Raw genomic sequence first — 71,423 nt, 5'->3', positions numbered from 1 at the left:
CAAAGCATTCATTGTGGAAACATACAGAGACCTAACTTCCTGTACCATGATATTATTCCCCATTCTTAACCTGGAAAAGACCTCTCTCTCTCTCTCTCTCTCTCTCTCTCTCTCTCTCTCTCTCTCAAACGCAATTTCCCCTTTAAGAATTCCCAGATGTCTCATCAGATCTGTTGATGACTGACAGTGTAGGCAGAGCTGGGGGGTAATCAGCTGCAGTGATGCTGTTCAACTGTGCTGGCAGGGAGGGCAGGTATGCAGAGTGCCCCAGCCATGCTAACTGTATGCCTGGGCTGTGGTCCACCATGACTGCTCACATGCTGTGCAGAGTGAGGGTGGGGGGAGAGTGAGCCACCTGAAGAGCTAATGTAGGGAAACGGGTAGGAGAAACCCACACAGCTGGGATGCAGCATGAGGCATGGAGGGTGGCCTATTGGCCTGCTGGGAGCAGCAGAGGGCAGCTACCCAGGGAGTGTAAAGAGACCACCCCTGGCTGTGGCTGCAGCAGTGGCAGCTCTCACTGCTTTGGCCTGATGTACCAGGCCTTTTCTTTGGGGCCACCAGCCATCTCCCAAATCACGACACGGAGACTGACTATTAGTTAGGAATGCTGGCCTTATCTTAGCTCTTATTTTAATCTGCTTCTCTTTATCTTTGCCTCAGGGCTCTTTCTTTCTTTCTTTCTATATATCTTCCCTGCTGTCTCCATGTCTAGCTGGCACCTGCCTGGCTTCTGGCCCTGGTTGTGTCCCTCTCCTTCTCCCTTGTTCTCCCCTCCTCCTTCTCTCTCTTATCTCTCCAGCCTAGAGTTCTCCTAAGACTTATTTTTTCTGCCTGCTGGCCCTACCTATCCCTCTCCTGCCCAGCTATTGGCCATTCAGCTTTTTATTAGATCAATCAGGTGCCTTAGGCAGGCAAAATGAAACAGATGCAATGTATCTTTACATCATTAAACAAATGCAGCATAAACAAATGTAACACACCTTTACAGAGTTAAAGGAATATTCCACAGTACAAACAAATGTAACACATCTTTGCCTAGTTAAAATAATATCCCACAACAGTGTGAACTAAGGCCACAGGTTGGACACCAGATATTGGGACTTCTTTTATTAAAAAAATAAAACTCAGGAGTTAAATATTAGGGAATAAACCCGAGAGATCCACAGAGCAACGAAGAAACAATCACCTGACCTGCTTTTCCATCTTCCCTGATCGACCACACATCTCTTTAGACCCTCCTTACTCCTCCTGTGTGTCCCTCTATCTTCCCCTGAGTTAGCCAGAAAACTCTATGGTCCACTCTGGCCAGCTGAATATGGGCCCCGCCCTCCAAACCCAGGTCTGACTCCATTGGTGGTCTTGGAGCATCAACTCAAGCAAATTCCACAACAGCCCATCTCTTCCTGGAATCTCTTCCTGGATCCAGAATGGCTGCGTCACTGTCTCAAGCCAAGCTCTGACTTTCACATTTTGCCAAGCTCTCTGAGCTACTCTCCATCTCTCTAAAGCTTGGGGTCCACTGGGTGGCAGAGCCCAGCCTCCACCTTACCAATATACCATGATGGCTCTATCAATGTCGACCCAGGCTCTTCCTCTGGGCCCCCTCAAAACTCATTTCTCTCCCACCACTTGCTCCCTGATCATTCCCCCAGCCCCGTTCACACAGCTGGCATCTATCTTTATTGCCGCTCTGTTTATTGATTTAGGGCCGTCTCTGCAATTCGTCAAGCTTAGATCCCATTTTAATCTGGGCCTCCGAAGTGGCAAAGATCCCTTGAAGCTTTGGTGCTTGCAGAAATGTAATTAGCCAGGTCTCCATTCATCCTTCAAGCCATTAATGGGAATAGTAAATGGTCCTGGCTTGGCATGCAAGTCTTCAGGGTCTCAGGGGATGTATGACTCCCTCGTCTGTGACTAGCTCTGCCTGGACAATGGAGGTCATGCACATTTCAGTAGTGGGTTGTTGCTTCAGCAACACAAATCTATGCAGAAATCCTATTTATTAATTAGTTGATTCATTCAATAAACACTCAAGGAAAAAATAGCCTGAAGACATGTCATTTTTCCTTTCATACATGGCTTGACCTCAGGGAGAAGTTTATTGGAAGGATGTGTGCAGAAAATCACTTTTTGGCCAGGTGTGGTGACTCACAACTGTAATTCCAGCACTAGGGAGACTGAGGCAGGAGGGCCGCTGCTGTGAGTTCCAAGTCAGCCTAGGCCACAGTGTAAGACTCTGTGTCAGGTATCTCTCATCCACTAGATGTTTCACACAGCCCGTAGCCTGGCTTTTGAGATGCACATGACAACCGAAGCTCACTTCCCCAGGTATTCCTCCACCAAGGCCAGAAACAGACAGCGCCACTCACTTCGTCCTACAAGGTGGGTGGGGTCATTACTGCGGCCACTTCCCCTTTTTTATAGGGCAGTATGCAAAGAAAGTATGCGAGGTGCCTAAGGGGCCAGCGCTGGAAAAGATGGCTGGGGAACGCTGTTTTGGATTGCTGCTGTGCCTGTGTCTGGGGGAGCTTCCCCAGAGCTGACTCTCCAGGAAGCCCTCCCGTGGAGAAGACATGCTGAACTGGTGGTACCCGTCGTACTCCTGGGAGAGGCAGAGATTGGACAGGCAGGTGGAGAAGCAAGCTCTGGCGTCCGTGTTCAGCCCACCCGCGGCCTCATCCACACGCCTGCAACACAGTGCCAGGAGACCCGGCGCTTACAAAGCCACCTTTCTCAAAGGAGCCTGGAGACTGGCTGCTGTCTGGAAACGTAATGGGCGTGGCCATCCTTTGTCAGTTGACACACCTTTGACTCCTTTGCTTACTACTTGAAGTACGTGGAGCTGGCTGGTGCCCAGAGCTGAGAAGGACACTTCCTTGGATACTCAAACAAGTAGACGGAAGTTGCAGTCTCAACTCATTTGGACATAGCAGAGGTGGACCAGGGGCCATCTCCAGCGGGGGTGGGACAAGCCAGCTGCCTGGAGGAGGGAGCAGAAGAGTCAGGTCTCCACTGATGACTTCATTGACAGCCGAAGGGTGAGGTGGGGCAACAGGCAGACCAACTCTCACCCTTTGCCCCCGTGAGTGCTGGGGTGGCGCTGCTGGCTGGTCATTTCCCCAAAGCTTGCCAAAGCAAGTGACATCAATCAAATTTTCATTTCATTCCTTCAGGCTCGGCCCTTCCGTCAGGCACTCCACAGCTGCCTCTGGAGCAGATGTACAGCTCATTAGTCAGTCGGCCGCTAGAGCCAAGTCCAGGTTCCCAGCCCCCATTCCTGGGTCTGGGAGGAGGGAAGGAGGCTGGCCAAAGGGCCTTTGTTCTTCCACAGTAGAGCACTTTGCACGTCAGCCACAAGGGGGCGAAAGCTGCACACGCATCGTCGGTTTGCAGACCCTGAGCAAGCCTACACTGGCGAGAGCTGGCAAATTGGGAGGAGGACCATGAAGGAGAGATGGCAAAACCTCCCTTGACCTCCAGAGTGTTTCAAGTCTTTAATGTGGCACGTAAGAATAGCTCGTTTGATGCAAGGATGTTTAGGAGGACAGGAGCACTGGAATTTAGATGCTTGGTCAGATGCTCTCAGCCTTAGGGCCTTCATGTGGAAAGTAGGATGATATTACTTGCCTCAGAACCCCACCCAGTGACCTTGAGGCTAAAGTGAGACAGAGGACATAGGAGCATCTAAGCTTCGTGACAACTGAGGACAAGGGGTTCTGATCATCTCTACTTCTCCGCAGGGGACATTGAATCCCCTGAGCTGCCGTTACTGGTCACGTGTGAATCACCCAGTGTAGGTGTGGAGGGCGAACTTGGGTTCTTTGAAGAATAGCCAAGCCATCTCTCCAGGCCCCTACTTGGTTTTGCAATGTAAGTTTGGGCAGAGGTGGACCGAAGGGGATGTAGGAAGACAGTGCATCTCTCCCCTCTCCCAAATGCAGACACCACGTTCTGATTTCTCGCATGTTCTGGCAGGAGTGGTCGAAGAACATAGAATGCATGCACACTCCTGTGTTTTTATTCTCTCTTACTGTGTCGGGGAGATCACTCCCTAGCCACACATTTAAACCTTCTGTTATTTAAATGTAGATGGACAGAATCCTGTTTAGAATTTCTCTCTCTCTGTCTCTCATTGTAGAATATTATTTTAAGGTGTATTACTTTTGCTTATGTTGCATTTAACTCTGTGAGGCTGTGTTACTGTGCCTGTCTAAAACACCTGATGGTCTAATAAAGAACTGAACACCAATAACAAGACAGAAGAAAGGACAGGTGGGGCTGGAAGGCAGAGAGAAGAAATAGAGGGAGAAATCTGGAAGGAGAAGAAGTAGCCAGAGAAGGAGGAGGACTCCAGGGGCCAGCCACCCAGCTACACAGCAAGCCACAGAGTAAGAGTAAGATTTACAGAAGTAAGAGAACAGGAAAAGCCCAGAGGCAAAAGGTAGACCGGGATAATTTAAAGTTAAGTCAAGCTGGCTGGAAACTAAGCCAAGCTAAGGATGAACATTTAGAATTAAGAATAAGCCTCTGTGTGTGATTTATTTGGGAGCTCAGTGGCGGGCCCCCCAAAAGAGCAAAAACACCTCTCTCTCTCTCTCTCTCTCTCTCTCTCTCTCTCACACACACACACACACACACACACACACACACACACACACACACACATCTGTCTGCCTCTGTCTCTCCAATGCCAGGGATAGAACCCAGGGCCTTGCCCACACTAGGTAAGTACTCGGCCACCAAACTACATTCCCAGCCTAGTCTTTCTTCTCTAAAACAAGCCAAGCCAGCAAACGCCATGGATGCAACATACACAGGTACGTGTCTATACATCCACAATTCTGCCTGTTGTCTCCACTGTTAAGTGTGGAGGCCAAGATCCAGTGTCAGGGTTGGAGACTGAAACCAATTCTGTTTGTGTCTGTGGCTCACCCCCATTCTCTCCCTCAGGGACCTGTGGTCCCCCCTACTCTGTACAGAATTCTTACCCACCCTCACCCCCGCTTCCCACAGGCACAGTCCTTCTCAGGCCCACATAAGCCCCCCTTTGCTGCTGCACTCACATCAAGCTGAAGTTGCCCCTCTTACCCTCCCTGCCCAGTTCTGACATTAGCAACCTGCCCCAGGGCCATTTCTAAAGAGAAGCAGGTTCCCACCACACTCTTCCATAGAGGTATCGGGTACTCTTTGCCTGTGGACAAAGCTTGGCAGGCATCGGGGCCCTTAGAGCAGCATGAACTGGCTTCAGAGCCTGTGCCAGGCTCTTAGCTAAGTGCTGTGCACTCACTAGGCCGTGATCAGCTTCATAGCCATCTGGAGACATGGGGTCATAGCATCATCCACACTTCATAGATAAAACTGGGCACTGAGAAGGACCTAGACTCTTGGTAACCCAGTGAGGGACAGAAGGGACAGCAATCTGAGTGCTGCTTTCAGAGACTGCCCCCAGTACAATGTAATGACATGACCAGTGTCACACTGATGGACATCCTGAGCCTCCTCCCAAGCAGCAGAGTTCACAGTGCCTTCTCCCATGCTTCCAGGTGCCCTGGTTATATGTAAGACACTTTACCAGGTGTCTCTCTGCCTCTGTTACTAGAACGGGATGGATTCAAGCACAGAACAGGGGCAGGAGCACTCAGAAAAAAATTGACTAAATCAAATCTTCCTCTCTTCTAGAAGCTTTACTGCACCATGGCCTGCCCCTCCCCCAACACCCACCACTTAGCTTCCACAGCTGGGGTACCGTGGTTTGAATTTTGAATGGACACGCAAAGGCCCATGTGTTGAAAGCTTGGTTTCTCACATGGTGCTATCGGGAGATGGCGGAGCCTTTAGGGGATGGTGCCTATTGGGAGGGCTGCAGGTTGTGCGACCCTGACACCTTTCCTTTTGCTTCCTGGCCATGAGGAGGTGGTTTTGTACTATCATGTGTTCCTTCTGTGATGTGCCGCCTTGTCATAGGCCCAAAGGAGTGGACTAGACCCTCTAAGCTGTGAGCCAAAACACAGTCGATTATCTCAGGCTTGTTATAGTGCTAGTTGACAACCCTGTGTGTGCCATTACCTGTTCAAGCTAAATCTTCAAGGACAGGCATCTTTGTGGATACACCCAGTGTCCATCCTGGGCCCCACTGTGGCCTCCTTCTCTAGGCCAAAACTCTTAGTGTGCTGACTTGACTAGTCATTTTGCTTAGGGACAACCTCTTGCCTTCTGCCTCCATCCACAACCTTCTTACCCCAGATGGGGAGCTGTCCCTAGCTTTGTCCTCACCACCTGCCCCCACCCCCCGCACAGCCCCCCTACAGCCCCCAAGGGGCAATAGGAGCCGTTGCCCATGCAGAGGCAGATACATATTCAAAGGGAGGAAGCATAGTAACAACTTCCTCGATGTCGTAATGATCTAGAGTGAAATATCCCCTCACCTCTCCGTGAAATTATCATTCCAAACCACGGAATACATTAGGTTTTATGATCTCCTCGCTTCTTCGGGGAATATAAATCTCAAAACATCATCTTCATATGACAGGGCAAAGAGTCCCTGGGGACTCGAGATGTTTGAGAACGTTAACTGAGAATCAGAAATAGTTGGCGATTAATATTGGGATTTTGTTTATGGGCACAAATAAATCCCAGGTCCAGGGCTGACCTGTAAAAATCTGCCTGTGACGAAAATTCTGATGGCAAATGATGGAATGAGAAACAATCTGAATTTACAGAAGTGATTTGGGAGGCTGGGTGGTAGTGTTTAGAAGCTCATCTTTTCTGACTGTCCATTTGAATTCTGTTCACATATCTGTAGTCACCCACTGAAATAAAGATGATAGAGGGTAGGAATTTACATTGCAGTCTACAGTCATGCAAGCTTTGTGACTGGATTGAGTGAGATGGGGTACTCTTTTCCAGGCTCATGGAGGGGGTCCCCTCACTCTTCCTTCACCACTAAAATGAAGAACCAGTGGCCAGGGGACACTGGAGGACACACTGGCACTCTAAGCCCTACAAGTCTGAGTCTGAGGTGAGGAGGCTTCTGGAGTGAGTCATCTTTGCATATGAAAACATCCCACTTGTCAGTCTGCCAGCTCTAACCAGAACTGGCCAGGCTCTTCCTGGGGCTGGAGCCCATCGCAGAATATCTATAACTTCTAGAATGACGGAGATTGCAGCCTGAGCTGGATGTGAGGGTGCATGCCTGCAATCATTGCACTTGGGAGGCTGGGGCTGAAGGACCGAGTTCAAGGTCAGCCTGGCCTACAATGAGACTGTGTCTCCAAAAAAAAAAAAAAAAAAAAAAAAGCAACAAACAAAAGTAAACAAATGAAACAAATGTGGAGAACTATGAGGGTGAAGAATGAGCTCATTAAACCGGCGAGTGAGGCTCATTCTTGAGTTTCTCTTCATTCACGCATCACTCCCCTCCACATCCTTTCTGGAATATGCCCGGCACAGCTGGAGACACAGTCTGACCACTGAACTAATGGTAAAAATAGGATCAGTTCTCTCCACCTGCTAATATCTGCATAAGGAAGTAAAGAGACCATTTTCAGTCACCTGCAGAGAAGCTCCACAACTCACTGTGTTCTAAGGAAACACATTTTGCTTATCATTGCAGTTTAACCTTGACTTTTCTCCCCAGGGTCGGGCACCTAACAAGAGCCAGCTGCCCTCTGTCCTGAGATGCCCTGACCTGTCTTTCATCCTCTGGAAGCCGGGATCCTTGCACCTTCCACATCCTGTCCCAGTCTGGCTGCTCACTCTGTGAGCTTCTGCCTTGGGGCAGGCCTCACAGATAAGGGCAATTTGATGGAGACACACGTGTCCTGAGCTTGCAGAGCTATGTAAGAGAGCTGCCACGGTAAGACACTTAGTGCAGCTAATGTTTAAACCTCGAGTAAGGAAAACAGAACCAGGACCGCCAGTCTCCGGCTTGACATTGGAGTAGACATTAAAAACGTTAAACATAGGGCTGGGAAGATGGCTCAGCAGTTAAGAGCACTGGCTGCTCTTCCAGGGGACCTGGGTTCGATTCCCAGAATTCACATGACAGCTCACAACCATTAGTAACTGCACTTCCAGGGGACTGATGCCCTCACACAGATGTGAAGGAAAAATACCTAAGATATAAATAAATAAACTAAATTTTTTTTTTAAAAAATCTCTAAGCACTTTCAGATCTTTCATGATTTGAATGCGACTGTAAGAGTGCACTGTTGTATACTAAAGGAAAGTACAATTCAGAGAACGAGAACAGAAAAATAAAGCCATGCTCACCAGGAAGTGACTGTCCCATTGCTGTAGGTCATTTTGGAGTGTTTTCTATGAAAATAAAAATGATGGTAGCTGTTATTAATGAGTGTTTTCTGTGTCCCTGGTACAGACAAGTTCCTATAATTCAGGGTATGAAGAAGGAACCCCCATTTCACAGTTGAAGAAACTGAGACTTGGAGGGGACAGGCAACTTGCCCAAAGTCACCCCACCACTAAGGGTAGAATCAAAGTTAGACCTCACCTCAAAAGCCCAACTCTTCACTGCCTCTTGCCTCACCTCCCGTCTTCCAAGATGCTGCCCTCAGCCCTGTGCTGGGCGAGCATATGTTGTCTTCCATCTCTATTACAACAGTGTTAACATGGCTTTGTAGCTTAAAACAACAGACATAGTCTCCAATGGCTGTGGTTGTTGCATGTCTAAAATGAGTTTCGTGGGGCTAAAATAAAACTCTCTGCAGGTCTGCAGCAGAGCATCTATCTATTCCTTCCTTCGTCCCACCTCTAGAAGCCCCCGTACCCTCCTGTGTGAGATTCCATGATTCTGCCTCCACTCCATCTCTCTCTGCTAGTCTTATCTCCTTACAGAGACTCTTGTGACCACCCAGGGCCCACCAGACAGCCCAAGAGACTCTTCCCTTCTCAGGATCAGCATCTTAGTTACACAGGCAAAGACTCTTTTCCCATTGAACCAGCATACTCACAGGTACCAGCCAGTGGATGTAGATGTCTATGGGAAGCAGCTTTTAGCTCACCCTGTGGCCTTTCTACCCAAAGATCACTTCAGGGTGACCTCAACCCATATTCATGACCCAAGGACAATCTTCTGTGATCCCTGACACCACCTAATTTGGAAACTAACCAACCCCATTACCCACTGCTTTCCTCCAAACACCTCCATTCAGTCTCAGGCTTACCCTCTTCAGACCCTCCAGGGCACCCACATACCCCTCCTTTCACTTCCAGAGGGAGAGGTTGAAGTTAAACCCACCTATCTTCCCGACCCATGGCACTCCAGCATCAGCACTCTGGTGCCCCCGGTCCACTTGCTGCCATACACGGCCTTCATAATTAAGTAGAGTGATTCTGACCTCCATAGATGGTAGGGAAAAGAGAATCTCCCTAACATTGTGGAAGACCGTCGGGCACAGGATTTCCAATCCTTAGTCACATGGTTGGTTTTGCTTTTCGGTTTCAGTCAGTTGTAGCATCTGCTCTTGCCCGCATCAGGTACCAGGGTGTCAGCAAGGTCCTGGTCCACTCCTGCTGCTCCACAAAATACTTGAGAATCGGTAATTGTCCTAATTTGCTTTCTATTGCTCTGATTACACACCACGACCAAAAGCAACTTAGGGCAGAAAGGGTTTATTTCAGCTTACCGTTGCAGTCCATCGTGACAGGAAGTCAGGGCAGGAACTCAAAGCAGGAACCTAGAGGCAGGAACTAAAGCAGAGACCATAGACTACGGTCGAGGCATAGGGGAATGCTGCTTACCAGTTTGCTCTTGGTGGCTTTCTTGGTCTGCTTTGTTTTACACCCTAGGGTCATCTGCCCGGGGGTGGCATCACCACCATGAACTGGGCCTTCCCACATCAATTCAAAACAAATGCTCCACAGACTTGTCTACCAACCTGAGGGACACAGTCTTCAGGTGAGGCAGTTCCCTTTTCCCAGATGACTCCAGCTTGTGTCAAGTTGACAAACAATAGCAGGGAAGACAACAATGAAACCAACCACGCAATAATCCCTAAGCAACAGAAATATACCAGCCTCTGGAGAGCTGCGCCATGCATTTCTGTGTCCTCACATAGGGGGAAGGCAGAGGAAAGTAAACTCCCCCTCCCCACGTCTTTATTAAGGCACAGATCCCAGTCCTGAGCTGGAGGGCTAACAGCCTGATGGCCTCCCTGGACAGGTGGCATTACCTCATGGGGTTGGAGGCGGCAGCGGAGCACTGTTGTTCATCTCTCTCACCTGACTGCAGATGTCACGTGACCAGTGCTTCACCCCCTGCTGCCACAGCTGGAGCTGTCTCTCCACCATGCCTTCTGTTCCACAATGGACAGTGCCTCAAACAGTGAGCCCAAACAACCCTCCCTTTCTGAAGTTGCTTCTGTGGCCATTTTATCATGGCTGCTCTAAGAATAAGTCACACACCATGTTTTGTGAGAAAACCATGGTCCTCTCAGCTCTTAGCTCCTGGACCATCTGGTCTTCTTTGGTAGGATAAGAAAGAAGGTTAGGGTCTGGGCTGAACAGTTTTATATCAACTTGACATAAGCTAGAGTCATTTGGGAAGAGGGAACCTCAACTGAGAAAATGCCCCCACTAGACTGGCCTCTGAGCAAGCCTATGAGGCATTTTTTTTTTTTTAATTAATGATCAATGTGGGTAGGTTCAGCTCACTGTAGGCCATGCCACCCCTGGGCTGGTGGTCCTGGGTGCTGTAAGAAAGCAGGTTGAGCAAGTCATGGAGTGCAAGCTAATAAGCAGATTCCTCCATGGCCTCTGCATCAGTTCTGTCCTCTGAATTCTGATCTTGAGTTCCTGTCCTGACTTCCCTTCATGATGTAAGATTAAATAAATCCTTTCCTCCCCAAGTTGCAATTTTATCACAGCAATAGAAACCTTAACTAAGACAGGGTCTCTGGCATCTTCAGCGGCCCTAAACTTACATGGATACTCCTCAACTCAACATTTATCAGATCCTCCCCATGTGCTCGGCCCTTTCCTATGTAGGAGCCTACTGGGAACTCACAGAAACTCTGCAGAGCTGTTCAGTTGGCTGAGTCTCAGTCCAGCACCCCAAGTATTGAACAAGAAATGTTGCTATTCTTTATTTTGTCAGTTTGATCTCTGGCTTCTTATTCTACCACCTGCTTCAGTTAGATTGGGATTCCCCTTTTCTGTCTGTCTCCTTTCCTTTGTCTAACGCTCTCTCAAAATCCTCCACTCCACTCAGTCTACCCATTCTACCCGATCCCACTCCATTTCACTCTAGTCCACTGAACTCCATTCCCCATGTTCCCGGCCCATCTCCATATCCCGCCTCATCTTCTCTGAGCCCTGAATCTCCTCTGCTCTTTCCTCCCTCACATGTCCTCCCCCTCACCTCCCTTCTGTCATTTTAACCACACTGAACTCTCTGAGGATGCAGCTATAGTCTATAGAAACAATGAGTTACCTCTACTGATTGCAATGGCCTCACACTCAGGATCCTCCTGCCTCTGTTTCCTGAGCCCTAGGATCACAGTCTTCTCTGAAGATGCTAATTTCTCTCTAGCTGCACAATTTCCCTCTTCTTCAAGTTGCCAGGACTCCCCACCTGCCTTTGCTGTGTCCACAGGCTGCAAGTGAAAAGCAGCGTGGCTTCTCACAACTTGGAGGAACATCCAGCCAGCTCAGCCCTGGCTTTCTCCCACCTTCCACTGCCAAAGCTGGGAATGGCAGCTGCTCACCTTTCCCTCTCGGGCCCAACAGAGCCATAAGCTGACTCATTACCCTGATTAGAAGCCCACCGAAGGATCCTGGCAGGGATGCTGGCAGCCATGGGAGTCCCCAGCATCTCAGGTGGCAGGTCTAGTGGCCACAGCTGACTCTGACATCAAAGGGCTGGCAGTGCCAGTCATGGGGTCTCCAGGGCACCAGCATTGTCCCAGCTGCACAGCTACCATGACTGGTTTTGGGTCCCCTCATAGACTGTGTGGGGGCCAATATTCTGCAATAAGTCAATATTGCATATTCTGCAATATGAATATCCAATATCCAATATTCTGCACAAATAAGTAAAGAATAGATGTCTACTGTTTACAAATGGGGATTTGGGCTGCCAACCTGGAGTAAGTCAGGGAGGCGAATTCTATTTTTTTTTTTTTTTAAAGCAGGCAACTACCAGTTTCTGCTGAACATGAAAGATGTGGCTGACTCTATTTTCTAAATAAACCAAAAATTTTATAAATCATTTCAACATATAAAGACTTACAAAGATAGTGTGCTGGCTAATTTTATGTCAACTTGGCACAGGCTAGAGTCATCTGAGAGAAGGGAACCCCAACTGAGAAAATGTCTCCATAAGACTGGCAAGCCTATAGAGCATTTTCTTAATTAATGATCAATGTGGAGGGCCCAGTCCATTGTGGGTGGTACTGTGAGGGTTTCTGTTTCTATGAAGAGACACTATGACCATGGCAACTCTTATAAAAGAAAACATTTAACTGAGGCTGGCTTACAGTTTCAGAGGTTGAGTCCATTATCATCATGGCCAGAAGCATGGTGGCATGCAGGTAGACATGGTGCTGGAAGAGGAGCTAAGAATTCTACATCTTGATCTTCAGGCAGCAGGAAGTAAACTGGTATACTGGGCATGGGTTGAGCATATATGAGACCTTAAAGCCCACCTCTGTGGTGATATATGTGTACCCTAATAAACTTGCCTGGGGATCAGAGGACAGAGCCAGCTACGAGATAGACACAGAGGTTAGACAGTGGTGGCACACACCCTTAATCCTATCACTCGGGAGGCAGAGATCCATCTGAATCTCTGTGAGTTCAAGGCCACACTGGAAACAGAGCCAGGCAGTGGTGGCACACATCTTTAATCCCAGTACTGGGAAGCACACATGACTTTAACCCCTTAAAGTGACGTGGCTGGGTGGAGAAAGGTATATAATGTGTGAGGAAACAGGAACTAAGGCAGTTTAGTTGAGAGCCTTTCTGGTGAGGACTCAGAGGCTTTCAGTCTGAGGAAACAGGATTGGCTGAGGAGTTGGTGAGGTGAGGTTGACTGTGGCTTTCTCTGCTTCTCTGATCTTTCATCCTTCACCCTGATATCTGGCTCTGGGTTTTTATTATAAGACCATCTAAGGTTCAAACAACAAACCTCCACAGTGACACACTTCCTCCAACAAGGCCACACCTCCTGATAATGCCATTCCCTATGGGCCAAGCATTCAAACACATGTCTATGGGGGCCATTCCTATTCAAACCACCACACCATCCCTGGACTGGAGGTCCTGGGTTCTGTTAAGAAAGCAGGCTGAGCAAGCCACCGGAGAGCAAGCCAGTAAGCAGCACTCCTCCATGGCCTCTGCATCAGCTCCTGTCTCTAGGATCCTGCCTTGTTTGAGTTCCTGTCCTGACTTCCTTTGATGATGAACAGTGAGTAATATGGAAGTGTAAGCCAAATAAACCCTGTCTTCCCCAAGCTGCTTTGGTCGTGATGTTTCATCACAACAATAGTAACCCTAACTAGGACAGGTAGCATGGTGGGTTCTTGAGTACACCACAGTTTTCTTGTTGCTAACATCGCACACGACTGTACCACAGCTATCACAGTTAAGGAAACATTACTAGCTATTATTATTAATAAATGTCCAAGTATATTCAGATTTCCTCAGTGTTTATCCATTTCCCCCACTATCCCTTTGATGTCCTAGCATCTGTCTTGGGATGAACATTCCACATGGTCACTGTGCCTCCTTGTTTCTGTGATAGTTCTTAGGCTTTCCTTGTTTTGTTTTGTTTTTTGTTTTTTGTTTTTTGTTTTTTTTTTTTTTTGGTTCTCGAGACTGGGTTTCTCTGTGTAACAGTCCTGGCTGTACTGTCCTGGAACTAGCTTTGTAGACCAAGCTGGCCTTGAACTCACTGAGATCTACCTGCCTCTGCCTCCCAAGTGCCTCTGCTACCACCGCCCAGCTGACTTGCCTTGTTTTTTGATCTTGGCTGTTTGGAGGCTGTTATGTGGGCTGTCTCTCTGCTGGAATGTATCTGAAGTTTTTGTCATGGACTTTTGCTTTGTGGGGAAGAAGCCTCACAGGTAGAGTGTGTCTCCCATGTCACTTCATGCTACATCATGTCATGTCCTGAAGGGTATATTCTGTTGACATAACTTCTCACCATTTGCTTTGACCTTGGTCACCCAACTGAGGTGACTGTCTCTTGCTTCTCTGTTACTAATTATTTTTCTCCCCACTTCCTTCCTGTATGTTTTACAAGGAAGTAACTATGCCAACCCCAAATCAGAGGCAGAGGACTACTCCCTGCTTCCTTCATCTATCTAACTTATTTGGAATTCTTAGGGGAGATTATTCTATTCTGCCCCGTTTATTTACATATTTCTCCTTCATGTACCACGTGTCAGTGTGGGCTCCTGGTATTTATTTTGCTCACTGTGGTTACATGCTCTTGCTTTTGTCTGTGGTGCTCCTGGGTCCCTTTGGCACTCCCCAAGGATGTGGACTTGATTTTTCAAAGCACTTCCTCATGCTCTAGCATTAGGAGGCTTTCTTAGAGCTCTTGTGTCAGCCCAGGATCAGCCCTTTCTCTAAGGAACGTGCTACCTGTTACTGAAGAATGATAAAAGTCTAGCCAGGTGCAACAGTGCATGCTTGAAATTCTAGCACTGGGCAAGCTGAAATAGGAGGATTACCATAAGTTTGAGGTCAGCCAGGGAGACCTATTTCTAAACAGAAAATCTGAGTTCTGAATGAGGATAGGGAGCTATCCATGGCTAAAAGAACAGAGAAAACCATGTGGGTATATTGCAAACCTGGGCTCAGCCACACCATAGATGTGTGGAATTTACATGTCCCCAAACCAAGTTCTCCATGGTAGCAAAATTTTAGTTGCTTTGAAACGTGTTCTTCAAATTACACTTATTAAAAAGCAACTCAAAATAGAGCATTAAAATGCTTTGAGAAATCACCCACTGCCCCCTGAAAGGTGATCTAAATAACACTCCTGTGCACATAATTATCCCAGTGGCTCTGGGGTGAGGTGTGAAGTGACCTCCCTCATCAACCCAGTCCCTGGGGATTCAGAGCTAGCCTGACAGCTCCTTGCCTTTGATAAGCACCTTTCTTATTCTAATGACACCTTTCCCTAACTTAACTTTGTGCCTGGCTTCCCTCCACACCCCACCCTTGGCTCCATTTGAAAGAAGCTCATAGAGGCAGCTGTTGGACAATGGTGCTTAGGGATGGCTTAATCGGTAAGGGAAACCTGTAGAGAGGCTTATCTTGGGTGAGGTCTCAAGCATCCAAGACTATGCCCCTGTCACCCGGGGTGACCCATCTTCTTCATGCCACTTTTTAATTTTGGTAGCAATTACGGTGTATATGGATAATGCCCATTAGCATATTCATAGTCATCTCTTCATATTTATTGTCCACACAACTCATTAATCTTCATCTACTTTGTGTGCTTGACAGCTCAATCTATTTTGCAATCTCTGGGAAGCCACCATAGCCCTCCAAAGCCTTTGTTTTCCTGTAAATAAACTGTGTTGAGGACCAGAGGACAATGGTGCATCCTGTGGTGATTGACACCAGCCATGGCTACTAATCAGGATGGGACTTCATTGCCAGCTGAGTCGAGTGCATTATGGGGCCATTGTTCCAACGCTGCCAGGGCAAGAACACACACAGCCAGTCACCTTCGCAAGATGGGCTGATTGTTCTTCAAGATTAGCACGAGTTGCCTTATTATCCATCCTAGACAACAAGGCATCTCACCCAAACAGATGCATTTTCAGGAATGGCCGGTGCATCAGCCAGATTTGAATTGCTAATGTATAATCTGCCCACACAGATGTGCAATGAATATTTGGATGTTGTTTTGCCCGTCAGTTGAGGAGGATGAATTGATGAGGTGATGAGTATTCTGAGATAGGTCCTGGACGTTGGCCAACAACAGAGTCTGAGCACCCACATGGGTGATAATCAGGTCATTCTAAAAGGGCCTTTGCTGCAAAGCAGCAGCCAGTCTGTGACTGCCTAGCAGGGTACATTTCTGGTGGTGGAAAGTTCCCTTTCTATTCTGGTGCAATTAGAAGTTTTTCTGACTTGGGGAAAGGGACAGAGGTCACCTTGTTTTTCCTTATGTGACATTCTTTATGGCTAACACACACACACACACACACACACACACACACACACACACACACAAAAATAGTGTGGGAGTCAACTGTTTGGGTTTGAACTTGGCTCCACAATTTCCTAGGTTATTTTTAGGGCTTCTGTACCTCAACTTCCTCTTCTGTCAAAACAGATTGATTTACCAAATCCATAGGACTGATGTGAGGGCTGAGCCAGTTGCTGTACACAGGCCAAGTCCTGAGGGTAGAGCTCAGTGGTAGAGCATTTGACTGCACAGGCATGTACACAGTAAGACTTCAACATGTGTTACCACCCTCATGTTATTGCCCATTTGTTTTCTTTTTTCTTTTCCTTCTTCTTCTTTTGTTTGTTTGTTTGTTGTTTGTTTGTTTGTTTTTTGAGACAGGGTTTCTTTGGCTGTCCTGGAACTTGCTTTGTAGACCAGGTTGGCCTCAAAGTCACAGAAATCCATCCTGAGTACTGGGATGCAAGGTGTGAGCCACCACTGCCCTGCTTGCTCTCTTTCAGTATTTCTATAGCCATGTCATTGTTGGGGAATATTATATTCAGGTGTGTTACTTTTGTTTATGTTGCATTTGTTTAACTCTGTGAAGCTGTGTTACTGTGCCTAATAACTGGCCAATAGCAAGGCAGGAGAAAGGGTAGGCGGGGCTGGCAGGCAGAGAGAGTATATAGGAAGAGAAATCTGGGAAGGGGGAGAAGTAGCCAGAGAAGGAGGAGGACTCCAGGGGCCAGCCACCCAGCTACACAGCAAGCCCCAGAGTAAGAGTAAAATTTACAGAAGTAAGAGAAAGGGAAAAACCTAGAGGCAAAAGTTAGACAGGATAAGTTACATTAAGGAAAGCTGGCTAAAAACTAAGCCAAACTAAGGCTGGGTATTCATAAATAAGACAGTTAACATACCATGAAACATCTTATGGTCAGCCAATTCTTAGAAGGATTGAAACACTTTACAATGTGTAATTTACAAAATTATTGAGGAAGAACCCGTCAATAAAAGTTGACATTTAGCTAAGGACACGATCAAAGTCTAACATTATTTAACAAAAAAGAAAATGGAGTCAGCTGTCCCTTAGCAACCAAATAGTCATAGATACACTGGAAATAAAGTCAAACCATCTGATGGCTTCAGTGTTCTCCCAGCCTCACCTAAGCTACTTTGTCTATTTCCAAGAGAATGAATTCTTTCTTACACTTAGATGACCATAGAGACCCTTTTCTCAGAAGCATATTTTTGCAGATTAGTTCCCCAATATTTTATAGGAAAACCTCACTTGGATGATAACATGACGTTTATAGAGCTGTGAAAGAATGTGATTCAAGAATTTTATATACAATGTGAAAACAATGAGAACTGTGCACACTCATATTATACATTCTCTTGTGAGAAAAACAACTCACTTAAATGTTCAGTAAAGAGGGAGTAACAGAGCTGAGGTTGGGACTCAGTGTCTGATGAGAACTAGTACAGATCATGAAATCAACTGACTGCATTGAAACAAGTCCAAACAGTCACAGTAAACATATCCTCATACTTGAAACCAAGTGATTGGAATCTTTCTCCTTGCTGGCTAGCTTCCATCATGATGGCGTGTGGGGGCTGCTGTTAGGAGGGAGCTCATCAATGGTTTACTAAGCTGCCCTGCATGCTGCAAATCCCACCTGCCTAGCAAGGCAGTGCCATAACTGTTTTGGAGGTGACCAACTGCTTTCTGATTAGATTTGAAGCTTCTCCATGAGAGGAAACACATGCTTGCTTCTCTAAGCCTGGTCAAAAGCACATGGTTAAAAGATCTCATAGGCCTCTCTCTGCCTTAGGGTTACTATTGCTGTGACAAAACACCATGACCAAAGCATCTTAGGGAGGAAATGGTTCATTCGGCTTACACTTGTGCATCATAGTTGACCATCAAAGGAAGTCAGGACAGGAACTCAAGCAGGGCAGGATCCTGGAGGCAGGAGCTGATGCAAAGACCATGGAGGGGTGCTGCCTACTGGCTTGCTCCTCATGGCTTACTCAGCCTGCTTTCTTATAGAACGAGAACCACCTGCCCAGGAATGGAACCACGCACAATGGACTGGGCCCTCCCCCATCAATCACTAATTAAGAAAATGCCCCACAGTGGGTTCTTCTGGAAGCCATTTTCTCAGTTACAGTTCCTTCCTTTGAGATAACTCTAGTTTGTGTGTAAAGTTGACATAGGACTAGCCAGCACAGCCTCCTTAGATGGGGAGAATCTACAGCTGCTGTTTTGCTAAATAGGCATTAAAAAAAAAAAAAACTCAAATAGTAATTTCACCCTCAGACGTGAGCAGAGAGGACCTTTTTGCAGTAGGGCACGGTTAGTATGGAGACATATCTGGTCAAAGTACTGAGAATAAATGAACACTGAGTGCTCAGCCATAAATAACACGTCTATGTTGGACATCTCTATTGCCCACTCCAAGGCCCAGGGAACAGCTAAGAAGCCAGGGTAGAGAGAACATAAGAGAGTGGAGAGTAGTGTCTTAGAAACTGCTAACTAGATTACATGGCTGTTTCGATCCTGGACAGACGCAGCTGTGGATACCTTCACAAGGGCTGTGTGAGAAGGGGCCCTTCAACATTCCATCATGGATGGGGAGGGTATCCATGAGAGGCCCTGCTCCTTACTCCTTCCTATGGAGATCTTAGTAGTTAAGGATGGTAGGGTGGTGGTGCCATTTCTCTCCCCTCCCACCTCCTCTCTCATGGTAAAGTGCCTGGAAGACTGTCCATGCTCCAGCAATAACCCCTTGGGACTAGTTGGGAAGAATATGGAATTCAGAATGAGAGGGAGGGGAATAAGAGAGGGTAATAGAGTGTGTTAGTTAGAGTTTCTATTGCTGTGAAGAGACACCATGACCACAGCAACTCTTATAAAGGAAAACATTTAACTAGGCTGGTTTACAGTTTCAGAGGTTTAGTCCATTATTGTCATGGCCAGAAGCAAGCATACAGGCAGACATGGTGCTGGAGAAGAAGCTGAGAGTTCTACATCTTGATCCACAGGCAGCAGAAGGAGACTGTGTGCCACACTGGCTATGGCTTGAGCATATGAGACCTCAAAGCCCACCCTTACAGTGACACACTTCCTCCAACAAGGCCATACCTTCTGATAGTGCCACCCCCTATGGGCCAAGCTTTCAAAAATGTGAGTCTATGGGGATCATTCCTATTCAAACTACCACATAGAGGGTGAACAGAATTACAGACTACATACATATGAAGTAGTCAAAATATGAAAAACATTAGAAATCATCTGTTTCCATTAAATAATGAGATAACTTCATTCGTCAACGGAGACAAAAAAATGAGGAAAGGAAAGCAACTGTCTTTCAAAAGAAAAAGGAAAGGAAAACAGAGAGGCTCATATCCATCTATTTAGTTACAGTCAGAGAAACAGCAGCAGTCCTTAACAAAACATCCAAGGCAACATGACTAAAGGCAAACCCAAACCCAAACCAACCAAAACCTCCAAAACTGAAAGCCTAAAACCAAGTGACTGCTAAACCCAACACTTCTCTGCTTATCAGACAAATAAAAACAAACTAAAGTCCCCCCTGTTGCCCCAGGTTCAGTTCCCCAGTTTCATCCCCAACTCTGCAGCAGAACACTAGCTCCAGCCCTCCTCCTCCCTGCCCACATTTCCTGTGGATTCCACAGGCCATCCCCACTTAACCTCCTAATCACCCCCCCAACTTTGTCCCAGCCCCTAACCCCAGCAGGTACCCCCTGCTAACCTAAGAGCTGCTCCTGCCAGGGCAACCAGTAGTCTAAAGGCAGATCCACACCTCTCCTTTGGCTCCTGAGATCCAATCCCCGCCCCCCCCACTCTCATCTCCAGCTCTGTAGCAGGAAACCTGCTGAGGTCTCCCTTTCCTCTCTGACCCCAATCACCAAGGGATCACAAAGACCTTCTCCTCCAACCTTCCTTCCCCAACTCATCCCAGTATCCCAGCCTCCAACACCAGTAGGTGATCAGTGGGAACACAGAGCACGTGAGGGACACAGGTGAGCTAACTGAAGATCTTCACCACTCTCTCCTCCCCTCCAAACCCAGTTCCCAAGTCTCAACTTTAGCTCTGCAACAGAACATCTGCTGCAGCCTTCCCCCTTCCCCCATTTGTTGCTTTATCCCAGCCCCCCACTCCAGCAAGCACTCCCTACTAATCCACAGACCGCTCCTGCCAGGGAAGCAGGTAACCTGTCTGTAGATCTCCTTTCCCTCTGTTCCTCTGGACCAACCCCACCACTTTATCCCCAGTGCTATAGCAGACCCTATGAAGTGACCTCTCTTCGCTGTTTCCTCCTATTCTAAGGAGACAAAATAAGCAGACCCTGGCTGAACACTTTGCTCTCTTCCCTCCTGTGAACACCTTCAGACCAATAGCTATCCCCATTCCTAAGTGTCAGCTCCCAATACCCAGAGACATACTGTACCTGGAACCCCCAGTGGCCATAATTATCAGGTCCAAAGAAAATTTCCTACCAGGCAAAACACAGGCATCACACTCTCTGAAAATCCAGAGAGAAAACAGAAACAAAGGGAAAAAAATGCCCACCCAACAAAGACAAATGCAGAAATCAGCACTGAGACTTACAGTCACCCCAACCCCAGGTGACTAGATGCCAGCATAAAAATACAATCAGTAACAGCCAGGGCAGTATGTCTCCACTAGAGCCCAGCTAGCCTACCAGCAGGGCCTGGATATTCCAACACAGCTGAAGCACAAGAAAAAGACCCTAACATCGGTTGTCTGAAGATGATAGAGGTTCTTAAAGAGGAAAGGAAGAAAGCCCTAGAAGAAACCCCAGAGAACACAGACCAACAGTGGAAGGAAACAATGAAACTGTGCAACCTGAAAATGGACATAGAATCCTATAGAACACACAAACCAAGGGAATTCTGGAAATGAAAAATTTAGGAATTCAAACAGCAACTACAGAGGCAAGCCTCACCAACAGAATACAAGAGATGGAAGAGAGGATCTCGGGTGTTGAAGATACAATAGAAGAAATGGATTTATCAGTCAAAGAAAATGTTAAATCTAAAAAAGGCACCTGACACAAAACATCCAGGAAATTTGGAACACTATGAAAAGACCTAAGAATAATAGGACTAGAAGAAGGAGAAGAATCCCAGTTCAAAGGCCCAGAAAATATTTTCAACAAAATCATAGGAAAAATTTCCTAACCTAAAGAAATCTTAGAGAACACCAAATAGGCTGGACCAGAAAAGAAAGTCCCCTTGGCACATAATAATAAAAACACTAAACATACAGAACAAAGAACATTAAAAGCTTCAAGAGAAAAGACCAAGTAACATATAAAGGAATACCTATTAGAATTACACCCGACTTCTCAATGGAGACTAAATGACAGAAGGGCCTGAACAGACGTACTGCAGACTCTAAGAGACCACAGATGCCAGACCAAACTACTATATCTAGCAAAACTTCCAATTATTATGGATGAAAAAAATGAGATATTCTACAATAAAGCCATACTTAAACAAAATCTATCTATAAATCCATTTCCACAGAAGGTGCTAGAAGGAAAACTTCAACCTAAGGAGGTTAACTACACCCGTGAAAACACAGGGAATAAATAATCTCAGACCAGCAAAATCAAAAGAAGGGAACACACACACACACACACACACACACACACACACACACACACATATCATCATCATCATCATCACCACCACCACCACCACTACCACCACCACCACTACCACCACCACCAACAACAACAAACTAACAGGAATAAACAATCCTGGTCATTGATATCTCTCAATATCAATGGACTTTGTTCCCAAATTTAAAAAACAAAACAAAAAACAAAAAAACAGGCTAACCCCTTCAGACCACGATGATGGGATGTGAAAACAGAGTTTATCTTTCTGGTGTATTCAAGAAACACACTGGTGTAGCCATTTTAATACATAACAAAATAGATTTCAAAAAAGTTAATTAAAAGAGATAGGGAAGGACACTACATACTCATCAAAGAAAATAATCCACCAAGATGACATTTCAGTTCTTCACATCTATGCAACAAACACAACAGTACCCGTGTTTGTGAAAGAAACATGACTACAGCTTAAATCCCATATTGACCCACACACACTGACGGTGGGAGACTTCAGTACCCCACTCTCACCAATGGGCAGGTCACCCAGACAACAACTAAACAGAGAAATGTTGGAGCTAACAGACATAATAAACCAAATGGACCTAACAGATAGTTACAGAACATTTCACCCAAACATTAAAAAAAAAAAAGTATATAATTTCTTCTCAGCACCTCATGGAACCTTCTCCAAAATTGACCACATACTCAGACACAAAGCAAACCTCAACAGATACAAGAAAATGGAAATATCTCCCTGCATCTTATCAGAATGCCATGGATCAAAGCTGAATGTAACAACAGGAATAACAGAATCCCTACAAACTCATGGGAACTGAGCAACTCTCAACCAAATTACCACTGGGTCAAGGAAAAAATAAAGAGAGAAATTAAAGACTTTCAAAGAAAGATAAATTCACAACATACTCAAAGTTATGGGAAATTTGGGACACTATGAAAAGACCAAACCTAAGAATAATAGGAATAGAAGGAGAAGAATCCTAGCTCACAATAAAGCAGTGCTAAGAGAAAAGTTCATAGTACTAAGTGCCTACATAAATAAACAAACAAACAAACTAGAGCAATTGCACACTAGTGACTTAACAGCACACCTGAAGGCTCTAGAACAAAAAGAAGTAACCACACAAAAGAGGGTAGATGACAAGAAATAATCAAACTCAGGATTGAAATAAATAAAATAGAAACAAAGAGAACAATACAAAGAATCAATGAAACAAAGAGTTGCTTCTTTGAGAAAAATCAACAAGATAGACAAACCCTTATCCAAACTAACTAAAAGGCAGAGGGAGAATATCCAAAATAACAAAATCAGAAATGAAAAGGGGGACATAAAACCAGATCCCGAGGAAACCCAAAGAATCATAAGCACATACTTTAAAAACCTATACTCCACCATATTGGAAAATCTAAAAGAAATGGGTAATTTTCTTGATAGGTTCCACATATCAAAGTTAAACCAAGATCAGATGAGTAATTTAAATACACCCACAAGCCCTTGTGAAATAGAAGAAGTCATTAAAAGTCTCTCAATAAAAACAACAACAACAAAACAAAACAAAAACAAGACCAAATTTTTTTGGAGTAGGGGGCAGTTAAGACAGGGTTTCTCTCTGTAGCCTTGACTGTCCTGGAATCAGCCCTGTAGACCAGACTGAGTTGAAAATCTGCCTGCCTCTGCCTCCCAAGTACTGGGATTAAAGGCATGCGCCACCACTGACCAGTTTGGGCCAGATCGTTTTAGTGCAGAATTCTACCAGACTTTCAAAGAGTTAATGCCAATCCTCCTCAAATTATTCCACAAAATAGAAACAGAAGGGATGCTGCCAAATTCATTTTATGAATCCACAGTTATCCTGATACCCAAATCACATAAAGATTTAAGAAAAAAAGAGAATTATAGACCAGTTTCCTTTATGAACATGCAAAAATAAAATACTAGCAAACTAAATCCAAGAACAAATCAAAAAGACCATCCACCATGATCAAGTAGGCTTTGTCCCAGAGATGCAGTCAATGTAATCCACCATATAAACAAACTGAAAGAAAAAAACCACATGATCATCTCATTAGAGGCAGAAAAGGCCTTTGACAAAATCTAACAGCCCTTCATTTAAAAGTCCTGGAGAAATTAGGGATATAACTAACATAATAAAGGAAATTTATAGCAAGCCCATAGCCAATACCAACTTAAATGGAGAGAAATTCAAAGCAATTCCACACACACACACACACACACACACACACACACACACACACACAAAAAAAAAAAAAAAACAAAAAAAAAAAAACAGGAACAAGACAAGATTGTCCACTTTTTCCGTATCTATTCAATATTATACTTGAAGTCTTAACTGAACAATAAGACAACTGAGGAGGATCGGGGCTACAAATTGGAAAGGAAGAAGTCAAAGTATCTTTATTTGCAGATGATATGATAGTTTACATAGTGATCCTAAAAATTCCACTGGGAAGCTCCTACAGCTGATAAACATTTTCAGCAAAGTAGCTGGATACAAAACTAACTCACAAAAATCAGTAGCCCTTCTATACATGTAAATGACAAACAGAATGAGAAAGAAATCAGGGACACAACACCTTCCACAATAGCCTCAAGTAATATAAAATATCTTGGGGGTAACTCTAAGCAAGCAAGTAGAAGACCTGTATGATAAAAAAAACTTCAAGTCTTTGAAGAAAGAAATTGAAGAAGATATCAGAAGATGGAAAGGTCTCCCATGCTCATGGATTGGTGCAGTTAACATATAAAAATGACCATCCTACCAAAAGCAATCTACAGATTCAATGCAATCCCCATAAAAATTCCAACATAATTTTTCACAGACCTTGAAAGGACAATTCTCAACTTCATATGGAAAAGTAAAAGACCCAGGATAGCTAAAACAATTCTGAACAATAAAAGAACTGCTAGAGGTCTTGCTATTCCTGATTTCAAATTGTACTATAGCGCTATAGTAATAAAAACCACATGGTATTGGCATTAAAACAAACACATTGATCAATGGAACTGAGTCAAAGACCCAGACATAAATCCATAAAGAAGCCAGAAATATACTGGAAAAAAGAAAACATCTTCAACAAACAGTGCTGGTTGATGCCAGTGGTCATGTCAGAGGAGCTGGTGGCAACTGAATCAAGGTGTCAGCCCACCAGGAGGCAAATCCCTGACAGGTGACTCTCAGATAGACAAAGCCCTGAGACTACAGATTCCAGAATGTCTTTTGCTTCTGCTCCGCCTTTACATGTTTGCCACTTCCATCTTTCTGGTATCTGGCATGGTGTGAATAGGTATGGGGAGAACCCCACTGCCTGTAATGTAGTGTGTTTGTCTCATGGAAATATCCCAGTCTATTGGGCATTTTTGACCTGTGGATTATTATGAAGATGATTTCCTTCTAAGCTGTACTGTTTAACTGAAGCAAAGGTTTTATACAATAATATTGTTAGTTTAAATAGGATTTTGATGATTGAGGGTTTTAATAAATATAATAAAGAATTATGATAGAGGTTAGTTTAGTGGAAAAATTAACACAGGTAAAGGTAGGATAAAATGTTGCCTCTGATTCTGATAAAGCAGAGACTGCAGAGGATAAAAGAATAAAACAAGAAAGCGTCACACAACTAGTACACATGAGTTTTTATTGAGAAGCCGAATGGACTATAGCTTATGTTAATGATTAAGAAAAACAATTGAGTCCCAGTAATCCAGATAGTTTAAATTCTTCTAATCTTAATGTTGGAAAATGTGTTCATAGATTTTGGAGTGCATCATAGCTTTGAAAATAAAATTAAAGTTAGACTAAGATGTTTTTGCTAAATAGCTTTGAGATGAAAAACCCAAGAAGACAATCTAAAGTTTTAAAAAGGCACATGGTTGAGTGAGGGACTCTAGGATCAGGGAACAAGAACAAAGCAGCCCAATTACCATTGGCTGATGTGCCTCCTTTCTTGCTAGGATTGGTTGATGACCAAAGGTGATGATTAATTCCTTATACCCATTTCTGCCCTCAATCTCCTGATATAAAATATTATTGATGAGTGGGTATGCACAGTAAGGATTTAAAGTAGAGCAGACTGATTGTTTTTCATGTAAAAAAGTTTGAGTTTGCGATTCCTTATAAGATTACCATTCAAGATAATAAAGTGATTGATTCTTTCTTTGTAACCACAATATGCAGCCTATCAGCAAAAGAAATGGCTGAGAAAAAAAATCATGCTTGCTCATACTCTGTTAATCTGTAACAAGTTACTTAGATGCACATGTATATGAGTTCTTGTGATGACTTTCTTTTAATCATGTAAGGGAGATGAAAAACATGTTTTTACCTATAGTCATTATAATCATTCACTTAAAAACAGAATGGAACCCCATTTAAATTTATATATTGCCTGAAAGATTTTGTTGGGGTACATAAGCTGTAGAGGAAAAATAAAGACAGAGAATTAAGAAGAATAAAGATAGTGTTAGAAGGAAAATCTAAATCAAGAGTGAGAAAAGGAAATCACCAGGAAAAATAAAGGAGAAGAATACAGAGGAAGAATAAAGAAGAAAACCATCAAGAGAGTGCTTGGGTGTCTTTTCCTTGACCCCCTTGATAAAGAAGTTGTAATGCCCCAACTTTGTGGATTCCCTTCGAATTCTGTGCTGCTGGAAGCTGGTCCCCTAGGCAGCAGAAGGTCAAGCTGGATGTCTGTATGTAGAAGAATGCAAATGGATCCATACTTATCACCCTGTATAAAACTCGAGTCCATATCGATCAAAGACCTCATCATAACACCAGATATATTGAACCCGATAGAAGAGAAAGTGGGGAATAGCCTTGAACTCATTGGCACAGGAGACATCTTTCTGAACAGAATATAGTTAGTACAGGCACTAAGATCTACAATGAATAAATAGGACCTCATGAAACTGAGAAGCTTCTATAAGGCAAAGAACACTATCAATCGGACAAAGCAGCTGCCTACAGAATGGGAAAAGAGTTTACCAATGCTACATCAGATAGAGGTCTAATATTCAAAATATATAAACAACTCAAGAAACTAGATATTGAAAGACCAAATAACACAATTTAAAAATGGGGTACAGACCTAAACAGAGAATTCTCAATGGAGGAAACTCAAATGACTGAGAAACACTTAAAGAAATATTCAACATCCTTAGCCATCAGAGGAATGCAAATCAAAACTACTTTGAGATTCTGTATTACATCTGTCAGAATGGCTAAGATCAATAACACAAGTGACAGCTCATGCTGGAGAGGATGTGAAATAAGGGAAACTGTAGCTAGAGTTTTCCTGCCTGGCCCACAGTCAGGACAAATCTCTCTCACCTGCCACTCCCACAGCCGCTCAGACCCGACCAAGTAAACACAGAGACTTATATTGGTTACAAACTGTATGGCCGTGGCAGGCTTCTTGCTAACTGTTCTTACAGCTTAAATTAATCCATTTCCATTAATCTGTACCTTGCCACATGGCTCATTTGGGAATTTGGGCGTAGCTTCTCTTGCTACTTCCTGCTGGAGGGGGGCGATGTATCTTATGGGGACACAAAGAAAATTTTAGGATTGTGGAATAGTCCATGAGGCTGTATTGTCTGAGCCAGTTGCCTTCAAACCATTCTGGATGTTGGATCATCTGGGCCATGGTGTCATCCGAGACCTTTCAGGGGGTCTTGGCTGGTCAAACCTGATGTATCTTAATCTGGAACAAATTCATAGCCTCTGGCTTTCTGTGGGAACAAAAGCAGAAACTCTTTTCCAAAGCAACATATCCTTACATCCAAATTTTGAAGTCAAGGTACCTTTAAAATATACATTTTGGCATAACTCAACAGCTTTTACAATCAAATGTTTTTCTGCAGTTAAAAATCCCAAAGACAACATAATCCAGATTCTCTGTGTAATATTCATCTTTACGTGGTTTATTTTTATATTAACTTTACTGTCTCTTTAAAGACTTTATTTTTTTTAAAACTATGTATTTGTTTATATAATTGTATATATCATCTTTTTTTGTCTCTTTCAAGCCTATGTATATTTTATACACATTGTAAACTATTACATCTGAATCTGTCTTATTGTGAATCTATTGTTTTAAAATGCAGCAGCTGTGGCTGCTGGCTCCACCCATCTCAGCTTCCCAACATGGCAGTGGTAGTTTACCACCAGCTCTGGGAGCTATCATGGGTCTATGCTTTTATCCAAGCAGCGTGTAGCCCAAAAACCTCTTTTTTTTGTTTTGTACTAGCAAAGGCTAAATCTACCACACAGCTTAATGTGCCACTTGCAGAGGCCTCATTCCCGCCATACTGCAGATCGAGCGCACACGCTAGGAACCCGCCAGTAGCTCAAACCAGCAGCTGCTGCTCATTTGAGAGAGACAATTAGGAAGCTGTTTTTAGTTCCGTTTTAGAATCTTTTTTCAGGTTTTAGGTGGAAACTCTTGCCAACACGTTGGACGCCATTTGTAAATGTAACCAACCGTCTTATTAAATAAGAAACACAGAACCGATTCAGAGAAGAAAGCCAAGAGGTCAGAACTAAGGGCCTTACCCTTCCTGCTTCAGCCAAGAGAGTTCTCCGAAAAAGGGGCCTACTTCCTGTGTGTATGTCTTTAAATAGCCTTTCTGTTCTGCCTTCTCATTGGTTGTAAACCCAAACACGTGACTGTCTCGTCACTGCCTGTATGTAGAGCCCTCCAGGTCCTTTATGGTATTGAGATTAAAGGCGTGTGTCTCCAATGTTGGCTGTATCCTTGAACACACAGAGATCTACCTAGTTCTGTCTAACAAGGGCTGGGATTAAAGGCGTGTGCCACCACCGCCACACTCTTGCTATGGCTCTAATAGCTCTGACCCCTGGGCAACTTTATTCATTAACATACAATTAAAATCACATTTCAGTACAAATAAAATCCTTATTCAAGTAGTCTTTGAGACTGGATCATCTCAGCTAGTCATCTCAAAATTGCTCTGAGCATCTTGTAGTTCAAAGCTGATCTGTAGATGATGTTTGTCAGCTTAGTGATATTATTATGGTCCACGTGGAATTGTTGTTGTTATGGGGCCCCATCTTCCTCCTGTAGACTTCAGTTGATGTTAGGCCTGGTCGTGATTTCCTGCAGAAAACTGATAAGAGACTCGAACACAAAGACATATATATGCAGCTAATTGAAGCCTTTTTTGTAGAATTAATTAGCACTCTATATGATCATTGATATCTTAACAAAGTTTAAAATGTATATATATATCTATATATATTAATCTTGTAAATATTGATATAAAATTTATAGTTTAAGAAAAGTTTAAAGAATCAGAATAGAATCAAAGAGTTGAGATTAGTAATAGAATAGTCCCTTAAATAATTTGGCTTTTTTCCTGTCCCAGGGAGTTTGCATTTTCCTTTTAACAACATGCTTGAGTTTAAAGAAGGAGAGAGCCATTCTCCAACTCCAAAGTCAGCTTTAAATTTTAATTGAAATGGGACTATTAGAAGACCAATAGTGTTAAATCTTTAGATAAAAGCAGAAACAAACATTTAGGAAGATATAAAATTTTTTAGATAATATATACCCATACGAAGGATATAGTTACCTTTCCTAGAATTTGACAATTAACCTAAAATTTTTCTTTCAGGATAAAGATACCTTCGCCCATACCCAGCAGGAAGCAATTTTAAGAATACGACGCCCACATTCCCAAAGAGGTGGTGTGGGGCGGGTGGTTTTTTGGTCTTTTTAATGGGTTTTGGGTCTGGGATAATTTTCATTGTTTAGGGAGGTTGGTTACAAGTTGTTGTCAAGGGTTAGGAAAAAGGCTAAACAAAGGAGATTAGATTTAAGGTTCTTGTTTAAAAAAAAAAAAAGAAAAAAAAGAAAAGAAAACAGACAATTACTAGTTTTAAATACTTTACATTGGATTGGATTGTTTTATATTGTATACAAATTATATATATTGAAATTGATATTGTTAGAAAATGCTATATGTATATTTCTAATTGTACTTATACCGTTCATTTAACAATGCAATTTTCTGATCCTTGAATGTTATTATTACCAACTATTAGGATATAAAGAAATGAAAGTTAGTAGTTAGACATTATAATAGAACTTGTAGTTATATTAGATATGTTTTAAAAATTGATCAGATATATTTTAGACAGGTCATCTTCAAACCCTTCAGAGATCTACAGAATATGGCATTTAAAATGTTTTAATAACTTAGAAAATTTTTCTTTTTTGAGACATGTCGGCTCCTGGCAGTACCAATCGACTTCAGAGAAAATATGGGCATTGAAGAAATTGCGTATGGAGTTAACTTTCATTGTGGCAAAAGTTAGCCACTGGACAACAAAGTATCCTCGAATCAACTGCTGACAAAATGGACAGATAGGACATGAAATAAAGGACTACTGATTCTTGCCAAAACAAGTGTGGTTATGGCTTTATCAAAAGGCATCTTCTGAGGCCAGGACAATATGGCACCATCCTTGAAGTGGCCTTCGCAATTCGGAAAAGGTACAGTGCCCTTTTCTTCGAAGGCAGCTGAACAGGCAGTGGGCCGATGGCTTCTGATGTGCAATGGAACAGCAGCTAAAAGTTATTCTTGAAGAGTAACTAAGCTCACGCCTCTCAATAGTAGACTGGCATTTGAGAGGGATGTGGAGAAGAAAGGGATGCTGAGATGAAGCCATATATACACAGCCAAGAAGAATGGACAGTTAAATTAAAAAAAATCAACAATTTCCAGAATTTAAAATCCTGAATCATGACATGACACTAGTGGAATTCAGGTGTTTCTGGTACATGGACTGCTCTCACCCAATGTGAGGTTGAACTGTTGACCTTGTGTATATCCTACTTCACAAATGAGTCTGTCAGATATGCTAAGCCTATAGGCTAAAGATGATGACCCAGCACTGCGGAGAAACCTCAGGTGACTGTCCAGGCAGCTGGCTGTTTCTGTCAACTCACAAATTTTTTGGAAATTGCTTGCATGCACTTCCTGTTTTTATTTTTGTTAGCTAATATTATTTCCTTTTTGGGTCTCTGAGGGAGCTAAAGATTAGTTAGTTATAGTTGAAGGTTAGTTAGTTATAGTTGAAGATTAATTAGGATAGAAAGTAAATTAGATACATTTTGGACTTACCAAAATAGGATAGATAATGAAATTATTTTCTCTGAATTTGTCAAATACAAATGGACTAGACATTGTTTAGACATTTATTACTTGTATATATTGTATATAGTTATTGTACTTTTGTATATAGTTTTTCTTTTGTTAGTTATAACCTTCTTTTTTTTCTTTTTACTAAAATAAAAAAGGGGAAATATGGTGGTATTTTATTTGTACTGAAATGTGATTTTAATTGTATGTTAATAAATAAAGTTGCCCAGGGGTCAGAGCTATTAGAGCCATAGCAAGAGCATGGCGGTGGTGGCACACGCCTTTAATCCCAGCCCTTGTTAGACAGAACTAGGTAGATCTCTGTGTGTTCAAGGATACAGCCAACATTGGAGACACACGCCTTTAATCTCAATACCATAAAGGACCTGGAGGGCTCTACATACAGGCAGTGACGAGACAGTCACGTGTTTGGGTTTACAACCAATGAGAAGGCAGAACAGAAAGGCTATTTAAAGACATACACACAGGAAGTAGGCCCCTTTTTCGGAGAACTCTCTTGGCTGAAGCAGGAAGGGTAAGGCCCTTAGTTCTGACCTCTTGACTTTCTTCTCTGAATCGGCTCTGTGTTTCTTATTTAATAAGACGGTTGGTTACATCTACAGGGAACACTCCTCCATTGCGAGTGCAGACTTGTACAGTCACTATGGAAATCAATAGCAGTTCCTCAGAAAGTTGGGAATAGATCTACCTCAAGATCTAGCTATACCACTCTTGGGCATATATCCAAAGCACTTGCTCAACCATGTTCATTGCTATTCTACTCATAATAGTCAGAAACTAGAAATAACCTAGATGTCCCTCAACTGAAAAAATGGATAAAGAAAATGTAGGACACAATGGAGTACTACTTGACTGTTAAAAACAATAACATCCTTTTTTTTTTTTTTTTTTTTTTTTTTTTTTTTGCAGGCAAATGGATGGTAAAAATCATTCCGAGTGATGTAACCCAGACCCAGAAATGTAAATATGGTATGTATTCACTTATATGGATATTAGCCATTTAATGACTGATAATCAACCTATAGTCTGTAGACCCAGAGAGGTTAGGTATAGAGGAAGGGACTAGAGGGTGGATGAAGCAGCAAATGACCTTGCAGGTAGAATTTTTAAGAGAAGAAGAAGGGGAGGTCTGTGTCAGAATGGGCTAGGATGTGGTAGTAAAAGGAGATAGGAGACAAAAGGCAGAAGGGGAAGGAGACAAGGGAAAGGGGGAATGGGTATTTGTCCCAGGACAAAGGACCGCCTCTAGGTAGAGAGGAGACAGACATGACACATTGGCAAATGGTTTATAAAGATAAAGGGGAAACCCCATGTTAGGATGAGGTGTTTCATTTTAATTGGGCATGTTAATTAGGTGAACCAAAGGGGGCTTCTCATTGCTGGACTTTGGTAGTCAGCCTCAGGAGGAGGAAGTGGCCAATTAAGGGAACAGACCTTGGTGGACAGCTTTAGTAACATAATCTAATAGTTTTTAGCAAGACAGAGGTAATGGGGGAGACACATGCCAGAGACACATGTACGAGTGGGCTAGTGTCCCTTCAGTGGACACATGGATATCCCTGAGAGGGGGAAATACAATCCATTTTAAGGGTGGACTTGGGACAGATGGGGATGGGAACAGGAGGATCATGTGGTGAAAGGGAGGGGAGAAAGGGTTAATGGATGGAACGCAGGGAGAGACAGTTGGAATTGAGAGACAGTTGAGGGATGATACACACTGGAAAATAGTGAAGTGGAAACTTCCTAAAATATATGAAGACATTCCTAATGAGCTCTAATAATGGGGATACAGAGTCCCAGCTGTCCATTTCTTGTCACCAAAAGTAGTGGGACTGGGTTGCACTCAAATTGAATTTTGGCCAAGGAATCCTATGGAAATCCTCAAACAATCTAGGCTGTTGCTAAGACAAAAGGCTGCTCTCTGCAAATGTACAGTGGGATCCCATTGCTGATGACAACATCCATACAACTCATTGAATATGGAGAAGTTGAGCTGGTGCCTACATGGAGCCTTCACTCCTACATTCTAGTGTCTTTGGTGCAGGACAGTACTCTACAGGCTATCAAAGGAGAAATGTAAACACCTATCCAGCCATAAAAACCTTTGACCTAAAAATCTGTCCTCCTAGCAAGATATGTTAGAGCAATGGTAACAGAACTTGTGGGAGTAGCCAACCATTGTGTGATTTGACTTACGGCCCACTCCACAAGATGGAATCTACACCCACCACTGCTTGGGTGACCAAGAACCAGAGACTAGATATCTCAGAGACAGGGCAAAACCAAACACTACTGGTATAAAACAAAAGTACAAATAAAATGACTCCTAATGATATTCTTTTATACTCATAGATCAATGCCTTACTCAGTTATCATTAGATAATCTTCTTCCTGTACCAGATGGGAACAGATGCAGAGACTCACAGCCAGACATTACATGGAGGGAGGGAGGGAGGGAGGGAGGGAGGGAGAGAGAGAGAGAGAAAAAGAGAGAGAGAGAGAGAGAGAGAGAGAGAGAGAGAGAGAGAGAGCTTAGACCACTCAGCTCTAAATGGGATGTCTCTATCAAATTCCTCCCCTCAAAGGTCAGGGATCCCCACAGAAGTGGAGGCAGAAAGGGTATTAAGAGCCAGAAGGGATGGAGGACACCAGGAGGACAAAGCCCTCTGAACCAACTATGCAAAGCTCACATGAGCTCACAGAGACTGATGCAGCAAGCACAGGGCCTACATGGATGTGGACCAGGTCCTCTGTGTATATATTACAGCTTTAAGCTTAATATTTTTATGGGACTCTTGAGTGGGTCTCTGATTCTTGTGCCTGTTCTTGGGGATCTTTTCCTTCTGTTGGGTTGCCTTATCCAGCCTTGATGCAGTGGTTTTTACTTCATCTTATTATATTTTATTTTATCATGTTTGGTTGTTATCTCTTAGATGCCTGTTCTTTATTAATGAGACAGAGAGGGAACAAATCTGGAGGAGAGGGGATGTGGAGAGGACCTGGGAGGAGAAGAGGGAGGGGAAACTAATCAGAATATAGTGTATGAGAAGAGAATTTATTTTCAATAAAAAGAAAACAAATGAAAATAAATACCAAAACTAAGGTGTGGGACTGGAGGGGTGCATCAGTCAGCCTTGACAGCCCAACTTCAAGGCCCGGAAGGAGAGAACCGATTCTCTCAAGTTGTCCTCTGACTTCCACATGTGTGCCATGGCCTGTGTGCATGCAATCCTCCACACAAAATAAATGTATATAAACTTACAAAAATCCAGATACGGGTAAAGTATGATTTCAAATGTGAGCAAAGTGTGGTCTATGAATAAAACTTTCAATGATGTAACATTATAGAAGTCCAAGAGTGTGAAGCTGTTAATATTTTTTTCTCCAGTCTCCTGCACATGATAGGTCTTAAGTACCCGTTGTTAAGACTGGTTGCAGGAACAATGGGTACAGTGTAAGTGGGAAGTGCTGGACGGCTGTCGGGGCCCCTTTGGGGTGTCTTTAAGGGTTGTAGCACTGAGAACTGGAGAGATCACCTGCCCTGTTTGCGCAGCTCTCCTGGGGACGGCTTGCTTGCCCTCCCATTTACCCCCTTGCTCTGCTCCTAGATGGACGAGTTGTGCTTTTAGGTGGCCTTGGGTCCTGGTCTTAGCCGATGGACTCCAGGTTAGGTGAGCTGAGCCTGGAGGATATCTCACTTGCCTTTGGGTTTTCTTTGCTGAAGCAAAGGTAGTTCCCTGAACCAAGAGTGGCCCAGAAGTCCTTCACTGACATCTTTTCTGAGAGAGGGCTGCCTCCCTTCCAGTGAACCAGTATGGTTGTCTGCTGTTGGGGACCATGTTCCCTGTCATGAAGGTTATCTACCATGAAAGGCTATGAGACAATACAGAAAGTGTGCTCCTGTGACATTGAATTCCTGGACCACTTAGAATCTCAAGCTTAGCTACACTCCTGCTGTCTTACTTAGGATTTTATTGCTTGAAGTGACACCATGACCACCGAAACTCTTATAAAGGAAAGCCTTTAATTGGGCTTACATTTCAGAGGGTTAGTCCATTATCATTATGGCAGGAAGCATGGCGTCAGGCAGGCAGACATGGTGCTGGAGAAGAAGCCAAGAGTTCTACATCCAGATCTGCAGGCAGCAGGAAGAGAGAGTGACACTGGGGCTGGTTTGAGCATGTGAAACCTCAAAGGCCACACCTACTCTAATAAGGCCACACATCCTAATAGTGCCACTCCCTATGGGGCCATTTTCATTTAAACAACCACATCTGCATATGCCTAATTTTCATTGGACTGCATGATCTATCCCAGTAGCTTCCTGAAATCTCCTCTCTTTGGCTTAGAGCATTAAGATCACACTGTTCAACATTCCACAGGGTGGCTGGCTCCCAGGACCTCACACATAACACTGTTTTACTCTATTGAACTGAAATGTCCTCAGATTTCTGGAAAAGGAAACCTACAATTGGGCTAGATGTGAGCTGGTTAATGTGGTAACTATTTTTTTTTTGTTTGTTTGTTTTGGTTTCTTTCTTTCTTTTCTTTTCTTTTTTTTTTTCTTCTTCAAGATAGGGTTTCTCTGTGTAGTTTTAGTGCTGTCCTGGATCTTGCTCTGTATACTAGACTGGCCTTGAACTCACAGAGATCCGCCTGGCTCTGCCTCCCAAGTGCTGGGATTAAAGGCGTGCGCCACCACCACCCGGCCGATTTTTGGTTTTTGAGAACTGCATTCTTGCAAGTATGCATGATGCCAGGCAGTTGTTGTAATCTTCTTTTTATGTATGTGTATATATATATATATATTTTTTTTTTCAGATTTTGCCTTCTAACTTTGCTGTTCAAAATTTTAAATATTTGCTTTTAAAATTTGAGTCTGTCATCATTTCACTGAGCTGCTTACAGTAGCAAAAAGTTGAAGCAATCTCAATACAATATATAACAATAAGATTATGAAGAGTAAATGTACATTTCAGGGTATTAGTTGGACACATTAATGTCTGGTACTATGCTGTAAAAGCAAATAAACATGATTGGTTTTAGTTTCTTTTTAAAAAGCCCCCACCTTTTAATGGAAAAAATCCTTTAAAAATATTTTTAGGAAGGGTCTCACTGTATTCCACTGGGTGACCTGGAACTTGCTATGTAGACCAGGCTAGCCTGGAACTCAGCAATCCACCTGGCATTGTTTCTCCCAAGTGCTGGGAGTAAAGCCATACACCACTAAGTCCAGGTAAAAACGGTTTCAATTTTAACTCTTGTTCTTTTTTTAACATTTATGTTTATGGGTGTGGAAGTCAGAGGACTATTTGTGAGAGTCACTTCTCCTTCTACCATGGGGATCTCAGGAATAGAACTCAGGATGTCAAGCTTGGTGGAAAGCACTTTTACCCACAGACTCATCTCTTGGGCCCATTTTTTCTCTCATTCTCTCTCTCAGCCTTGAAGTGCTGGCACTCAAGGTATGTGCCATTATACCTAGCTTAAAAGTTTTTAGTTATCCCATGGTAATCATATATTTATAGGACAGCATGTTTCCAGTACATGTGTACACTGTGAAATAAATCAGGGCTCTTAGCTTTTCCACCAAGACTGAATAAGCAAAACAACCAACCAAGCTATAAAACAAACAGAAATACCTGGCCTGGTCCCCCTCACTGTATACCTTCTTCCCTCCCTGACCCCAGTCTTGTGGATCCCCGGGGAGCTGCTGGCTCGAGCATCTTTGGCTCCATTTGGCTTGACAAACACCTCCCTCTACTCTTTCCATCCTATATTGAATGTGGAACCAGACAGCTTGAAAAGTCACATGTTATTAGGGAGGCTCCTTACCCTCCACCTACCAAATGTGCAGGTGTTGGTGTCTAGATGGTGGCGCTCCTTGACGCAGAGAGCTGAAGGGTTGGGTTGGGGTTAGGAAGGAAGGAGTAAGTTCAGAGTGGCAAGAGGTTAAGTGAGTGCAGGTACAGAGCCCATGTTGGAGAGGGGTCCACAGAGGAGACAAAGGAGGGCTGCAGCTGTCCTTCTAAGTGGCTTCAGACAGGTCCTTGGCTCCCTCTGGGCTTGTTACCCAGCGGCTTAAAAGCAAAGTAGGTGTCTGTCAGGTTCTGGGAGCTGGAAATGCACAGAAAGGAGGTCTTGGGGCAGTTAGTGACAGGTGTGAAGACCTGGGGCAGCTGGGACTCAGGACAAGAGGGCTGACTATGTAAGGGAGGCAATGGTGTTTGATGAGGAACAGGCGGAGTCAAGCAGGCACCCGCAGCACCTTAGGAGGTGAAGAAGCACTGCAGGAGAGATATCTACACAACTGAGAAACTCTTGTCCTGGGCTGTCCCGAAACCCAGGCTTCGCTTACCGTGCCACTGCTTCCCAGCTGTGTATCCGACTTCCCACCTCTGAAGGTGCCTCCTAACTGCCTTTGAAGGACGGCCGTGAAGGACACACAGGACAACCCAGGGTAAGATCTATGAACTTTTAGGCCATCTGGAAAGCTTCAGGGGCCATGGGAACATCACCAGGCAGGAAGAACAGCAATAATGCAGCCTGTCATTGAGCAAGTTGGTACATTCTGTGTACAAGCTCTCCCTCACCCCCATTGGGTGTGCATGTATAAGGGACATGTGATATCTGCATCTCAAGAAGAGCAAACTTGAGGAATCCTGGCCAGTGTGAGGTCTTGAGGCAAGATGGACTGAATCCTGGCTTGCCCACTTTTCAACTGTGCCCACTTGGTCATGGCTTTCCCTGGTCTGGGCTTTGTGGAGATGATGGGAGAATTACACCAACCTCAGACCACCGAGCATCAAGTGGTAAAGAAAAAGTGAAGCCATTCTGAGCCCGAGGGCCTGAGCAAGCATAGTAGCAGTGCTGTGGAGGGAGGTGAGAGGCAGATAAGCTTGGGGCTTGGTGATGAAGTGGGTAGGGTGGGGCTTGGGCATCAGAATTTTCAGGCTCTGCCCACCTTTCCAGGCTTTGTTGAAGCGAGTGGTTTACCCACACTGATTTGCAAAGGAACCCTGGACTTCACAAGGGTTAAATGAGTCATCCCTGAAAGCATGCTGAGAAGGGATGACTTCCTAATGGTAGAGTTACTATTGATGCCACAAATTAGTACAGTGCTCCATGCTATTTCCCTATTGATGCAATTTTGCAAGTTCTGAGTACCATGAAGGCAAAGCTCCACTCTCTGCTGTTTATCCAGAAGCCCAGAGCCCAGGCATCCAGAGCAGGCAGGACTGTGCCATCCTTCCAGGCCTGTGAAGTCTTGTTACCCATGGGGCTCAGGGCAAGAAAGACAAGTGCCAGGAACTCAAGAGTTCATTTTAGAAGGATAAACACTCAAAGAAGCAATAGATTTTGTGCTTGGAGTGAGTAGCTGTCACAGATCATGTGACCAATTCACACATTATGTGACCAATTCACAGACTCTGTGACCAGTTCCACCAGTCTTGAATCAAATGGTCAGAGCCACCAGGTTTATCTAAAAGGCTGTAATTAAAAAACACACATGAACTAAACCACAAAATGGGGAAGACCCACTTTACTGGTACTTTCACACCACCAAGGAAATCAAATTCCACCGAATCAGGTATGACTGCCTTCTTTGGTGAAGCTCTTTTTTGGTACTGTGCCACTTGGTAAAAAAATACTCCTGAGATACAGATTTAAACTAAAACTGAATCTCTAAGGAACCCCAACAAAGTGGTCTCACAGAGTGGCCTGAGTCCACATGAAACCTCCTGTCCTTTTCAACCTCCACAAAAGGCAGTGGCTGCAGCTACCATGTCCATTGAAATCTGCCACAACCACAAACCACCCTTCCAGAGAAGACAATCACCTCCCTTCATAGATGAAGTTGAGGGGTGTGCAGAGATATATTTTTCTCTAGGTTAGGCAGGCTGTTCGGCTCTGTTGCTCTCAACCATAAAATGGACCACTTGACTATTGGTATTTATTATATTCTTACAGGTAAGTTTAACATTAAAGGCAAATTGAAAACTGCTTTAATATTTGTACTTACAAGCAACAGGTAAACAATGAACCATCACGACTGGGCAGTGTCACAGGGATATGGAAGTTGAGAGGCAAGTAGGTCAAGCAAGCTTCACACAAAGGCATTTAAAGACAGGGAACACTGGCATGCTAAACTCGGGAGAGAATATATGACACAAACACCAAATGACACTCATTGACATTATGACGTCTGAAATATGATGCTTGGTACAGTTTAGATGCTGAATGTCCCCTCTGATGGTCATTCTTGGTTGTCAACTTGTATCTGGAATTAACTAAAATCCAAAATCAGAGGGCACACCTGTGAAGGATTTTTGCTTAATTTGAAGTAGGCAGATCTTCCTTCTTGAGGCAGGAAGACACTCCTCTAGTCTGGGCCACGCCTTCTGCTGGAAGCCTACATAAGGGCTTGGAAGAAGGAAGCTTTTGCTCTTTGCCTACTTGTCCTTGCCTTGATAGTGGGTCCATTTCTTCATTGGCATTGGAGCCTATTTCTTTGGGATTCCAGTGTACACCGAAGACCAACGGAGACATCCAGCCTCATGGCCCGAGAAACTACTGAATTCTTGGCTTTCCATTCACAGACAGGCCATCCTTGGATTAGCGGGACTGCAGTCTGTAAATCATTCTAATAAATTCCCTTTCTATATATACACCGAGAGAAATTCATTCTGTAAGTGCTGTTACTCTAGAGAACCCTGACTAATACGCCCCCCAAAGGCTTCCTAGTCCATGTTGCTACTGAGAGGTGAGAGAAGTCTTAGTAGGGAGGGCTAGTGGAAGGAAATTAGGCAATCGAGGGCATTCTCTAGAAGGTGGTATCAGGCCCTTTCTATCTCTTTGCTTCCTGGTTGCTTCCTCTACCATGAGTTCCTGCCATGACCCACTGTCTTGCCATAGGCTCAAAGAAATAAGGCCAAACATGGGTAATGTCTGACACAGTAAGCCAACACATGTGTGATGCTATGTCAACTGTCTAGTTTACCCTAGTTTTCTGATTTCGGGTTTAGTTACTTAATAAGATGAAATCACAGCCTGGAGGTCCAGACCTAATTTTTATTCTCTTCCCAGGTCAAACATCTTTTATTGTCCAGATGCAGTACAAAACAAAACAACCCTCCCCCCCAAAAAAACCCCAATAAATAATACTGAGTGCTCTTGTTATGTGTCCAGGCAAAATTCAAACAAAAACTTCCCAGCAGCTAATAGGGAACACTCTTCTAAGTGAACTGAGTGTGGGAACCGAAATAGCCCCGTTCCCATTACACTCTGAAGTCAAATCAATTGGCTGTGACAATGGTAAGACCTCAACTATTAAAGCCAACTAAGGCACTGGATGATTAAACCTTTATATATAAAGGAACAATAATCCAGAAAAATAGAATTAAAATAGTCTGCTAGCAGAAGATTGCTAGCATTCTTTCAACAACACCGATGAGATTTGGAATGATTACAGCATTGAGGATAGTTTCAGAGAACAACAGGTAGGTGTGGTGGACAGGTGGTTCACCTTCAAGACTCAAGTCTACTTAAGAAAAAAAAATGATCTCACTAGCACTAGATTCTAGCTCCTGTTTTCAGTTTCAGAGGCGCTGCTACAACCCATGAGAAGGTCTGCAGTGCATGTAGCATACAGACCCTACACCACAGAGGCTCCCCTGACTACACAAGTCTGGTGACATACTGGTAGAGCTGCTCCGCAAATACGTCAGCAGAAAACTTCTCTGCCACCCTGGCTTTTCCAGCCAGGCCCATCATAACTTTTAAGGATGGTTTGTGGATGAACTTCTCCATTGCTTCTGAGAAGTGTACTGGGTCAGGCTCACACAGAAACCCTGTGACCTTGTGGACGACAGTCTCCAAGGGCCCACCTGAATTAACGGCGATGACTGGGCACTGCATGTACATGGCCTCCAGAGGGACGATGCCAAAGTGCTCATTGCTGGGGGTGTAAAGCACACACAAGCAACCGTGGAGGAGTGAGATCTTCTGTCTGTCTGAGAAGGACGGCAGGAAGGTCACATGGCGCTCAAGGTCTGACTGCTGGACTATTTTCTTCAACTCCCTATAGTGTTCCACGTTCTCCAGGATTCTATCGTCATAACCACCAGCCATGAACAGATGAACCCTCTCCCAGTCTTGAGATGTCAACCGTCCACGAAGCTGGACTAGGGAGCTCAGAGCCAAAGGCAGATTTTTCTTCCTTTCAAATCGGTTGATAGAGAGGAACAGGAACTGTTTCCCCTTGGGAACTAGGTCATCTATCTTCTCAGGAACAGCCAAGTCATAGCTGCCGATGTTCAGAGACGGGTACAGGATATCAGGATTTATGTGAGACAGACTCTTGAAGGTTTCCTTAAAGACAGAAGCTGTGTACTGGCTGTTGACCAAGATGCGGTCTGCCATGCCTGTGGTGTATTCCTCGATCCAGTCAATGGGGGCCCTGTAGAACCGCTTCAGAGTTGAATTTCTCTTGGAAAGCAGCAGATCTGGGAAGTGACAGTAAAACAGGACCTTCTTCCGCCGTCTGGCCAGTTTGAACACTGGGATACAGGCGGACACCTAACCAGGGTAAAACCAACAACAGTAGGTGAGTGACTGGCCACATCAACTGCCATGGCCACAGTCTTTTCTTGGTTACAGCCCAGCTGCCTGGTATTACGGATTCATAGGAGTTGGGTAGTAAATGTCTATATTAACCATGAAGATACAGTTTCCTCAGGGTGCTTCAGTGCAACTCAGGATCATAAGTAAAGAAACCCCAGAGTAACTGTGGCTATCTCCACCTGTAGGCCTGGTTAGAGAACAATGGCTGGTAGCATCCACTGCGGATAAGAGCATGGGGTAGTCTATAGTACAGACTGTGGGAGAATAAAGTGTGGATAAGAGCATGGGGTAGTCTATAGTACAGACTGTGGGAGAATAAAGTGTGGATAAGAGCATGGGGTAGTCTATAGTACAGACTGTGGGAGAATAAAGTGTGGATAAGAGCATGGGGTAGCCTAAAGTACAGACTGTGGGAGAATAAAGTGTGGATAAGAGCATGGGGTAGTCTATAGTACAGACTGTGGGAGAATAAAGTGTGGATAAGAGCATGGGGTAGTCTATAGTACAGACTGTGGGAGAATAAAGTGTGGATAAGAGCATGGGGTAGTCTAGTACAGACTGTGGGAGAATAAAGTGACACCTTTGAAAGGCAAATTTGGAAACTGCTACTGACAATTACAATGACATTTACAATAACATTTACATTTACTACAACCCACAACTCCCCCCACCACCCCCAGGAGTTTCCTCAGAGGACATGAGTAAGAAGTGAGATTAGTATGAGGATATCACATCTAGTGCAGTATGAGAATGCCACATCTAGTCACACACACACACACACACACACACACACACACACACACACACACAACAAAACAAAACAAAAACTAGTGGTAATGTTAGTGTCCTTTAGGGAAGATGGAAACATTTATGGTATATTTAAATAAAGGGGACTTTCCAGCCACTTAAGAGACTGATGTGGATCTTGAATACCAATAAGGATGGACGTCTCAATTTTTTGCAGAACAAAAAGCAAAGTGTCCAACAGCAGGTAAATTGAATTACAATTATGTACAAGTAAGATGTAGCTAGAGACAGACATATATGCTACAAGCAGCCACACATCGGTTCTGGAAGGATGCAAAGAAACTTGACAGTGGTTCCCTCCTCAAGAAGGGGCACAGGGGACTTTTACATTATACTTCTTATTTGAACTTTTATTCCTAAGTAAATGTTACTTCTCAATTAAAAAAAAAATGTGGGGCCGAGGAGTTGGCTCTAGGCGGTAAGTGGGGATCTAAGTTTGATTCCAACTGCCCATATAAACCCAGGATATGGCAGTGCATACTTGCCCGAAAGTCTAGCCAAATCTTTCAGTTTCAGGTTCAAATGAGAGATTCTGATTAAATGTTCAGGCTGCAACTGACTGAGACAGATACCTGACATTGATAGTTTTCACACCCAAGCTCAGACGCCTGTATAGACACAAAATATACCCACCCATCTCCCGCCAGTCTCCAAACCCTGAGTTGTAAAAAGCACCCTCGAAACAAGTCTAGTATAGCTACAGGGCAGACTGGATTGAATGCTATTTACCAAAAACTCCGACTTCAATCCAGTAAGGTGGCTTACATTGTAAACCCAGCACCTGGGAGGCCAGCCTGAGACCACTAAGCAGGGACTTTTATTGTGAGACCACAATAAACCGGGACTTTTCTCCGAGACCAATGGGGACAATGCTGACGTTTTAATGCGGACATGATATGTTTAGCTTGACTTTAATCCATGTCACTGCTAAGTACTGGAGTGGAGGGATTAGGAAGACTGGAGAGGGTGGGATGGATGGGACCTGGAAGCAGAAACGGTAAGAATAACAGAGAACAAACGGAGTTGGATACAAGGAGTGACAGCAGGTGACTTTCAATGCCAGCGTTCCTTGGAACGAACCCCTGGGCCCAACTACCTTAGTCTCAGGACGAAGCATTTAAAATGCAGGCACATGAGCCCTATCACAAGGACCTTCAACGAAAGGGGATGCGGGGGGGGGGGGGGGCGTTCCTGCGATCTGCCACTTTAAAGGATCCATACTAAAACTGGAGACCGTTCTCTCCCTGGGGACTCCTGCTGGACAGTTCCAAAGATCCTAGAACAGAGGCCCCTCCCCCGGCCAAGACTCGGTGGCCGCCTCACCTGGTCGCACACCACCACGTCGAATTCCTCGCCGGAGAGAAACAGCACGTAGAGCGCCAGAAAGACCATGCGCACGTAGGCGCAGATGGCGGCGCCGCGGCCGCCCCAGCCCAGGCTGCGGGGCAGCCAGTCCCCGGCGCAGTGCACCGACAGCTCGCGGGTCTCCAAGAAGCAGTGGTTCGGGTTGTAGTGCGCGGTCCATATCTTCACATCACATCCGCAATCCTGCAGCGCCAGCGCCGCGTCCAGCACGAGCCGTTCGGCACCGCCCACGCCCAGGTCCGGGTGCAGGAACAGCACAGACGGGGGGTACACCCGGGCCCGGGCTCGGCACAGGTTTTCGGCCATGGCAGCCCAGCCGCGCCTGCTCCCTGCGCGCGAGCTTCTGCAATCTCCGCCCCTGGCCCAGCGAGCCACTGAAAGCCGACCCAGCCCTGTTACGCGTGCGTCAGTTTAGGACACATCAGCGGCAAGCGTGTGGGTGCTAAGAAAATGCCTGACTAAATTTCTCGCGTGAACGTGCCTGAAGCTTTTCGTTTTGGTGATATTGGTCCCTGTGAAAGACGCTGAGATCAAAGGAAAGAAGCTAAAGGCCTGGACTTTTTCACACCGCCCATTTGTTCTCAGACAGTTTTTACAGGCATATCCTTGGACAGCTCAGGCATCCAGAGTCTGCGAAGACCCTGCCAGCCGGCTGGGGGCGGTGCCAGAGTCTGTCTCCGCTAGTGCTCTGAGTGCTCGGCCACTTCCCGACTTTCCTCTTCCGCGCTTCCTGTGCCCGCTGTTCTTCGGTATCAGCATGGTGAGCGGGTCCTCGCTTCTCCACAGCGCGCTGGCCCTTGCCTTGGTCTCCCTCCCTTTCCGGACACCCCCCCCCCCCCTGCTTTTCCCAGCTTCCCGGGTGGGTGCGGGGTCGGGGGTCTGAAGAGGGCCAGCGATGCTTGCTCACAGTCTGCTTCTCTCTGCAGCCGGGTCCGACGCCCAGTGGCACCAACGTGGGCTCCTCAGGGCGCTCTCCCAGCAAAGCGGTGGCCGCGCGGGCGGCGGGATCCACGGTCCGGCAGAGGTAAGGACCCCGGGGGCGGTCCCGCTGCAGGGTGGCAGAGGTCAGGGTCCCAGGAATTCACACTGCGGGATAAAGTTCCGGGATGGGAAGATTGACAGGGGCTGGTGAGCCCGAGCTGACGTGGCCATCCAGTAGTTCAAGGCCCTTTAGGAGGGAAGCGTCGTTTTCCTCTCCTTGATGAATTGCACGCACCACTTTAGTTAAAGGGAAGTTAAATTAGACTAGGGTCGCTAACAACTTTGGGAAAGGCGATGGCGTAAGGCTGGTGTCTCTGGGGCTTTACCTTTTAGACTTACATCAGGAGGTCCAATACACATTCAGTTTAACAAAATTTGCTTTACACAACAGCCTGTCACCCTAGTTCCTCATCCCCAGCTGTTTCTGTGTCTTTCTTTTTGGATGTGTGTGTGTGTGTGTGTGTGTGTGTGTGTGTGTGTGTGTGTGTGTGTGTTGTATGCACATGTGTATATATGTACGTCTTGTTCTTGCCTGGTGTCATCGGAGGTCAGAAGAGCACATCAGATCATCTGGAACTGCAGTTATGAATGACTGAGCCACCATGTGAGTGCTGGGGACCGATTTGGGGTCCTTTGCAGGAGCAACAAGTACACTTAACTCTGAGCCATTTCTCCAGCTTCAGGGTCTCCTTATTTTTAAATGTCACTGCTATACACTTATTTACAGAAAACCAGAAACTCCAGTCTTTTTGTGTGTGTGTGTCTTCTCTATCCAGTCATATGCCAGGCTTCAATGGAAGACCTTCTCGGTCCTTCTCTTCCTCCATTTCTGTCGATCCAGTTTAGCCCTCAACCTCTTGTACTTTGCATTTCTACCACTGTCCATCGTCCAGCCTGCTGTTACTCTCCCTCTTGGGTTTTCTATAGATTGCTGGTGCCAGCATGTTAAAAAAGGAGCCTGTGGAGGAACCCTGGGGCTCTCCTTCCTCTCTCCTGTCATCCAGCAGTTCTGAACTTATTACCATTTTCTGAGCTCCATATCCTCATTAGGTCTGCTCTCTTCTCAACTGTTTATTTAGTTAGTTTCTTTTTAGACAGTGTCACGTAGCTCAGGCTTGAACTCATAACCATCCTGTCTTCACCTCCCAGATGCTAGGATTCTCGTATTGTTAATAGTATAAAACTATTTATGTTTACATGTTCGTCTCCTCTGCTTTGACAGAGAATCTGCCCAACTCCCCAGTTCCTGTCTTAAATCATGCCATAGTAAATGTTAACTGAAGGAATCAAGTCAATCCTATTGTTGTGTTTTTGGAACACCTAGAAAGGCATTTTTCTAGAGAGGAGTAGACCTTGAAAACTTGAAGGGATACTTAAAATTATCCTTAAGAATGTGAAGAGGAAGGCTTGGGGACACAGTGTGTATAGCTCAGTAGTGGAGAGCTTGCCTAGCATGTGCAAGGCCCTGGACTTGCTCTCTAGTACCACACACAACACAGCACAAACTACAACAAAAGAAGACAGGAAGGACTTTTCTTGTTGACTGTGTAGGGAAATCTAAATCTTCGCAATCAGTTTAGACTAGTTGGTTTGAACACGCGCGCAACAGAGAGCAGCTCAGAGAAGGAAGTTGTGATAGAACTGTCCGAAACGATGAGATGATTCTGAATGACTGTGAGTGTTCCCTCACCAAGATACCCAAAGGAAGTGTACTGGCTTCCGGTGTAGGTTGTGTGGACCTGGGGCCTCGGGTGCTAGCTGGGGTTTCAGAGACTCTTTGTGCTAGTCTTGTAGGTATGGATAGTTCCTTGGGGATAAGTTTTTGTTCGAGAGGAATTAATAGGGAAGTTTGGCCATATGAGAATTTTTAAGGAACCAGAAGGCACTTATTTATAGAATTGTCGAAGTGTGATAAGTAAAAATGAGGCAATCAGTGCCTAAGTGTTTTTAAGGTTATAGACATGGATGGTATCTTTTAGGATGTAGTATTGTGGGACCAGTGAAATTAGACAGCCTGTGGCTATATGTATGGAGAGACTACAAAATTCATTCTAGAAACTTGTTTCTGGTTAGATAATTGTAATCACTGTTGGCTGTCTGAGAATATGTCCATTCTTTGAGAAGAAGTTGAAGCTTATGGTTAGTGATGCTTTGAACTATGTAGTGGGCAGTTTGTATCTCTCTCTGAATGAAGTAACAGTAGTAGTAATCCTCAGAGAAGAAGTGTGTAAGATTTAAGGTTAAGCTGGAGTTGGAGTCCTTGATCTGCATAAGACAGTGGAAAGTGAAGCAATAACTGAAGGAAGCTGGGGGAGGTGAGGATAGAGTGAGGGTGGATAGTTTGGATGGGGTGTTCAGGGTGAATGGCTCATGAGTAGAGACCCGTGAGGGAGCTAGTGACACTGTGGTCTAGGGAGGACAGGCTGTCTAGGCAAAAGGAGCAGTCAGTGTGCAGATAGGTCAGTGAGCTGGGGTTGTTCCACCAAGTGCCAGCAGCCAGAGCAGTAGAGCAAAGCATGCACAAGATTGGGGTGAACGGCGCTTTGTTAAAGTGCAGCAGGAAGGTGTAGCCTCCACTGAAGAGAAGACATTAGGGTGGGCTCTGTTAGGCACCTCAGCTAGCTTCCCAGATAAGGTAATGAGGGGCATGGTGAGTGCAGTTTGCTACCTCCATGGACCCTGGTTTTCAGATCTTCTTCTCTGTCCCATTGCCAGCAGTGGAAGTAAAAACAACAGCAGCAACAACAAATCCCTACTGATTTCTCTAGGGATCTTGAAATTCCAGCTTTGAAGACAGCTGTATTCAGGGATTGTGCAGATCGTGGCAAGTGTGGGGTTGTGGTTGTGCCTCAGGGGAGAACTTCCCTTGTGGACACTGGGGTTATCTTTGGGCTCAACTCCCTTGTTATAGGTGGAGATTCCAGGTCGCCACCCTCCAGATGGAGCCAGGCCTGCGTGGAGAAGCTTTCTAAGCATGAGTTACTCTGCAAACCCTGTACATCCTTTTTGCTATTTTCAGTCAGTCTTCCTACAGAAGCAGTCATACATAGATTTGTCTGTTTCCAGGCTACTGTAGCCCGTAACTGATGTGTCTGAAATGTCATTCTCTAGCAGAGTAGACCCACATCATTGGTACTGACTGCCTTCAGAGTCCTGTCTTGGGCATAATTGAAGCCAGACTGGAACCAAGGCTCTATTCCACTCACGCGGTAGGGTGAGCTCATTTAGCTGTAGACAGGATTTCTGCATTCAGACTGTCATGCCAAGACATGTTAGGGTGAGGTGGCTTTCGGACTGATCAAGAGTCAGCAGCCCCACACAGGAATGAGATTTTACGGGAGAGAGTATTGGGATTTGGTGGGGCAGGGCATTCTCCGTTCTTTTCCCACCCCCGACACTTTTGGAATAATGATAAATGGCTGAAAGGATTTCTTTTGGATTCTCTTCTTGCCACTTGCTGCCCAGGCCCATTCTTGCCCATCCTAGCACAGGGCTAGACAATCCCCCTTGCTTCCAGGAGGATAGTTGCTAGGAGTCCATGTCTTTTGTCTGTTCTGTCTGCCCTGATGGCTCCATGCACCAGCTCCATCCTTTTGAAAAGGACAAGGTCTAGTTACGTGTATTTCCTGCTTTTCACATCCTGCCCTTCTCCAGGACTGATGGCCAGTATATCAAAATAGCTCAAGTACATTTCAAAGTACTCATTTATCATGTGCATTCTCCGTTTGGAGGACCTTGATAAAATTAAAGTTTATTGCTTTTTCTTACTTTTTGCAGCCAGTACAGTTATTTTAAGCCATCTTTTAAAGTAGTCTTTTCAAAATGAAGTTACAGATTAAGAGCATTTATTATTATTTATTATTAATAGGGGTTTATTAGTTTCACAGACAGTTCTATGAAGACAAACTGAGGTGCACCGTCCATTGCGAAGGCTGGATGTTGTAGGCAGCAGATGGGCTCTGGGGCCAGAACTGGGTTCACATGCCAACTTAGCCATTGCTTATCGGTGGCAAAGGCAGTACTGGGCACATTGGCCATGACAGGTAGTACTCAGTCTATAGAGTGGAAGATCAGAGAGGCAAAGGTAGGGTTTGAGTTTATTTTAGTAAGGTTTTCCTTCTTACAGGTTGCTTTTTTAAAAGCCTGTATACTATACGCATATGTTATTAAAAGGCTAGTAATGATATTTTTATCCCTTTCAGAAAAAATGCCAGCTGTGGGACTCGGAGTGCAGGCCGCACCACCTCTGCAGGGACTGGGGGCATGTGGCGATTCTACACAGAGGATTCCCCAGGGCTCAAAGTGTAAGTCGTGGAGCACATGTGTGGGGTGTCTGTCCTGGTGACTGAGTGTGTGGGAGCTGCTCTGACAGGGTGCATGGAAGCTGCGTTTGTGCCAGCTGGGCTGGGGCTGGCTTCCTGTTCATCAGCTGATCACACAGGTGAGGACGCTGAGTGACATCTGGGGGTGACTGAAAGGAAGAGAAGAGCCTCTGTGGCTGTGTCAGGGTAAATGATGGGCACAGAGAACTGAAGGGGGGAAGCTGCTTAATTAGAGGAGATCTCTCTTCATTTGGCCCTCCTGCCCCACACTGAGAAATGGGAGGAGCCATTTGAATGGGAATTGGGTGATTTTTCAAAGTTGCCCTGAGGTGGAAGCTGATGTTGCTACAGCCTAATGGAAATTTCCCATTATGTTGTGTTACCCAAAGTTCCTTGGCTTCCTTGCTGTGGGAGGGTGGCCAGCAGACCCAGGAGGGTGACTGCATCACTTTCCAAGCTGATGAGAACTGACTGTACAGGCAACTTCTATCCTGTACTTACCTCTTAGGCCAGGGTGTCTGGTACCATAACACCCTTTTCTGCTGTTTCCTGAGTGAAGCATTTGCTGTTTTGAGGAAAACTTAGTATCTTTTCTGTTTTGATCTGACCAGCAGCCCTGAGGTAGGAGCTGAGCCGTTTTGCAGATGAGGAATCTCAGGCAGTGAGGTACTCAGACAAATGACAGGAGGCCCACACCTTCCCTTATTGCCTGTCTGGTAAAAAAAGAGACAAAAATGCAGATAGTTTAATCAACTTGGCTTATAGATTTAGCTTATGAAGATTTTCCTACAATCTGTGGGATTTGCTTTAAATCATCTGTTGAATTTTTTCCTGATACATTTTTTTTTTTTCTTTTTGGGGCTGGCTCCTACTGTGTAGCTAGGCTAATCTGGAATTTACCATCTTTCTGCCTTAGCCTCCTGAGCACTGGGATTACAGATGCCTGTGACCATGCCTAGCTGGTCCTGTCTCCCTCATCCCCCAAGTGTGTTGGCAACTTGTAAGAATGTATTTAGGGAGCATGTATTTGGGAAGCAGTTCTTCGGCTGAGGGTTTGTGAGCTGGTAGCATTCTGACAGCCTTTGATGATTGTTAGAGGTGATTTTCTTAGTGTTGAAGGAGGAGCCTTGTACTCCCTCTTCCTGGTGGCCCTGGAACTCATTTTAAATTTCTCAGAAAGCTGGGAAACCCTTGTTTGGGCAAGTCTGACTCATGCTTCCCTATGAGTCCTTCAGTGGTGCTGCTCAGGCCCTCCCAGAACTGGTAGAAATTGTCCTTTGAAGTTTCATAAGCAGTATCCCAATCATAGCAGAGAAATGTGCTTCGATGAAAGGACACAGTTGAGAATTCTGCCTACAAATCTACCATCAGCCAACACCTGAGCTTGTTTTGGGCTCATTCTGGGGATTTAGTAAGATATTCAGGTTGATAATAATATTTCCTGAGAGCTGGCTGTGAATCTGCCTGTGTGTGTCTGTAACTCAAAGGTGGATTCCATACTAACCTTCTTACAGATGGGAGACAGACTTGAAGGTAAGGAGTGGGCCACAGGCAAACTTGTGAGTGACAGGCATCCACACTCTGGCCCTCGAGGGCTGGATCCTCAGCTCTGTCCCCAGTGGTGCCTGGCAGTAAGGGAGGAAGTTCAAGTGTAGCGTGGTGGTGTTTCCTTTCATAGCCTTGTAAATTTACTTACTCTTTAATTGTACAAACTTTAGACTGATGTAGCAGAGACCTTCCTTGATCTCTACTGCTCCTTCACCCTGGGTCCTGATAGTGCCTTGATGCCTTTTCTGGAATCTCTGCTTCTACTCTACAGTTGTATCTGGGAGGTGAAGTGAGATGTATTGAATTCCTCAAACCTGGTGTGGGCAATGTTTACAGTTGTGTACAGTCAGAGGTCCTCCCATTAAGGAACATGTAAGCCACTGGGCGGTGGTGGCATACGCCTTTGATCCCAGCACTCGGAAGGCAGAGGCAGGTGGATCTCTGTGAGTTTGAGGCCAGCCTGGGCTACCAAGTGAGTTCCAGGAGAGGCGCAAAGCTACACAGAGAAACCCTGTCTCGAAAAACCAAAAAAAAAAAAAAAAAAAAAAGAAACATGTAAGCCAGTTCTCTATAGGAAAAGCATTTGATTTAAGGAAGGACAATGAGGGAAATCTATTCCCTTTCTACACTAAGCCCATGAATACAAGTCAACAGTGTACACTGCCTGGAATGTGGTGTTAAGATTAGAAATTTACTAGGCGGTGGTGGCGCACGCCTTTAATCCCAGTTCTAGGGAGGCAGAGACAGACGGATCTCTGTGAGTTCAAGGACAGCCTGGTTTCAGTGTGAGTACTGGGACAGCCAGTTCTACATAGAGAGACCTTCTCTTAACAAAACAAGCAAAAAGAGAACTTATAGGAGGTCAAATGAGCCTGATGGGTGCAATCAATGAGGCCAAGTTCAGACCTCTCTTTTCTGTTCTGGATTTTTTTTAGCAAGAATCCCTCTGAGCCTCAGGTTTCCTTATGTAGAAAATAAGATTAATACTGTCTGACTTTTGTTATGAATTTGTGCAGGTTAAATGGGATCATAGATTTAAAAGCATTTTGTAAATTATATAATGTGATAATTCATATGTATGTCTCATACATTGTAGTTAGACAGAAAAAGTTGTCTTAATACATGCTAATTTGAGAAGCTTTGTAAATGGATCATTTGCCTATAAGAGTTTGAGAACATTTTCTTTTTACTGTAGAACATATTACGTACACAAAATTAGAGTATCTGAGAGATGATCTCCAGGGCATCAGACGGGTTTGTTTGTGTGTAATTTGCCATGTTTCCACAGAATCCACAGAAGAGGAGACCACACCTCCTTCAAATGAGTGTTATCACCACAATCACTTGTCCGCAGTAACAGTTTTGGGAATCCCTGTGGGTGACATGAACAGTGTCCCCACTTTGTAAAACCTCAAGCAATCTTGTATTAAGCTACCTTGTTCCTGAAGTAAGCATGCCTTCTCTTCTCGTTCTAGTGGCCCTGTTCCAGTGTTGGTGATGAGTCTTCTGTTCATCGCTTCTGTATTTATGTTGCACATTTGGGGCAAGTACACGCGCTCATAGATTTGCCTACATCCATCTGTCATCTGAAGAAGAAGGAAAAAAACCCAACGTATCTTGGACCAAAAGTGTAGTGATTTTCTGTTCACGTGTATTATTTTACAGAGAACTTAGCAAGAATTGACTTTGAGAAACATTTTTTTCTATGTCTAATAAACTTTGGAACCGATTTATATGGAGATTGGTTGCTTTACTGCTAGGGCCTCAGTCTCTGCCTTCAGGTTTGCCCGTGAGAAGGTAGACAGCCTTTCTTATAGAGCTCATTCTTCGCAGGATTGACAGTTCCTCATGCAGCCATGTACTCATTCAAATCCAAGATGCTCTAATTGGCCTTGGCATGTTTTTCCCAAGGTATTTCTGTCCTGGTGATTGTCATTTTGGGTACTTGGTTTTCAAGAAGTGTGCCTTGGACCCCCATCAGGCAGATCTGCGTGTGAAGGCAGCTGGTACCGAGGGTAAGAGTCAGAGAAATCAGAAACCCAAAATCTTGGCTGAGCTATCTTCTCATTCTGTTCTTTTGTTTTGTTTTTTACTTTTTTGAGATGGGGTCTTGCTATGTAGCCCAGACTGTCTTGGAACTTGCCATCCTCCTGTCTCCACCCCTTGAGCAGGAGTACAGACGTGCCCCCACCCCCAAGGCCTGGCTCCTTTAGTCCTTTGTGTCTAAAATTGTAGGTAATGGTTTGCTTTTCTCCGAGAGTCCATCAGGGATTTCCATCCACAGATCTCATTTCTAAACCTGCTTTGAAAGAAGTAATTTGAGGAATTGGATTTATTGGTAAAATTTCATTCTCATTTTGAAAACTAAAGACTTTGTATTCGGAGACAGCATTTTTACACCAAGTCTAAATAATTCTGCCCCAAAGTAAGCTTTAAAGTTTGACCTGTGCTGTGCACTAAGTGCAAACAGCAGTTGTTGTCCCACATGACTGAGAATCACCCTAGTCAGTGCATTCCAGGAGCCAACGGCTCTGCATTGGGATGCCCGGAGAGGAAGAAGCAGCTGACTGTCCATCGAGACTGCAGTGTTGAAGAGGTGTGTAAGTCACAAAACAGGTCATGGGGCTGGCCAGATGGCCCAGGTGGGGAAAGGTGACTGCTGCCAAACCTGACGATCCGGGTTTAGTCCCTGGGACCCTCGTGGAAGGAGAGAATTGGTCCCCACAAATTGTTTTTTGACCTCCACATGAGCCATGACATGTGCATGCCCCCAAATAAATAAATAAAAATATACATTAAATACATTTAAAAAACAAATCTCGAGGCCAGAGAGATGACAGCAGTGTGTGTGCTGCTCTTGCAGAAGACCCGGTTTCCAGTCCCAGCACTCACGTCAGGTGGTTCAAGAGCACCCAACACCCTCTTCTGGCCCCCACATGCACTGCTGCCATGGGCACATACACACATAATTAAAAAATAAAAATACAATCTTTGGGCTGGAGCAATGGCTCAGTGGTTAGGAATACTTGCTGCTCTTGCAGAGGTCTTGGGTGCAGATCTCAGCATCCACATCAGGTGGCTCAATGCAGCCTGTAACTCTACAGTCACATTTCAGAGATCAAAGTATTTACATCCCACTTTTAATTACTGACATAGTGCATTGTACAAAATGATGGATGCCATTCTGCTGTTTCTATAGATGTATTGAATCATCACTGCCTTATCTTGTTCCACATCTTTGTTGGCTGGCCCCCTTCCTTTTTTCTTTTTTCTTTTTTTTTTTTTTTTTTCCGAGACAGGGTTTCTCTGTGTAGCTTTGCGCCTTTCCTGGAACTCACTCTGTAGACCAGGCTGGCCTCGAACTCACAGAGATCCGCCTGCCTCTGCCTCCCGAGTGCTGGGATTAAAGGCGTGCGCCACCACCGCCCGGCCTTTCCTAAACTCTTTTTTTCTTTTTGTCCTCTTTTCAAATAGTGTTTTATTTTATGTTACAAGTAGTCAGACCCAGAGCCTTGCACATGCTACACAGTATATCTCTTCATAGGATTTCTTTTAAAAAAGTCACATTGATTTATGTGTGTGTGTGTTCTGGGGGGGCGGTGAGGGGCGCTATTGTATGACGTGGCATACATGTGGAGATCAAGAGACAGCTTGCTGGAGTCGATTCTTTCTACCATGTGTGTTCTGGGGATGGAACTCTGGTCATCAGGCTTGGCAGCAAGCTCCCTTACTCATGGCGCCATCTTTACCAGTGCCATGAAAAATTTCTTAAGGTGACATATCAGTGAGTTTATGCTTGTAAGTCTTAACAAAGGGGAAAAAAAAACATTTCACTTGAAAAAATGCACAGAAAAACTGGTTTTCTTGGATTCTGTGAATATCTGATTGCATTAAATAGGTGTTTTTATTTTTGAAACACAGAAAACAGTCTGATTCATTTGGAAAAAGACAACAATATCCATAGTGGAATTCTACCCTGCCCCCCTCCCCCTCTCCCCACCCCCTCTCCCCCATAGCCAGCTAGAGGTACCAAATAAAGCTAAAAGTTATGACTTTAATTTGGAAAAGAAATTTGTTTATCAGTGTGTGTCTATGTGTCTGTGTGTCTCTCTGTCTGTCTCTGGGGCAGATAGATGCTGCAGCCACACAGGGTGCTCTTGTTGCCGCTTTGGCCTGTCTAGCCTGGTCTGCAGTGGTAGCCGAAAGCTGCTTGCTTTCTGAGCCAGTGAGTTGTAAGGTGCTAGCTCTCACTGGCAGGATGGAGGATGCTTCAGTCAGCAGAAGGAAAGGAAGAGAACTTGGGAGTTGGACGTAAAGATGTGCAGCATTTATTCTGTAACTGTCTTGGCTCTGCGGTACAATGCTAATACCGTTGCTGAGAAACACAGTGTTCAAGCTGTTCCGTTCTTTTTTATCAAAAAAAAATTTTTTTTGCGTGACAAAACACACATAATATAAAATTTATCATCTTAACCATTTTCAACTTATTATTTAGTGGTATTCAGTATATTCATATGGTAGGATGCTCACCCCATCCACCTCCCAAACTCATCACTTGCAAAACTGCCCTCCTCTTCATGGTGTGACTGTGCTTCCTACAGGTAGAGTCACACAGCATTTGTCTTGTTTGTGACCTTATTTTGATTGATGTAATGTCCTCCACATACTGCATCATTTGTCAGAATTCTCTTCTTTCTAGGCAGAAAGATAATTTTATCATATTTGTGTATCATTTCTTTTAAAATAAATTATTGTTTCCTATGAGCTATTACTAATGTGTGTGTGTTTGTGTGTGTGTGTGTGTGTGTGTGTGTGTGTGTGTGTGTGTGTGTGTATGTATTTTAGACCAGGGCTCCCTCTGTAGTGTAGGCTAACCTGGAACTCTTGATCCTTCTGCCTCAGTCTCCCAAACAGGCATGTGCCACTATGCCTGGCTTTTATTTGTAGCACTCCTAAAATCCTAACACATTAGTTCTTGAGTTAAGATTCTCTTGGCCCAGAGAAGCTTCCAGGACCCTTGACATGGGCTGTAATTTTAACTGCTTTTGATGGCGGCAGCAGCAGCAAAATGAACTGCTGTCACCAGCTCAGGCTGACCTTTCTAAGTCCTTAGAGAATCCATGTTAGGGACAGTGTCAGACTTCCTGAAACTAGTTGGGAATGGGACATCTTGGGGTCCTAGTGTTGACTCCAAACAGTGAGACTGGGATGATCACAGCTATGTGCCCAGGGGGCTAAAACTCTTCTGTTTCCATGCCCATCCTATTCTAGATTCCAAGTGCCAGGACTCCACAGGAAAAGTTGAATAAGACATTCTGAAATCATGCAAATATTGTCACCAGATTGAAATAGCTGAAGATGTCTACAACCCTGGGCTGCATCCACCAGGAAGGACTGTACAGCCTGTGGAGCCTATGAGTGCAGAGAACATGCTCCTATTCATGACAGGGTGTTGCATAGCTCTGGATGGAACTCAATGTAGACTAGGCTAGCCTCTCAGAGATCTGATTGCCTCTACCTCTCAAGTGTTAGGGATTAAGCGCATGCTTCACTATGTTTGGTTGACAGCACACTCTTGATTCCCACAAAGATATTCCTTGGGAACTTTAGAGCCAGGAAAGGTAGGTCCAGGGCAGGACTAATGTGACTCTGGTGTACTGCTGGTGCTTAAAACTTGCTGCACCCCATCTTTGAGGCATAGAAACACTACTACCACATAGCAACAGATGTGGGCATTTTGTTTTCCTCCTCTGGGTCTCCTTTTGTATGGGTAATTACAGATAGAATAACTTCACCAGCTAGTAAGTTTTCATGGGCAGAAAGTAACAGTGTCTTGTGGGTTAGCTAACCGTCGAATACTTAGCCATATGGTTTTTTTTAATTAACATTTGAGGTCGCTGGGCTAAGATAATCAATGAGAGGGCAGAACAGCAAGGCAATAAAGGCGTGGGTAGACAGGAAGTAACTCACATTTGGAAACTGCAGAGTTGGTGAGGTAAGATTGGCTGGTGGCTATTCCTATTTCCCTGATCTCTCTAAGGCTTTCACCCCTATATTTGGCTCTGTGTTTTTTATTTAGCAAGACCATTTGGAAATTTGTCTACATTTGGTGCCCAGTGTGGGGCAGAAATTCATAAAAAAAAAAAAAAAACAAAGTAACAACAACAACAAAAAAAACACTTGCCTGTGGCCTTGCAGGCCCCAGCTCCTCCGGAGCTGAATGCTGCACTTGGCTAGAGCTGCAAGCAGCTGGAGTTACACAAGGCTGGGCTGCTGTGGGCTTACAGAGCCCCTGGCTCAGGCCTGGTTGCACAGCTCGGGCCGGGGCACATGGCTGGAATCTCTTTGGCTTTCCTCTGATCTCCAGGCAAGCTTTATTAAAACACAAATAAAATATCACCACAAACAGTTGTTTTTCATGTGTGTACATGTTTGCAGGTGTGTGTATGCAGAGGCCGAGGTTGGCATCAGGTGTCTTCCTCCACTTCATCATGGGTGTTGAGTAAGGGTCTCTGTGTTTCCAGCGCGGACGGCTTTCTCAGGGCTGCACTGAGATCCTTGTAAACCTGTGGTCAGCAGCAGGCTTCCGGGAAGGGAGCGTGTGCACTGGGAGTGGATTCACTTTGGCGGGGGTGGTAATAGTGGGCAGTGTGAATCAGCAGGCTGGGAATAGTGGATGGTGTTTATCAGAAAGGGAAGGGTGAGGACAGCAGGATTAGTAAAAGGGAAATGGAGTAGTTGGTACATTTGGGAGAAAACCAGAAAACCAGCAGGTTCATGAGGTTTGGGGGGACAAAATAGGGAGAGGCCACAGCAGAACCTGCAGGTGATTTTGTTTGCCCATGGTGAGCACGCACACGGGAGGTGACTCCAGAACACAGTGAAACTGGCTAAGTTTGTTTAAGTGCTTTTCTTGGTAACACTGGCAACTAGGTCTCTTTCCTAAGCTAAAGAAATTAAAATAAAGCCTGCAAATGGACTAAATAGAAATGCTGGCTAGTTGTATCCATAGTCTGGATGGCTTTATTTTAAAGAAATGTCTAGAAGTTTATGCCCCAAACAAATGAAGAACTTGAGCAACCTGCGTATGAAAGGGTTTAACATGCTCTACTGTCTCCCCATTGAGCACCCATAGGCGGCACAGCTGCCCACCTCTTTGTTCCCACCTGCTCCACTCAAACACACACGTGCTGTCAGGAAAACACAAGCTCGCTGTTCTAAGGTTGTAATGGACTGCAGAGAGTTTGCCATGAATACAAATAATGATGTTGTGAGGACCAATGGGCAGTTCTTTCCCAAGCAATACCCTCCTTCAACAAGAGAAGCAATGAGATTTATTTATCAGGGAGCCTATGAGTATCCATATAGGTGTTGGCCTATTCCTGTGTGTGCTCATTTTAAGGTCATAATTCGAGAAGGAAAGAGACACATTTTTGGTATGCTTAACCCAAGGTCATGGAGCACATGTTTGGAAGATTGAAATGATAGGCAGAAATGCCTCTGGGCATGCTCAGATTTAACTGAAAATAAAGAAGAGGGCACTTTGAAGGTGCATTAACCTAGGCGTTTGCCCGTCATTGTGCCTCGTGTAGTGGCTAACACTGACTGGCTGTGGCATTTGGACCTTAGACAGGTGGTTCCCAAACAGCCCCAAACGTCAGGAGAACCCGTCGCTGATGTCCAGTAGGAGTTTAGAGCACCCAAAGGGCATGTCTCTCTAAACAGGAGTGCAAACCAGGAGTCGCCTGGAGCAGAGGCCCTGTGTCTGTAATGTGTCCCAGCTCATCCCCATACAAGTGTTCTGGTTTTGTTCCCCTTGGCTTCTTCGAAGCTTCAGGAGGTAGTATCTGAGAAATGCCCTCTGCATATCAGTGGTGTGGGCAGTCCATAAGCTAGAGAGCTGGAAGGCCCTGGGAGGTCACAGCCTGCAGGGTCTCCTGTTCGCTCCCTCCCACTCAGTGGCAGTACCTCCTTTCCAGGAGGACCCGTGGCCTGAACAAACTCTCCTGAGGCTCCCCTTTGGCCCGCCCCCTACCCCTTTGTGCTCTGTGGCAGACTGGGGTAGGTAGAAACACTGTCCTGAAAAGCTCCAGGCGACTGCAGGAAGAACTGAAGAGTACAAAAGCGTGGGGCTGCTGGGAGGGCTCAGAGGTAAAGGTTTCTGCTGCACAAGCCTGGCGATCAGATTTGATCCTCAGAATCTATGGAAGGTGGAAAGCGAAAACTCCACAAAGTTGTCCTCTGACCTCCACCTGTGTGCTGTGGCATGCTGTCTCTGCCTCTGTCTCTGTGTTTATCTGTTACACACACACACACACACACACACACACACACACACACACACACACACACACACAGCACATGTCATACACACTTAATAAGGGCACACATGTAACAATCATGCCAGATAGAAATTCTCTTCTTGGGTGGTCCTATCAACAATACGGTGGCCTCTCCTGACAGGTCCATACCAAGTCCGTGTCCTCTCTTCCTCTTCCAGATGCCTTACTTCAGGAGTGCTGCTGTGGTGGGCATCTGACCTGGGGCCGCCTCTATGAGACACAGGGAAGGTAGGGCTCCCAGAGCCAAGGCATTTGTAGTAATGCCCTGCGCATCCTTCCAGCTGCTTGCCTTGGTGTCTGTTCCAAAACCAGAGGAAAAGCTAACACGTGAGCAGTGAGTCTGTTTCACGAGCCTCGTCCAGTCGGGCTCGGCAGCCTGACCTGCTCGCTGCTCAGCTGCTCAGCCCCTCACTGTTTCTTCCTACTCTTCTTCCTTAACATCTCCCCCTTCTGTGCCCCATTATTCTCTTCTCCACTCTTGTTGATTAACTGGAACACTCAAATATTCTGAGGGTTATTAGGTACAAAGCTGTATGCAAAGAGGCCATGCAGACAAAAATCATTAGCAACTCCGACCTTCACTCTGTATTTCCAGGTTGTTGTGTGTTGAATTGTAGTGGGCTTAACCCATGGTGCCTCAAAATTCGACTTTATCTGGGGAGAAGGCCTTTAAGTCAGGTTAAGCTGAGGCCATGGGGCTGTGCCCTTACACAGCATGATGAGTGTCCTCACAGGAGAGGAACGTAGCACAGAGACATGGAGAGAATGTCACTGAACTTGAGGACAGCCACCCAAAAGTCAAGCAGCATCCTTTCTTCACAGCCCTCAGAGGGAAGCAATCCTTGACAAGGGCTTCCAGCCTCCAGGACCCTAATGGTATATTTCTGGGTTTTTGAGTCAGCCAGTCAATACCCCCACAGAGTTGCTAAAAAGACCCTGTCCACCTGTGGTGGTTTGAAAGAAAATGGCCCCCAAAGGAAGTGGCACTATTGGGGGCGTGGCTTTGTTGGAGGAAGTGTGTCCCTGTGGAAGTGGGCTTTGAGGTCTCATTTATGCTCAAGCCACACCCAGTGTCTCACTTCACTTCCTGTTGCCTGCAACATGTAAAACTCTCAGCTCCTTCTCCAGCACCAGGTCTGCTTGCACACTGGCCATGACCTGCCATGATGAGCCTCTGAGATCCACCTGCCTCTGCCTCCTGAGTGCTGGGATTAAAGGTGTGCGCCCCTGCCCCCCCAACCCCCTCCACTCCTATCCCTTTGAGAAACAATGCAGCATATTCTGATTCACAGTACTCAAGGCGATGTTCTGACAGCTCTTCATATGGACATCTTACTCTGGAGAAGGGCTACACCCAGGTCAGAAGCACAAGTTGGAGTTTCTAGAAGTGTATCTCCCCTGTGGTAGGTAAACAACTGCCTGTTCAGGTATGAGGTAAGCACTGTTTCCATGCAGACTGTGGAGTCTGTAGGTTCATCTTTGGGTAAATGGAGACCGATCCCATGCTCTGACTCAAAGCAGACCACTTTGGCTGTAGACAACCGTTGATGGGTGTTTGGCAGACACTAGTTTTCTTAGCAGTATGGGTGGCATCCTACCACCAGAGGTCAGGACAGTGTGGTCCTGACATGGCCTGCAGGGATCTTGCTGGAATGTCCTGGTAGGAGGTGGGGGGTGGGCAGATTCAAGCCATTACTGTGTGCTGCTTTCACATTTCTAGAAAGATCTCCTCTTAACCATTATGCTGGAATAAGTTATAAGGCTGGCTTGACATTTTCTGGTTGCAGGAAGGCTTGCTTGCAGGTTTGTCTGCGGTTGGTGTTTGAAAACCCGATTTTGAAGCATTTAGCTGGTAAGGCTGTGGGATGCTATCATTTTCTTGTATACCATTTCTTTCTAAGATTACAGTATTTTGTTGCTTTTAAAAAATTTATTTTATGCCGGGCGGTGGTGGCGCACGCCTTTAATCCCAGCACTCGGGAGGCAGAGGCAGGCGGATCTCTGTGAGTTCGAGGCCAGCCTGGACTACCAAGTGAGTTCCAGGAAAGGCGCAAAGCTACACAGAGAAACCCTGTCTCGAAAAACCAAAAAAAAAAAAAAAAAAAAAAAAAAAAAAAAAAAAAAAAAAAAAAAAAAAATTTATTTTATATGGAAGAATGTTTTACTTGCATGTATGTAGGTGCACCATGTGCATGCCTGGTGCCTTCAAAAGTCAGAAGAGGGCTTTTTGGATCCCCTGCAACTGAAGTTGTGGATGGTTGTGATCCTCCGTGTAGGCACTGGGAATTGAACCTGGGTCCTCTGCAAGAGCAGCAAGTACTCTTAAATGCTGAGCCACCTCTCCAGCCCAGAAACATGGTATTTTATCAGTCACCAAGTGGAAGGGGCCTCTGTGACCAATAAAAAAACCCCTGGGATCCAAGGGCCTAGCCAACTTCTTGAGCTAAAACATGACCCACATTATCACATCTGCCAATACTGGAGAAAGAAGCATGCTGGGTCCTTCCTAGGAGAGGTCGCCTCTAGGAGGCCTGAGCAGGGATCTCCTTTCCACCTGGGTCTACCTGGGTCTTCTCAGATGATTTTCATGTATCCTTTCATTGTAATGAACCTTAACCTATACACTGTCCCTTGAATTATTCCAATCAATCATCCAATCAATAATAAAATCACTGAACAAGTTGGTGGTCTGGGAGGCTCCTTAGACAATCATGGTGAATCAGGCATTGTTTGCATCGTTTGGTTTGGACCAGGTAGCCACGTGATCTCTCCATCTCCAGACTCTGTTCTTAGTCCAGCTGCTTCACCCCAGCCCTACCCTCCCCTCTCCTTCACCAGGCCCTGCCCTCCCCCAGTCCAGTCCACCACATTTTTCAGTATTACTGGTTTTAATTTCCTTTACCATCCCTTTTACAAAAACTTCTTCCCTGATTTAATTACTATTTCTTTTAATTCACTTTCATCCTCTCGATTGTCGTTAAACTCCTAAAGCTGTTTTCTTAAAGAACGCCGCGGCCAGCCTTTTGCTTGGAGATTAATTGTGGTCATTTTGCCTTTGAACACAGGTGCTTTCTATATCTTACCAATTATCTTTGGAAGGAAAGAGAGTGACCATCCTTCTTCCCAGACCTTCTCTGAGGATAAACGCTGTTGGGAGAGAGGGAGCCGACCGAGCCTTTAAGTATTTCTTACACCTTCCACTGACTGTAATGTCAGCATCTAGGCAGAGCTGGGAAACCACAGGCCTCTCAGGGCCACTCAGGCCGGGCTCTACGACAGCAGCCTTGAGAGATGAGGCTCTGTGCCAGATTTAGTTTGGATGGTGAGGAGAACAGGGCTGGCTCAGCCTCATGGCCTGCCCACCCAAGGTCCCCAGGAACCCAGACTGTGGCTCAAAGGAACAAGATTCTGGGCTGGAAGTTCCCTTCTCTGGAATGGTCCTCTTAAGAAATTGGATTGTGTGTAACATGAACAAATATCTGCTCACCCCAGATAGGGCACCAAAGAGACAGTTCCACCTAAATCCAGCCTGGTGAGCCAATGGATTGATTTATTGGAGTTGTGTGTCAGAGTACGAATCACTCTTGAAGCCCACCCCACCATGGACAATGGTCCCCAAAAGTTGCCTCACTTAGAGTGTTCTCTCCAGTCAACCTTCTACCTCCCATGCAACTAGATGGGGGTTGGAGGAAGGGGGGCCTTGAATCTGAGAGTCTGTGGACCCCTCCTGTCCTCGGAGGGTCCCGTGAGTTTAACCGTAGCTGCTCTGAGTTCTAGAATGCTACAGCCGTGTCACACAAAGGACAGTATTTTACAACAGGTCCCAGCCCCTTCCTCTCGTTCTTCATCCTGCAGCCCCCCTCCCCCCTCACACCTTAGGAAACCCCAGCTCTAGACTCTGCATTTCATCTAGTTATATTACCCTGTCTCTCTCTCTTTTTTTTTCACAGCCACTTGGAAATGGGTGACGGAATTCCAGGCTGGGTCCCTTTCAGATGTAATTGCCGTGTCCCAGCCTCTGAGTAGGTACCTCATCCTGTGAGGCAGAAAACACAGGTTCTGAGCCTTGTGCAGGGCCTCAGAGGGCCGTGCCTCAGTTCCTGTTTGTGGATAACTGGCATAACTGCAAATAAAGGGACCACTGTGCTGACTTTTACGTGACAGTCACACCACCCACCCTGTGTTTAGCACAGTTCCCGCCACATAATAAGCCTTCAGTGATGATATCAATAGCAAGCATTTGGTCTTATTTCAGTTTGAACCACAGACTCACGGGACCGAAACTGAAGTCCCTTAGAGCACCCTTCCCTCTCCAGCTCACCTCTTTAGGAAACTCTCTCTTTTTTTTTTTTTTTTTTTGGTTTTTCGAGACAGGGTTTCTCTGTGTAGCTTTGCGCCTTTCCTGGGACTCACTTGGTAGCCCAGGCTGGCCTTGAACTCACAGAGATCCGCCTGGCTCTGCCTCCCAAGTGCTGGGATTAAAGGCGTGCGCCACCACCGCCCGACCAGGAAACCCTCTCTTTAACCTTGGATTGGATTTCCCCTGTGGCAGGAGCTCCTGCTCTGGAGAACCTTTGTCTCTTTGGGTCACTCTGTAGATTGTGGTTGTGTGGGTGGCAGTTCAGTTTGCATGAGTGTTGGGTCATACTGCTTTCTAGGGGCAGGAGGCAGGTGGCAGGAAACCCTTCCCCATGCAGCCACAGTCACATAGGGAACGATGTAGCCATTTGGAGATCAGTGGGCAGGAAGCGTGGCGATGTGCCAGTCAGAGCTCAGAACCCCAGCGTCTCCAGGCCCCAGGTTGTGGAGTCTGGCAGAGTTGACAGTGTACAGACACTGGAGGAGCAAGGCTAATCCAGGCACATTTTACAGACATCCTCAAAGACACCAGAGGGCCTCTGGAAACTCCCTTTTCTTAGGCTCTTGAGGATCATAAACCACACCATCCAGCCCTGCTTATTCATGCTCATTAATGCCAGAATAAAGCGACTTCAGTTCCCGAGGGCTCAGTCCCTGTCACTCAGGGGCCATAGACTGCATTTATGAGGAGGCCTGGGGTGGTTAATAAAGTGTCCGATTTGTCTAATAAAACCCTCCCAGGCCCGGCTAGTACGGGTAGCTTCCTGTCACATGCTCAGGCCCTGCTGGGTAGGGGCAGAGTGCATTTGAGATCCCTACTGGGACTGTTTCATCTTGGTTGAAAGGAAATTATGTTTGAGGTTGAAAGCAGATTTTCTAATGTAAATGTACCTGGGTACCTGGCCGGGGAGGGTTAGAGCCTGCTGCTGCAGTCATCAAAAGAGTCTAGGATAGTTTAAAGAGGTGAACGTGAAGCAACTGTGCACTCGTGGTGGCCAGCCAGACCGGGGCGTGTGCGATAATGAACTCTCTTCACCCTGCCCGTGTGTTTATACACTGCTGACTTTCTTACTTCCCTACATCGCTTGGCGGTGAATAGATTTTATTTTATGGTAATGCCAGATTTCATTTTTAAAAATGAGTATTTTATAATGTTTTTATGCACACATGTGCTTTGTCTGCATGTGTGTCTGTGTACCACAGGCATGTTTGGAGTCCATGGAGGCCAGGGGAGGGCATTAGATCCCTTGGAACTGGAGCTACAGACAGTTGTGAGCTGCCATGTGGGTGCTGGGAATTGAACTCAGGCCCTCTGGAAGAACAGCCAGTGCTTGTAACCACTGAGTCAGCTCTCCAGCCTCTCTTGTTTGTTTTATTTATTTACTTATTTATTTTTGAGACAAGGTCTTGTTGTATATCCTGGTTAGTCTTGAACCCACAATCCTCCTGCCTCAGCGTCCCAAGTGCTGGGAGTCACAGGCCTTCACCAACACCCCACATCCAGCTTTCATGATAGATTTTTGTGTGTCTAGGAGGAATCAGGAAGATTGGACCTTAGGACATAATTTGGCCAGTTCTTTCCTGACACTATGCAGCCATACAGGGCTGGACCCAGCCTGGGATTTTAAGCTTAACATGCGAGGCTCTTTTTGCCATGAGAAGGGGCCCTAAACATACCTGTGTGTGCTGGCTTTGATGTAGAGAACACACAGGAGAGGGGCAGCATGCTCACATAGGTGCACTGGTGACACGGGACTCACCTGGCCCGGCTGGCTGCCACGCCTTCTGCCTTCCCTCCTGTTACCCCGTCACTCCTCTTGCAGTCACCGTGCCGTGGCTTGATAAAAAGCAGACAGACCTTGGACTTGCACGTGGGCTTTAGCCAGCTGTATCTTCACCTCTGCAGCTCCCAGTATCCCAGTTTGTAAGGGGCTTCTTCCGCCCACCCTGCCATGACCTGCAGCACCGTGTGGTGGATGCAGACAGTGTGTGTGGTGGATGCAGACAGTGTGTGGTGGATGCAGACAGTGTGTGTGGTGGATGCAGACAGTGTGTGTGGTGGATGCAGACAGTGTGTGTGGTGGATGCAGACAGTGTGTGGTGGATGCAGTGTGTGTGGTGGATGCAGACAGTGTGTGTGGTGGATGCAGACAGTGTGTGTGGTGGATGCAGACAGTGTGTGTGGTGGATGCAGACAGTGTGTGTGGTGGATGCAGACAGTGTGTGTGGTGGATGCAGACAGTGTGTGTGGTGGATGCAGACAGTGTGTGTGGTGGATGCAGACAGTGTGTGGTGGATGCAGACAGTGTGTGGTGGATACAGTGTGTGTGGTGGATGCAGTGTGTGTGGTGGATGCAGACAGTGTGTGGTGGATGCAGACAGTGTGTGGATGCAGACAGTGTGTATGGTGGATGCAGACAGTGTGTGTGGTGGATGCAGACAGTGTGTGGTGGATGCAGACAGTGTGTGTGGTGGATGCAGACAGTGTGTGGTGGATGCAGACAGTGTGTGTAGTGGATGCAGACAGTGTGTGGTGGATGCAGACAGTGTGTGTGGTGGATGCAGACAGTGTGTGGTGGATGCAGACAGTGTGTGTGGTGGATGCAGACAGTGTGTGTGGTGGATGCAGACAGTGTGTGGTGGATGCAGTGTGTGTGGTGGATGCAGACAGTGTGTGTGGTGGATGCAGACAGTGTGTGGTGGATGCAGTGTGTGTGGTGGATGCAGTCAGTGTGTGTGGTGGATGCAGACAGTGTGTGGTGGATGCAGACAGTGTGTGTGGATGCAGACAGTGTGTGTGGTGGATGCAGACAGTGTGTGTGGTGGATGCAGACAGTGTGTGGTGGATGCAGACAGTGTGTGGTGGATGCAGACAGTGTGTGGTGGATGCAGACAGTGTGTGGTGGATGCAGACAGTGTGTGGTGGATGCAGACAGTGTGTGTGGTGGATGCAGACAGTGTGTGGTGGATGCAGACAGTGTGTGGTGGATGCAGACAGTGTTGATACAAAGCCCATCCTGGCATCAAGGTTCTCTCCTCTCTGCTGAGGCCGAGTTCTGAGTTCCTGGAGCTGTGCATGAATGCATGCATGTTTGTATATGTGTGCACAAATGTGTATGTATGTGTGCATGTGTATCCCATGTGCCCTTAGCACACGGAGGACCAGACTCAGCCCTTTGCTTTGACTTCTCCTTATGCTTAAGGCTTCTGCAGGTGTGGAACAGGCTGTATTGAGGACTTGGGGAGTGGAGAGGGCTATGAACTGGTCTTGAACATTTCTTCTTAAGAAAGAACTGGTCAAAAGGACTCCCTCAGTGTCACAGACTAGCTTAGCTCATCAAGTCTGTGACACAAACTGTCTGCTGCTGTGGAGACCTATTAGACACCTATAAACAATGCCTCAAACCAGTTTCATTTAGGAGGGAGTGCCTAGCAGAAACGATTCACAAGGGGTGGGCCTTTGAGGCTTACACTTGATTCTGGTATTTTCTACCCAAGTTCCCTACTTCCTGGCCTCTAAGAAACAAGAAGTCTTCATACACTGGGCAGTGGTGGTGCATGCCTTTAATCCCAGCACTCAGGAGGCAGAGGCAAGCAGATCTCTGTGAGTTCGAGGCCAGCCTGGTTTACAGAGCGAGTTCCAGAACAGGCGCCAAAGGTACACAGAAAAACCCTGTCTTGAAAACCCAAAAATGAATAAATAAAATAAAATAAAATAAGTCTTCACATACACACTGCCACCCACCATGGAGCCACTCCGGCACGCCTTACCTGCCATGAGGGACTGCAATCCCTTTGAAACCGTGAGTGCAAATAAACCTTTCCTCTGCTAAGCTCCTCTGTTAGGCATTTTGTTACAGCAATGAGAAAGTAACTGATATAAAAGGAAGGAAGCTCTCATGACCTAGTCACCCTTTGAGGGCCCCCACCTCTTACACTATCATGTTGACAACATCTGAAACTTGGAGGGGACACATTCGAACCATAGCAATACAGAGCTAGTATGGCAGTGTTACAGTCTCCCTGACTCCTAATGCTCGCTTGTGTTTCCTGTTTATGTTATAGTTAGCACATGTCTTCTGTTCTCAACCTTACCTCATGATTGCAAAATGGCTGCTGAGCAGCAGTCACTACATCCATATTTCAAGCATCAGAAGAAAGAAGACCAATAAGCGTCCTGGCAACTGAGTCAGTTCTCTTTAAGGAGCATTTCCTGAAGCTCTAGATAGCCCCCACCTGCTCCTATTCCAAATATTGCCCAGAAGCAAGTCACACACACAGTTCCTTTCCTCTGGAAGGGAGGCTAGAATAGCTAGTTACTCCACTGGGCACATTTTTACTCCCAGCACAATCAGGCTCCGCGGACAGGTGAGCAGCAGTGTCTGCTACCACTCCCGACTCAGCTCTGGACCCGCCTTTGTGTGAGGGAGACTCGTTTTTCTGTTAAAACCAAGAAGCCATCAGGTTTTTGAAGGGAGGAAGCTGGAGTAGAAGATGCTGCCTCTCGCCTGTTGTCATGACCAATATCCGAAGGTGGAAGAGGCCACAGTCACCTTTTGTGACTGTCCTTAGAAGGCAGAGGTTGCGGCTGTCTGTCTTTCTTGTTATTGCCCGAATGGACTGTGGTGAGAACCGAAGGCCAGCAGTGAGGAAGCGTGCTGTCACCGTGAAACACAGCGATTGCTTGTCACTGTGATGAGTGACATCCTGTTACTTCAGGTTCTGTGCTCAGTTGAAGGGATGTGGAGAGAGAGAGGGAGAGAGGGAGGGAGAGAGAGAGTGCGTGTGTGTGTTATGATGCTTATCTGATGACTAAATAGTACATGGATGTCTCCATTTTCTGTCCCTTCTTAGTTTGGGGACCATCCTAGGGATTTCAAGGTCTAATGCCTTCATGTCATGGAAGCTAATCTCCACACAGGGACATGTGCCCAAGATCACCTGTTTGTAAGTCACACAGCTGGAGTCCCCTTGTGTATGTGACTCAGAGACAACCTGTGCCAAGCACACACAAAAGCAGCAGGATTTGCTCCCTGCAGTTGATGGAAACTCAGGGTGTGCCTGCCCCAGACAAGGCCACACAAAGGCCAAGGCTAGCCAGGCCACCTGCTGTGTGATGTGGGGGGGGGGGGGGACATGGTGCGGTGCAGCTCTCACTTTGAGTCTTTCTTAGCAGCTGAGTCTCAGGGCTCCCTCGTCTCTTCGGCAGTGGCTCCATGAGACAAATGGCTTGAGCCCCTCTCTCTGCAGCACAGGGGTAGTCACAGGCTGGATACTGGGGCTGTCTGGGAGGCCGCATCCCTTCTTGCTGGCTTGGACTGTATTGCTCCTTGGGCGTCTCCCCTCTGCCTTCTCATTCGCCTGGGCTGTGACCATGATCCACGATGACGCCCAGTCTCTGAAGGACATTCAGTGGCATTGACATTCAAGTTGATGCTTTCTCATCTTCCTACTCCCCATTCCCTCATCTCCCCAACCCCCGTGCCTCCTCAACAGCTGGAAACCACCATTCCCTTCCTGTCCAGAAGTCTGTCTCCCTTGAGTGTTGCTCTCCTCTGATCTTCAGTACACCCTTGTGAGGGGTGCTCAGGAGTTTATAGCTCCACAGCATAGGTGGGAGCACTGAGACCTGTGGGCTCAATGTTTTTCTCAATGTCAAGTTGAGGAGAGGCAGAGCTGGTCCTTGGACTAAGGCTTCTGGCCAGGGCCCTTTTCTCTATACCCGATATCCTAGTAAGCCGTTTCCTGTGGCCACCCTGGCAGGGGTCATGATCTCTTTTGTGGGTGAGGTTGAGCTTCTTTTTTGTGCCATGAGGATTTTTCTGAGTCTGAGGTGCATGTTACTGTTGACCAGAGATGACAGGTGTTGAGGCATCTGCTCAGTATGGCATAGGCAGCAGCCCCCTTCTCTCCCGTTCTGGGTCCTTTGGAGACAGCTGGCTCTACTGTCCACTGGTTAGTCTTGAAGTAAAGGAAATGGCCAGTGAGGGTTCATGGAGGGTTTATTTCCACGCACAGTGTTGTGGCTTAGCTTTCTGGCTTGTTGGGAGTACTAAGAAAAGGCATCGGTTCTCACTGCTCACCATGAGAAGGTGCCTGAGTGATGGCAGGGCTGTTCTGAGACCCTTGTAGGGGCTGGGCAAGGTTGCCCGCCCTGCTCCGAAAGCATCTGCGGAAGAGAAGTGACTAGACACAAGACTGGTTCTCGGAGGGCTGTGTGGCCTTGCCCTCTCATTCTCTGTGCCCTTACTTTCTGCCCTGTGCCGGGAGGAGCTTGGGCTATAATTGGAGGTAGTCTGGCCGACAGCAGCCGAGGGGCCTCTGGCACAGTGGGGGAGTTACCCTCCTGGACCACTGATTGACGCTTGCTGTGCAGGAGAGAGAGGAGTATGCCCCTCAGAGCCTGTGCATGCTAAGCTGGTCTGGTTTTTCAGAGCCTCGCTAGCTGGTCTGAAGCTGGGGGTTCAGAGGCCGGGACAGTCTGTGTGAGGGGGAAGCCGGGACCCCTGTCTCCTTGTCCTGAAGTCACCCTCAGGAGAGGGTTGCTGCCAGGATGGTTCTCAGGTTCTCTTCCCATCTGCCCCAGCAGACTGACCGTGTCCTCAAGCCTTAGAGTTCAGCGTGTCCTCCTGCAGTACCTGGTAAGGGGGCAGTAAAACCCAAGCTTCCTGGAGGGCAGGTGATCCTCACGGACTAGCCAGGGCTGACTCAGAGCTGAGCCTGCCTGCCTGCCAGCCCAAGGCCAGCTGCTCCAGGGCCCCAGCACAGGAATGAGGCAGCTGGGGTGACATCAGAAGGCAGGAAGAAGGTGGGAAGGAGGGCCCATTCCTGGCCCGGGCAGTGAGTGAAACCCTGGCTTGGGAAGAAGATTGCAGCCTCAGCCTGGCACCGAGAGGTCTGAAGGGGCAGCTGACTCTGCAGGGAAAGCTGAGACAAGTCAGTGTGTGGCTGGCCATGAGCCCTGAGACAGGGATTGCTGACAGTGTGACACAGAGCGGGTGAGGCAGGGGGGGAGAGGGGAAGGCGCTGGCTGGGACTCCCACTCGCTTCTGATCCTACCCTCGTCTGACCGCGTGACCTCCGTCAGCCTCCTGACCTTCGTCAGCCTTCTGGGGTCTGGGCTCCCCTGTCTGAGCTCAAGGTGACAGTGTTCAGAGAACACTCTCCGTGATGTCACTACTTAAAACGTGGGGTCTCCTCTCAGCCCTCCAGTTTTGAGGGCAACATTACTATGTGGGGGAAGTATGGGTCATGGGACTTTCTCCCAGGCTCCATGTTCCCCCTTCTCCCATGTGCTTGGCTGAGCGGGCATCTTCCCTTCCAGTTTCTAGAAGAAAAGGATACCTTTGTCCTTGACTTTCTGAGATGATGTGCTTTCTGGGGTCTCTGGAGAGAGGTTCGGACTGGCCAGAGAGCTCCTGTTTTCACACTTGGCTCTGCCCATCCTGAGTGATTCCTCCTCTCTCTTCAGGCCTCAGTTTCCCTCAGAAGTGTGAAGTGCTTGGGCACGGTCCTTGACTTCCCTCTGGGAGTTAAACTCTGTTTCCCCTTCCAGTTCTTTAGGAACAGCCGAGAAGAAAACAACTTGGAGACGGACAAGGAAGACACAACGCGACCTCCTCCGCCCCCCCCCCCCCCCCCCGGGTGTGGGAAACTGTAAGGACACTCGGCCCCAACCCTGTAAACACTAGCAGTGGGGTCCTTCATACTCACCTCTTCCATGGAGGAATCGGCTGGTGGCTTGGGGAGAAGGGAGGGGCTGGGCAGTGAGGACTTCCAGGCAGCGCGTCTCCCTGGGTGAAAGTCAGGCAGGAGCGTGTCCCGGCGCTGGGCCTAGCTGGGATTACCTTCTCAGTAGAGCCTTGATTTATTTCCTTCAGACCTCGGGATTGTCCACAGAGATTCCAGAAGCTTCATGTGAGCATGAGTACCCGTTATCCCGGGGCTGCCAGCCAATAGGCTGGCCTCTTTGACCGCCTGCCACCCCTGCCTGCCACCACCCCCTGCTGATTTGGAGCTTGCTGGCT

General features: G+C 45.9%; 2 protein-coding genes across 3 annotated transcripts; one reads left to right on the top strand and one right to left on the bottom strand.

Moving 5' to 3' along the window:
• Positions 1 to 38,989: 38,989 nt before the first annotated feature.
• On the bottom strand, positions 38,990 to 44,338 carry Alg2 (ALG2 alpha-1,3/1,6-mannosyltransferase). 2 transcript variants are annotated; one of them, XM_052717049.1, is made up of 2 exons: positions 43,803 to 44,338; positions 38,990 to 41,627 (listed from the first exon to the last, which is right to left on the bottom strand). In XM_052717049.1, the coding sequence occupies exons 1-2, from the start codon at positions 44,148 to 44,150 to the stop codon at positions 40,728 to 40,730; spliced, it is 1,248 nt and encodes a 415-aa protein (XP_052573009.1). In that variant the 5' UTR covers positions 44,151 to 44,338; the 3' UTR covers positions 38,990 to 40,727. The 2 variants fall into 2 exon arrangements, with proteins under 2 accessions (XP_052573009.1, XP_052573010.1); XM_052717050.1 differs by having other exon boundaries at positions 38,990 to 41,554; positions 43,803 to 44,004.
• Positions 44,339 to 44,469: 131 nt separating this feature from the next.
• On the top strand, positions 44,470 to 52,424 carry Sec61b (SEC61 translocon subunit beta). The gene is made up of 4 exons (XM_052717051.1): positions 44,470 to 44,604; positions 44,771 to 44,868; positions 49,028 to 49,129; positions 52,171 to 52,424. The coding sequence occupies exons 1-4, from the start codon at positions 44,602 to 44,604 to the stop codon at positions 52,256 to 52,258; spliced, it is 291 nt and encodes a 96-aa protein (XP_052573011.1). The 5' UTR covers positions 44,470 to 44,601; the 3' UTR covers positions 52,259 to 52,424.
• Positions 52,425 to 71,423: the final 18,999 nt, after the last annotated feature.

This window comes from Peromyscus californicus, unplaced genomic scaffold (genome assembly GCF_007827085.1).
Source record: "Peromyscus californicus insignis strain IS unplaced genomic scaffold, ASM782708v3 Scaffold_5__1_contigs__length_169319896, whole genome shotgun sequence".
NCBI lineage: Eukaryota > Metazoa > Chordata > Mammalia > Rodentia > Cricetidae > Peromyscus > Peromyscus californicus.
The sequence above is the reverse complement of the archived record's forward strand: the minus strand, read 5'-3'. Positions and strand labels throughout refer to the sequence as shown.

Excerpts from the sequence above, each read along its gene's own strand:
- Alg2 (XM_052717049.1), bottom strand. The coding sequence starts at position 44,150 with ATGGCCGAAAACCTGTGCCGAGCCCGGGCCCGGGTGTACCCCCCGTCT. Across the intron at positions 41,628-43,802 it reads ACGTGGTGGTGTGCGACCAG|GTGTCCGCCTGTATCCCAGT; the intron begins GTGAGGCGGCCA and ends TACCCTGGTTAG.
- Sec61b (XM_052717051.1), top strand. Across the intron at positions 44,869-49,027 it reads GGATCCACGGTCCGGCAGAG|AAAAAATGCCAGCTGTGGGA; the intron begins GTAAGGACCCCG and ends TATCCCTTTCAG. Across the intron at positions 49,130-52,170 it reads GATTCCCCAGGGCTCAAAGT|TGGCCCTGTTCCAGTGTTGG; the intron begins GTAAGTCGTGGA and ends TTCTCGTTCTAG.